General features: G+C 37.1%; 4 protein-coding genes, 1 long non-coding RNA gene and 1 pseudogene across 5 annotated transcripts; 4 read left to right on the forward strand and 2 right to left on the reverse strand.

The window, feature by feature from the left end:
• The first annotated feature begins 3,457 nt into the window (after positions 1-3,457).
• Positions 3,458-5,131, forward strand: LOC127073810 (40S ribosomal protein S9-2). The gene is made up of 3 exons (XM_051015040.1): positions 3,458-3,597; positions 3,711-4,092; positions 4,757-5,131. Exons 1-3 carry the CDS (start codon positions 3,570-3,572, stop codon positions 4,938-4,940), a joined length of 594 nt encoding a protein of 197 aa, XP_050870997.1. The 5' UTR covers positions 3,458-3,569; the 3' UTR covers positions 4,941-5,131.
• A 2,386-nt stretch (positions 5,132-7,517) lies between these two features.
• Positions 7,518-9,105, forward strand: LOC127073809 (40S ribosomal protein S9-2). The gene is made up of 3 exons (XM_051015039.1): positions 7,518-7,676; positions 7,833-8,214; positions 8,833-9,105. The coding sequence occupies exons 1-3, from the start codon at positions 7,649-7,651 to the stop codon at positions 9,014-9,016; spliced, it is 594 nt and encodes a 197-aa protein (XP_050870996.1). The 5' UTR covers positions 7,518-7,648; the 3' UTR covers positions 9,017-9,105.
• A 221-nt stretch (positions 9,106-9,326) lies between these two features.
• Positions 9,327-11,318, forward strand: LOC127073808 (aquaporin PIP2-7-like; annotated as a pseudogene).
• Positions 11,319-34,092: 22,774 nt separating this feature from the next.
• LOC127136257 (uncharacterized) lies at positions 34,093-37,499 on the reverse strand. The gene is made up of 2 exons (XM_051062839.1): positions 36,184-37,499; positions 34,093-36,097 (listed from the first exon to the last, which is right to left on the reverse strand). Exons 1-2 carry the CDS (start codon positions 37,497-37,499, stop codon positions 34,093-34,095), a joined length of 3,321 nt encoding a protein of 1,106 aa, XP_050918796.1.
• Positions 37,500-38,608: 1,109 nt separating this feature from the next.
• On the reverse strand, positions 38,609-40,109 carry LOC127073812 (uncharacterized). Its single transcript, XR_007785868.1, has 2 exons — positions 39,012-40,109; positions 38,609-38,895 (listed from the first exon to the last, which is right to left on the reverse strand). It is a non-coding gene; the product is annotated as an uncharacterized LOC127073812 (long non-coding RNA).
• A 2,708-nt stretch (positions 40,110-42,817) lies between these two features.
• On the forward strand, positions 42,818-43,465 carry LOC127136258 (uncharacterized). Its single transcript, XM_051062841.1, has one exon. The coding sequence runs from the start codon at positions 42,818-42,820 to the stop codon at positions 43,463-43,465; it is 648 nt and encodes a 215-aa protein (XP_050918798.1).
• The last annotated feature ends 28,624 nt before the right edge of the window (positions 43,466-72,089 follow it).

The following is a 72,089-nucleotide window of genomic DNA, read 5'->3' on the forward strand; positions in this document are numbered from 1 at the left end:
CAATAGTTTTAGGGGACTCCTTGTGTTGTAATGATTGTATTGCACTGAAAAATCCAAGGTCTAAGACATTCAAATCAGGAGAATTTGCAGGTTGACACATCAAACGAATATCAAATCCATCTCGTGTGGCTTCTTGAATGAACTCTTGATCATCATGATTAAATATGAGTTCTTGCATTATCTTGTTGGATAAATATTGTACTAGTACTTAAATCATCTCTTGGCCATTTTTCCTTTATAGATGGCAAGACTTTTTCAATAAGAAATGATCTTATGACATCTCTATTTACCGATGTTATTGCTTTTGTCTCCATTGTTCCTGCAACTCGGTTAACACTTGTCCTTTTAGCAGGTTCCTGGGTAACAAATGGAAAAATACCAATTTTACCTGAAAAAATCTCATTTCCTTGCGAGTTAAATCTTGGTCGAGAAAGAGCAACTAAAAACATAACTTTGGCAATAAAGTTTTTGCTTTTACATGTACGATGTGTTCATCCTCCTCCGGTAGCAAATAATAGTTCTCAGATTTCTTAGTCATGTAAAACCACTTTTCATCAATATGAATAATATTGTGCATACTTTTAAACATTGGATCATGTAGTATACCTTCGAGCATTGACAAACAAAACTCCAACCTAACTCTTTTGTTTTCTTCTTTTAACGATGGATTTATGGCATTTGAGTGACGTCGTATAACTCCTGATTTTAAAAGCCTAAAAACAGATGTTGGATTTGTTTTCATCGCAAAATATAAAGACCGGATGTTTGTTCTTTGTCTCAAAGGAATTTGACTAGGATCAATTTGAATTCTCTTACGTCCACAGTATTTTGTCTTCCTCTGGGACACATCATGTATTTCACTTTCTTTTGCTCTTTTCCAAATACATTGAATAGTTCTCCTAGAAATGTGCATTCTTCATTGCTTAAAACTTTTAATTTTTTTCTTTCACTATTTAGTTCATCTTCAATATTTTCTTCTCCATTTGGTACACCTTCAAAATTTTCTTCACTATTTAAAGCATCTTCAATATTTTCTTCCATATTTAGTACGCCTTCAATATTTTCTTCACTGTTTGATGCATCTTCAATATTTTCTTCCATATTTAGCACACCTTCAATATTTTCTTCACTATTTGATGTATCTTCAATATTCTCTTCATTATTTAATTCGTTATCTACAATATTTTCTATACCGGTAAATAAAACTAGAAAAAAATTATATAAGTCAAGTAATATATTCTTAAAAAAATACTTTCTGAAAAAATAAATTATTTATATAATTCTAAATCAACAAAAAATTAATGTTATTAATAATGATAATAGTTTTATTGATAAAAATTCATCCTAAATAACAAAATTATTTATTTTTGAGACTTTATTCAAAAAAATCTAATCAAATATGATTTTTTTAGAAAAATCAAATATTTAGTTATTTAAAATCACATGTTAAAGAGTATGCCAAATCAAAACGATTATCTTTAAAAATAAAAATAATATTAATGATAATCATTTTATTCATAAAAAATACATCAAAAATCATCATATAGAATAAATTATTCAATCAAGTTCATATTTATATCCATAAATGTTTTTCAAAATTATTTATTTTTTACTATTCTTATCGGTTACCTATTTAATTGTCTTTTTTAAAATTATTCCCCTACAAATATGCAAAATCAAAACTGAAACTTTAAAAACTAAAATAATAACTAAAACAAAAAAATTATGTTGTTAATAATATTAATCATTTTCTTCATAAAAAATATATTAAAAAATTATCCTATTCAATAAATTATTCAATCAAATATATAAAAAATACATTAAAAAAACATCCTACACAATAAATCATCTTACAAAATAAATTATTTCTTCCACTTAATTGAGCAATCCATAAAAAGTAAAAAATCTCAATAATTAAATTTGAGTTAATATGTTATTAGTACTATTTCTTTATATTATTATTATTATTATTATTATTATTATTATTATTATTATTATTATGATATTCACCCATTAACTATCATAAATTATTTAAAGAGATAAAAATAAGAAAACTAAAAGAGACAAAAACAAATGCACATGAAAGAATAAATACATTACCAATATTATTGTTGGTTTCTTCAACGTCTTCTTCTTCACCAATATTTAAATCTGGCAAAAGAATAAATTCTACATTTAATCTATATCACACAATGAAAATCTAGTAGTACTTGAAGCCATATTTTATGAGTTTATTTTGTAAACCTACAATATAATGGTATATATATACACTTCAAGTATTAGTGATTTTAACTTTTTTGGGTGGGAATCATGAAATTTTGGAGTAATAAAATTGGAGGGAAATGAAATTTTAAGTGTATCATGAAATTTGGAATAATAAAGTTGGGGAAAGTTGAATTTTAAGTGTACCATGAAATAAGAAAAAAATTGTAGTATAGACTTTAACGTGAAAAAAAAGTTAGGGAAATTGAAGAAGCTATTTTGTCTATGTAATAATTGGAATCTAGGCATTAAGGGCATGTTTGAAACACTTTTGAGTTTTCATTTTTAAAATTTGTTTTTGAAATCTAATTTTAAAGAGTATTTTTAGGAAGAGAATTATCAAAAATATTTGTTTGGTAGACTAGTTTTAAAAATTGTTTTTGAAATGTGAAAATTGAAAAAATTTATTTGGTAGTTTAATTTTCATTATTATTTTTAATAAGAGATTAAAGATATATTTAAATAGATAATTCTTTTTAATTAATAATAAAATATATTTCGTTATCTATAAATATAAATATAATTTAGTCACTCATTATTTAATATAAGATCTAAGAATGCATGTTAACTATTTTTTTAATATTAATTATATAATTAATAAAATATTATTTTAATAATAAGAGATTGACACATAATTTCAAACAAATAATTTAAATCATTTTCATGACATTCATCATTACTATTTTTGTTTATAATTAATCACTTTCTCTTCCTCAATTTTATAAGAAATATAAATTATAGTATAATATGATTGAAAATTTTAATTCTTATTGATCCATATTTTATTAATCCATATTTTATATTTTATTAACCAACTTTATTTTACTAATAAAAAATATTTTTAATATCTGAAAATTTATTAACCAACTTTATCACTTCATTAATCAATATTTTATATTTTATTAACCAACTTTATTTTACTATTGAAAATTTACTGTTTATGAATATTATTTGTGGTCATTATTCACAAATAAAGTATTGAAGTTGGTTAATAACTTACATATCTTTGGTTAATATTATAATGAAGTTGCTTAATGACTCAATTTTATATTTGTACTACAAAATAAATTTATAATTTTTTTTTTTTAAATAATATTTTTTTATTTTTAAAAAATATTATTTTATAAATAATATATTTTTATTTAAAAAAAAACACTGTTTATTGTATAAATACGGTGAATATTATATGGTGTAAGTATTGGTGTCAAATTTTGGTGTAAAAGAAATACCCAGTTCACAAAATATAAGGGTTTTGCCATAGCTTAACTCAGAAACAAAAGCTAGAACCGGCGGCGAAACAAGCAGCCATGGTGCATGTTTCGTTTTACCGGAATTGTGAGTATCCAATTACTCGATCCTGATTCCTCCATATCTATTCATTTAATTTTTCATTTTGTGTTAAATTTATTCGAACTATTGTTTAATTCACACACTTCTCGATTGAACAGATGGGAAAACCTTCAAGAAGCCTCGTCGTCCATACGAGAAGGAGCGATTGGATGCTGAGTTGAAGCTCGTCGGAGAGTACGGTCTTCGCTGCAAAAGGGAGCTCTGGAGGGTTCAATACGCTCTCAGCCGTATCCGTAACAATGCGAGGAATCTGTTGACGCTGGATGAGAAGAATCCTCGTCGGATCTTTGAGGGTGAAGCACTTTTGAGGAGAATGTTTCGTTATGGTCTTCTTGATGAAACTCAGAACAAGCTCGATTACGTCTTGGCTCTCACTGTTGAGAACTTTCTCGAGCGTCGCCTTCAGACACTTGTTTTCAAATCTGGCATGGCTAAGTCCATTCATCACGCTAGGGTTCTTATCAGGCAAAGGCACATCAGGTACTTTTTGATTGAAACTCACTTATTGAAATGTTAGTCTGGGATTATTATTCAATATGTGTTGTGATTTGTGGTTTAGAATTGTTTTTGCAATGTATCATTTTGAAAACATTCTCCTGGGTTAATGTTTTATGAAAAAGATTGCTCATGTTACCAATATGTTTTACTACATGTTTTTCATGTAGGTTATGTTTATATCATTTCTTATCTCTAACAATGTTTCCTATGATTTCTTATATTTTCCTTGCTCTGTGTGTTTTGTGCTTGTTTAGTTTATTAAGCAATGGCTGATGGTCGTTTGTTTGTATTTACCTTGAGTTGGAAACACAGGATATTATATAAGGCTCAACAAGCTAGTGTGTTTCTGGCTTCTATTGAACTATGTCTGTAATGTTTTCCACTTTTTATAGCTGCTGTTAGAGTAGCATTGGTTTTTGTCAATTAATTCCATGTTATTGTGCAGAAATGATCCTATTCATTGCTCTTGAATTAGAGAAAATTTTGAATGAATTTGAATGATAATGTCTATTGGTCCTATAGGTTATACATTCTTCATATATTGGTCCTATAGGTTATACATTCTTCATATATTTTTTATGCCTATTGGTCCCATAACAATGTCATGTTTGCAAACTGACATGATGTCGTTTTGTGTTTCTCTTAGGGTTGGGAGACAGGTGGTGAACATTCCATCATTCATGGTGAGGGTTGATTCACAGAAGCACATTGACTTTTCACTCACAAGTCCTCTTGGTGGTGGTCGTCCTGGTCGTGTGAAACGAAAGAACCTTAAGGCTGCAGCTAAGAAGGCTTCAGGTGGTGATGGAGATGAGGAGGATGAAGACTAAACAATTAATGTCTGATGCTTTGATTCTAGCAACTACTTTATTTATGTTCTAGACTTTTTAGATTTTTAATCATGCATGAGTTTTACAATTTTGCTACCCTTGTTTCTGGGTGAGGATATCTTTGTTTGCGAATGCTGTTTTTTAAACATCTTTTTCCCAGTATTAAGTTTTTTCAACACATGTTTTTTCAATATGGAACATATGTATCTCCTTAAAATACTGATTGTTGCACTTTCACCTGCCACATAGAACAATTTGTTACCCCTATGGTAACTGTCATCACTGCTGTCTTCAGTTACTGGTTTAAAAGCTATACATGTTTTAACTTAATACTTAGGGACATTATAAGCAGCAGGTGAAAACCTTAGTTGCAAAAAATGTCTGATGATTTGCATAAACGTGCTCCTCTATTTTTCTCTGCATGCTGAAATTTCTAAGTCAAATTAGAAGAGATAGCATTGAATTGAGAATTGGATGAGACACGGATATAGTTTGATTGTTGGATTTATTAAAGTATTGTATTTGTAGGAATCGGTCAGAATTGACCAAAACTGATAAAAATTGAGGATCACCTGTTTAAATTTTTGTTTTTTTTTTTCTCCGACAAAATATCGTCATTTTGATAATTATTTTTTTAAATAAAATTAAAATATAAAGAGTTTTTTTCAAAATTTATTTAGAACAACTTTTCCACCTTAAAATTAAATTTATGAGACAATACATTTATTTTGTTATTCAATTTCTGTTTCCATTAGACTTTGTTCAAAATTTATATAGATTTGTATTTTGTACTATTTTGTTATGTGTATATTTAAAATTTTAATTTAAAGAATGAATTCTTAAAATTATGATATTTTGAAATTTTGAAATTTTAAATTTTTTTAGTAGTCGTGATTTTTTTTAGAGATCGGGTCACCCGATTCGACGATTTAATAACTATATAATTTTGTTATAGATACCAATTTATTCAACCAAATTATCTGATTTAATTCGATTATGTTATGCGATTCGACTAATGATCAAATGGTTCGAACAATGAACCAGTACACTCTCACCGATTTGATGATCGGTTAATTTTTTTAAACAATTATTATTAATAAAAAATATTTATTATTTTTGAAATGAAAAAATATATAATTTTATAAAAGGTCAAGTTGTTATAAAAAAATTGAGAGGAAATCTAAATTTGTCAATTTTAAAAAAAAATTAATTTTTTTTATAAATTATAAATATCTTTTTAGAAAAAGTTGCTAATAAAACTATTTTCAAAATTAAATAAACACAGTTATTTTATTTGTATTTGGTATAACAACTTATTATTATATGGATGATAATATATTACTTTGTTTTATATATGTCTGAAAAGTATTAAGAAAAAATTAATTATAGATCAATAAAGTTACGGTTATAATTATGAAAATGGCCATTAATGAAAATTATAGAAAAAAAATATTTCCCGTGTGTATTCAATTCAATGGTAGGATTTGGAAAGTGAAAAGCAAAATAAAAACTAAAACATATCAAAAGCTATTTTTGTTTTTTAGATTTAAAAACTGAAAAATTAAAAAGAGTTTTAGAAAACAATTTTTAAAAATTAGCTTTTCAAATAGATTTTTTAATTTTTAATTTTTAAAAACTAAAAAACTGTTTTTGGAAAGGGATTCAAAAAGGTCATAAATGTGGAGTATTAGGAAAGAAAAATGGTATGCTGAATAAATGAATAAGTAAGGGTAAATTAGAAAATAATGACCAAATATTTGTTCTTTATTGCTTGTCTTGATTATAGAGATTTTTGCAAAAGTAACACATATAAAGGAACCGAGGGAGTAATAATTATGAATGCTCAAATTCAAACCGATTCAAATAAAAATCGCAAACTGATTCAAAAAAATTAAAAACTGCCAAAAAAATCAAATATTATTGAATGTGTTTGGATGTTATTTTGTTAAAACTGCTCGGTACGTATTGGATTTCAGATTAATTTTTTTAAAATTAATCCAAATCAAACAGAACCACCACATTTGTATATTTTTATATTTATTTATTTTTTATTAATTTAATATATTATGTTAAATTATTATTCAATAATACATATTTTTGTAATAATATTTATTATATTGATTTAATTTATTTGTTTTTGTTATTTCTTAATTTCAACCATAATTTATCAATCTCATTTTGTAATTGCTTATAAAAAAATCTCATTTTATAATATTAACTTTTAAATTATTATAGACTATATATTACATCAAAGCTATTATTTATTAGTATTTTTTATAAGATTAATAAAAAATATAATTTATAATTTGACTATTCAAAAGCGATCCAAAATTAAATCGTATTAAATTAAATTAGATCGGATTATTTTTTTTTTAATATATCATCCAAAATTAAACCGAACAACAAATAAATTTATTTTTCTAAAATGGATCCAAACTGAACCCCCAATATCCCTATTAATATAATAACGCTCATCTTTTTGTTTTGGAGGTAATATTGGAGGGGTGAATAGTAGTAATCTTTGTGGGTCAGGTAACAATGGAGATAGTAACATTTTAGAATTAAACTTAAATGGGCCTTTAAATGAAATACCCGACCCACAAAAATATAAGGGTTTTCAATACTTAAAAACAAAAGCGTCATATCTGCGTAAACCTAACAGACAGAAGCGGCGGCTAGGGAGAGCACCGGCAGAAGCAGAGGCAGCTATGGTTCACGTTTCATTTTACAGAAATTGTGAGTTTCCAAAAGCTTGATCTTGCGTCTATATTCATCTCTTTATTTGATTACTTTCTCGTTTTCTGTAAAGCAAATTGTTGAAACTATTTCATCATGCGTAGCCATTAGAATTAGAGCATTGTTTAATTTACACATCTCGTCATTATTGAACAGATGGGAAAACCTTCAAGAAGCCTCGTCGTCCATACGAGAAGGAGCGATTGGATGCTGAGTTGAAGCTCGTCGGAGAGTACGGTCTTCGCTGCAAAAGGGAGCTCTGGAGGGTTCAGTACGCTCTCAGCCGTATCCGTAACAATGCGAGGAATCTGTTGACGCTGGATGAGAAGAATCCTCGTCGGATCTTTGAGGGTGAAGCACTTTTGAGGAGAATGTTTCGTTATGGTCTTCTTGATGAAACTCAGAACAAGCTCGATTATGTTTTGGCTCTTACTGTGGAGAACTTTCTCGAGCGCCGCCTTCAGACACTTGTTTTCAAATCTGGCATGGCTAAGTCCATTCATCACGCTAGGGTTCTTATCAGGCAAAGGCACATCAGGTACTTTTTGATTGAAACTCACTTATTGAAATGTTAGTCTGGGATTATTATTCAATATGTGTTGTGATTTGTGGTTTAGAATTGTTTTTGCAATGTATTATTTTGAAAACATTCTCCTGGGTTAATGTTTTATGAAAAAGATTGCTCATGTTACCAATATGTTTTACTACATGTTTTTTCATATAGGTTATGTTTGTATTATTTGTTATCTCTACCAATGTTTCGTTTGATTTGTTATAATTTCTTTGCTCCATGTGTTTTGTGCTTGTTTAATTTGTTAAGCAATGGCTGATGGTATTTTGTTTGTATTTACCTTGAGTTGGAAAAACAGGATAGTATATAAGGCTCAACAAGCTAGTGTGTTTCTGGCTTTTATTGAACTGTGTCTGTAATGTTTTCCACTTTTTATAGCTGCTGTTAGAGTAGCATTGGTTTTTGTCAATGAATTCCATGTTATTATGCAGAAATGATCCTATTCATTGCTCTAGAGATGAAGAAAATTTTGAATGATAATGTCTATTGGTTCTATACATTCTTCATATTTTTTGTAGGCCTATTGGTCCCATAATAATGTAATGTTTGCAAATATTTTATGATATCATTTTGTGTTTCTCTTAGGGTTGGGAGACAGGTGGTGAACATTCCATCATTCATGGTGAGGGTTGATTCACAGAAGCACATTGACTTTTCACTCACCAGTCCTCTTGGTGGTGGTCGTCCTGGTCGTGTGAAGCGAAAGAACCTTAAGGCTGCAGCTAAGAAGGCTTCAGGTGGTGATGGAGATGAGGAGGATGAAGATTAAACAATTAATGTCTTAATGTTTTGATTCTAGCAACTACTTTATTTATGTTGTAGACATTTTAGATTTTTAATCATGCATGAGTTTTACAATTTTGCTACCCTTATTTCCGTGTGAGGAAATCTTTGTTTGCGCATGCTGTTTTTTAAACATCTTTTCCCTTTTAATCACATGTTTTTTTCAATATACAACATATGTATCTCCTTAAAATACTAATTGTTGCACTTTCACCTGCCCCAAATGTCAAGTTCATCTTCACCATGGAACAATTCGTTACCCCCTATGTTGACTGTTATTACTGCTGTCTTCAATTACTTAGGATCATTATAAGCAGCAGGTGAAAACCTTGTTGCAAAAAATGTTGATGATTTGCATAAACGTGCTCCTCTATTTTTCTCTGCATGCTGAAATTTCTAAATCAAGTTAGAAGAGATAGTCATCTAAGTGAATATCTGCTGGACTTTCTCTGCTGCTGCTGGTAACCATTGTTATTTTCTGTTTAGAGAATATCAGTAAAATAGCTAATGTCACACTAATGGGTTGGAGTCATATGAGATAGTTGAAAATTTATAATAGTATAATTCAAAATTCAATTTTATTTAATCCTTAAATACCATGTTTCTACTCAAACACCACACATCAATTAACTCCTAGATAACACACACACAACACAAAAAATGGGTAAAGATGTTGACGTTCAAGAACAAGGTGCTGAATTCTCAGCTAAGGATTACCAAGATCCATCACCAGCACCACTTTTTGATTCAGCTGAGTTTAAAAAATGGTCTTTGTACAGAGCTGTTATAGCAGAGTTTGTAGCAACTCTTATTTTTCTTTACATCACTGTTTTGACCATTATTGGTTACAAAAGACAATCTGATACCAATATTAAGGGTAACACTGAGTGTGATGGTGTTGGTCTTTTGGGTATTGCTTGTGCTTTTGGTGGTATGATCTTCATCCTTGTTTACTGCACCGCCGGTATCTCTGGTATGAAACCATTCTCTCTTCAATATTGTTACAAATTTGTTACAAGTTAGTTCTGATTAGTTGAAAATTGTTAAGGTTGTTACAAGTTAGTTATGATTACTTCAAAATTGGTTATGATTACAAGGAGTTATATAATGTTTTTGAATAAAGATTCTAATCATAACCAATTTTCAACTAGTCATAACTAATTAACTCTAATAACATAATCTTTGATTTGTTAATTAATGATTTATCCTGATTTGTTAATTAGAGTCGATCTGCCAATTCCAATACTCAGTTGCGTATTTAAGTGCTTTGTAAATATATTTGTAATTGAAATGAATTAATTTGGTACTATTGATTAATTGTAGGAGGACACATAAATCCGGCAGTGACATTTGGATTATTTGTGGGACGCAAGGTGTCTTTAGTAAGGGCATTACTATACATAATAGCACAATGTTTGGGTGCAATTTGTGGTGCTGGACTTGCTAAGGGGTTCTAAAGTTCATACTACAACAGGTATGGTGGAGGAGCTAACACTGTTTCTGATGGTTACAGTAAAGGCACTCCTTTGGGTGCTGAGATTATTGGTACCTTTGTGCTAGTCTACACTGTTTTCTCTGCTACTGATCCTAAAGGAAGTGCTAGGGATTCTCATGTTCCTGTAAGTATCTAATTAATCACCTTTTTTAAGGCTTAATTTAATTTGTTACTTATGGTTATGGTTGATTAATTTAATTTACTGTTATAGGTATTGGCACCACTTCCCATTGGATTTGCTGTGTTCATGGTTCACTTGGCAACAATCCCTGTCACCGGAACCGGTATTAACCCTGCCAGAAGATTCGGACCCGCAGTTATCTTCAACAATGACAAAGCTTGGGATGACCAGGTAAATATTGTAGACAAAGCTTGGGATGATCAATTGTAGATACATTGTGATATGCATTGATATTGAATAACTTGCATTTATTTATATATAGATCAGATACATTAATTATTTAAATAAAATTTTGATTTTTATAGAGTTATAATTAATTTTGGTAATGGTTTGTTCTTGGTGTATTTCAGTGGATTTATTGGGTTGGACCATTTATTGGTGCTGCAGTGGCTGCAATCTACCACCAATACATTCTAAGAGGATCAGCAATTAAAGCTCTTGGATCCTTCAGGAGCAATGCTTAATGAATGCAACATGTTTGGCCTCAATTATTGTTATGAGTTGTTGATCTAATGAAAATTAGGGTTGAGGTTGCTTCATGAATAATCAGTCCTTATCACAATGCCAATCCCTTGCAAAGGCATATAATCAACAATACAAACATTCTCGTCAACATAATTGCCCATCTCCGTATTGAGAAACACAATATTCTCATTTTAACGCAACACATACAGTAATTTAAAATATCAATAGAGTCATTAACTTGTCTGAGAGCGATAATGATTTAATAATTTGGATGAGATGTTATCAAGTTTCTTCACTCTTAACGAAAAAATTTGGATTCAAATCAAACTCTAATCACATAACCATGTCAAACTTTCTTAAAGAAGAGTTTTGCCGCTAACTGGAGTCCTTCCCAACATAAAGGATTACTCTTTACAAATGATATATTTTTTTTAATTCAGTAATTTAGTGATAGAAACTTCAACTTCCGAAATAAATAGGATATGGTGTTGGCGCCCCTAAGTGAATTAAAGAAAATATATCATTTGTGTTTCGGAATGGATTTCTGTTTTTGCAAGGGATTTCTGTTGTTGTCTACTGGTCCCTGTTGAAGGTTTTGTCCTCTTGCTTTCAATTCCACGTTCTGAATGGGCCTGTGTGTTTGGAATAATTGGAATGGATTGTTATCTACATTTATATGATTTTTGAAAAACTGCATTCCTCTCGATTTACCAATTTAGATGGGAAAAATCAATGATTCTGAGTCTAATTTGGTAAGTTAAAAAAAAGGTGAAGCCAAAGGTCACATGGTATGAAGATAATTATGAATCTTCCTCCTCAAGCAACTCATATATTGAGGAGATAGAACACTACACTTTTGTCTCATGGCAAAGCATAGGCCAAAGGGTAGTGAGGTAAGTGATCCAAATTCCAATTTTATTTCATCTTATCATGAATTTCACAATGCGTTCAAGAGAATGTACCCTGGTGCTTTACAAGCTTTTATGAAAATAGCCTTCCAAAATAAAACTTTTTTAGAAGTGGAAGGCGAAATTTCTCATTAAGTCTCTTATAATTCTATAGGATAGGGTGGATAATAGGTTTGTCAAGAATGTCCTAAATTACCTTATGAAATTAAAACTTTAAGAGGGCACTTTGCACAACCTCCTAAAACTCAATTTTATTTTCTATGGATTCTAATGACAAAATACAATACTTTCAAAGACCTTATAAAGTAAATTCTTATGTTAATAGAAAAATTAGCAAAACCTACACTTTTAGGATTATGTGTCGTTATAGTAGCGAGGTGGGATACATCTCACTGCCACATTAGGAAGATAAAGGTTCAAGGATGAACATGTCCACCCATAACAACTATACATGTCATTATGTTAGTGAAAATGATTAAGCATAATCTCCATCAACTGTGTGAGGGTGATACAATTGTACTTAACAAATTTGGATGTTTAATTGAGCACAAAGGTAGTAAGAAATATATGTCTAAGGGTTGTAGATTTGAAAATGTTGATAATTTAGACTTAGACAATGTTTCCAATAGTGAAGATTGGTTAGATTATCAAAAGTAAAATTTAAATCTAAAACTTGTGTTTCAACATTAAAATCTCTAGATTTTATTCATTTAGACCTCTTTGGTCTCGTAAGGACTGGAGTCTAGAAGAAAAGTTCTATAAGGATTTAATATAGTAAATGATTACTATAGGTTCACTTTAACATTATTCTTACTAGAAATCTTTAAAATTTTTGTTAAATTTAATGAACTTAATAAAAATCAAAATCAAAATCAATTTAATTTTAAAATTGTAACTTTAAGAAGAGATTATGGTGGTGAGTTCGTGAACAATCACCACTTTAAGAGCAATGAAAATAAATAAATTTCTCATAAATTCTCATGTCCGAGCACCCCCACAATAAAATAGTGTTTAGAAACATAAAAAGACATGCTTTAGAAGAATTATCACAAAAAAATAATTATTTAATGGAGGCTACCTAAGTGCTTTTGAGCATAATGGTTAATGTTGCATTCCGCGTCTTAAACAAGATAGTTATTACACAAATCCTAGAGAAGATACCATATGTGTTACTTAAGTGGTGCAAATGAAATTTTTGTACTTATGAATTATTGATTGCAAATGTTTTATACTTAATAATGATAAGAACAAACTAGGTAAATATGATGACAAGAATGATGAAGGAATGTTTATAGGTTATCCATCGTCTAGTAAAGTATATTGGGTTGTCAACAATAGAACCTTAGTTGTAGAAAAAATGTTCATCTAGTATTTAATAAATTTAATCCCCTAATGTTTCGTGGAAGATATTTCTTATTATTATGATGTTATAGGTATTGTTACAAAAGACATAATCAATGATTGTTGGACAGGTTACTTCAAACATAAAAGGAGGAATGAGTGGGTGAATTTTGGTATTTAAAATTGCGATTAAATTTAATATTTTATTAATTAAAAAGAAAATTGTGTTAGTATTCTTTAAGATCAGAATAAAGTGCAAAAGAAAGTAAAAACAATAAAGTAAATAACAGGAAGTAAGAGATAAGGGTTTAGGTATATGACACTAGTGATTTATTCAAGTTAGGCCAACCATTTGCTTACTCCTGTCCCGGAGAGATTTTTTTGATATTTTTATTATAGACTTGAACTTTTATAGGTTATGCCCACAAACCTTTGATACAAGCATATCTAGATATTTTACAATGGTCTACTCCCAACCAAAAGAAAGCTTTCATCCAGTTTGAGTTAAAGAATTGATTAGAGATTTTGCCGGCTGATCTAAAAAGACAAACATAACTTTTCTAAGTTAAGTTCTAGAACCAAACAAAGAGTTTAAGATTGGTTAATCTCAAGAACCAAACTCGAGTTTCCAAGAGTATCACACTCCTGAGAGTAATAACAAAGACACAACACTAGTACAATTTATTCTTCAGAAGTAGTTTTCCCTTATAAGGCACTAAGGAAACTTTGGTGAAAATAAAATATTTTTAGAGTGAGAGAGAAAGAAGAGAGATAAATTCCAAAGAATTAAAGAAACTCAAAATTCTGGTTTAAAAGGAAGAGGTGAGGCATGTCATTCATATAGGAGATAAATATGCTAAAAAAGGAAACGATCCATGGACAATATTAATTGTCCAATCAATTGGGTCCCCATTCCAATTGATCGGGTCCTCATTCCAATCGATTGTATGACCTAAATAATTGATTATTTTTTCCAATTTTGAAAAGTTTGGAAAGAGATTTGTTGCAATAATTAAGTCACTATTATAATCGATTATATAGTCGGGTTTTCTTCTTCAATTCGATTTGCTTTAAGCCCCAATCGATTGGATAATTCTAAATGTGCTTCAAATGATGCTGACAGTTTCCTAATCAAATGACTCAGGCTTGAAATTATTTTTAGGATTTTTGATAGTTAAGAGGTTCAAAAGTGGTTTTAAGTATGCGTGGGTTCTCTTAGTATCTTAGGAGTTACTCTCATACTTTTACAAAACTCTGGTCACTCAGGCTGACAAGACCATACGAGCTTTCACACTTTCTCTCTTTTATAACTCCAACACTTTCAAGATATTTTTCCAGACGCATCAGTCATATATGCACTCCAATTGAATCTCGAGTCTTATACTTGATGAGACTTGAGATGTCTTCAAGTTTAGTCACCATCATCAGAGAGTTGGAAAGTTGTTACCTCCAACTTCAACAATTATTGGTGTTCTTGTTACCAAAACATTAGTAAGATTCTCAACAGGATCATTAGCTTCATACTTGCAAGCACATAAATCCATATTCTCCCCCTTTTCGAAGATGACAACTCACCTCTCAAGGAGGTGGTAAAGGACAAAAAAGATAAATAAAATTGAAGTGATTAAACTCCCCCTCACATGAGTAGAGAGTACACTCTACTCCCCATGAACGTTTACTTCTCTCTCTTTGGCATAACAAAATAGGCGGAAAAAAAAACACACAAATCACATATTTGCTTAAGTAAAAGGAACAAGTAACCATATAAAGTGATGGATTGCAACAATCAAGAGTAAGGAAAAAAATAAACAAGAGCTAAGATTATACTTCTCACCATGGAAGGTAGCATCTAACTTCGAGACAAATGATAAGTAAGCTTTGGAGAACTAAGGTCGGAGGCCTTGTGCGGTAGCACTCCTCGCACCCATTGATCCTTTCTCGAATAGAACTCAAAAGTCATCGAATGAGTTCCCAAATTCTTTTTCTCTTAAATTGATTTAACCTTTCTTGCATAATAAGTTCATTGATAATGACTTCATCAATTTCCTTTGCCTTAATTTGTGAAACAAAATCCACAAGGTTACGACCTTGCTAATGGAGTGTTGAGATGTAATTATTTTAGAAATATCTCCATTAACATTATGAATGAGATGATCCTCTATTATTAAGATAAACATAGATTCTCTAAGTTGACTTCTTCAACTTGAGTCTCTCCATTTGGACTTTAGACTTCCTCTTGTGTTTGATAATTTGCTTTCCTTTGATCCATACCTTATATGAAACACTTCATTTTCTCTTTCCACAAACTATATGATCCGCTGTTGCACACGGGTCAAAAACGAGTTTGAAAGTGTAGTAAAACGGAAGCGACACTCGAATGTCGTATCACAAGGACTCTTAAATGTTATAACCAAACGAATGAAAAGAAGGGGGCTTTTTAAGGTTCAAAACTTAAATCGAAGAGGATTAAAGGTAAAAGCAAAATTGATAAATAAGCTAATCTACTCTATCAATTTTCGACTTATCATCGATTCTTATAATTTCAATTCCCTAGCAAATTCAATCCCATTCGATTACAATATTCACTGGCAAGCGCAATTGGTATTATATGACGTATGTTCCTAATTTCTGAATTAAGCAAACGGATTTAAGCAGACGCGAATTAAGCAAACGCGACTTAATCAAACACGATAGCGAAAAAGCTACGCTAACGTGATTATAGTTAAGGATCATACAAACAACCAAATTTAATCAACTCTATCCTATAATAAACAATCGAATTAAGCAAACGAAAGTAATCGAATTAAGCAACCGAGTTTATAGGAAGAATTGAAAAGAAATCGAAATTAAACTGAAAATAATAAAAACCTCAAAGTGGAATTCGAATACAGCAAATCAACTCTTTGGGAATTAGTTCTCCATGGTATTCATATGCCCTATTCTCTATTTCATAAATGCTGACTCCCCCAATCCTAAAACTACTAAGTTGTTTAAATAAACCAAGGAAATTCGGGCATAATAGCAACCGACCCGAAAAAAATACAAAACCGGTCCCAAAACTAAGTATTTTCTTAAGTCTGGAACTAAAATGAATTATTATACCATTCTTCACTTTGTATCAGCTTATGACTTCAACATAAAACTTTTAGCTTAATCTCTCAGCTTTCCAACGCCTATTAGAACACATCAATCCGATTTTCGTAGCTCAAGTTATGATCTACACAGTGATAAGGTATCAAACAACTATTTATGCTGAAAATAAAGTACGAAAATAAAATAAAGTAAAAAATAAACTTAAATATTAAAACACACTAAAATAGTAAAAATAATATAATAAACTATAGATTTGCCTAAGTATAATAGTAGAAGAAGATGCATCGAAATGCACTGATCAAATTCCCTCACACTTGAAATTTCGCCCTCCGAGCAAAATTATAATTCAAAACTCAAAACAGAAAAAACAAGAACAAACAAAACATGCAATTTCAAAGTTTATCAAGATACAAGGTGCAATAAAAATTCCTAGTCTAAGCTTCAAGAAAATGACATTAATAAGTAACTCTTTTGTGACATTCAAAGCAAATATGAAAAACAGATTACCAAAGAGTACATCAAAGAAAAAAAATCATAAAAAATAGAAAAATAAGGAATTTCGGTTTTTTAGGACGGCTTCCATTATTTAGTTCCTAAATAGGGACTTTTGATTCTTGATTTTTTCCTAGAGAATCAAGAAAGAATCGGAATAATTTGAGACAATTTTCTTAAAAAACATATTTTTTTATCCTAAAACGCGAAAAGAATAGAACGCAAGAAAGTTAGGGCAAAAGAATACTAAAAACAATACCTATGACTATAATAATGATTAAAATCTACAAGAGTCCCCGAGAACGACGTTAATTTGATCCGCTGTCGCACACGGGTCAAAAACGAGTTTAAAAGTGTAGTAAAACGGAAGCGACACTCGAATATCGTATAACAAGGACTCTTGCATGTTATAACCAAACAAATGAATAGAAGAGGGTTTTTAAGGTTCAAAACTTAAATCGAAGATGATTAAAGGTAAAAGTAAAATTGATAAATTAGCTAATCTACTATATCGATTTTCGACTTATCATCGATTCTTATAATTTTAATTCCCTAGCGGATTCAATCCCATTCGATTACAATACCCACTAGCAAGCGCAATTGGTATTATATGATGTATGTTCCTAATTTCCGAATTAAACAACCGAATTTAAGCAGACGCGAATTAAGCAAACACGACTTAATCAAACACGATAACAAAAAAGTTACGCTAACATGATTATAGTTAAGCAGGGCCGTCCCAATCAATTTGGAGGCCCTGTTCTATTTTAAAATTAGATATTTAATAGATGAAAATACAATAAATTAAAAAAACATATTTTGTTTAATTGTAAATAAACTTAAATATATAAAGACAAAGATAATAAAAAATACTATATAGAAATTTGATTTATCAAAATTTAGTTATTCGTGTTTTTCTTCTCTTACCATTTTCGATTTATAAAAAAAGTTCATACCATTTAATAGAAGGAAAAAATTCTTTGAACAATTTCCACAATATTAATAATGAAGTATTTTATTTAATAAACAATCAACAATATAAAATTATAAATTTTCAAAGTCTCACAACTACTATTTCAAATTTATTAATGTAGTGATTCACAATGATACAAAAATATAAATATTTCCAAACTTACATCTTAAATTTTTTTATAGATCTATAAAATATATTAATAAATAAAAAAATTGATTAAGTTAATTGTAATATTGAATTTTAAATAAATTTAAAAACAACGTGGTGGCGTTTTTTTTATAAAAGTAAAAATATACGTAAAATATAAAAACAAGGAATTGAACATAAGTTGTATTACTATCAAAATAGTATAGCCACCGCTCCGCTACACTACAATAATATATTAAAAATAGAATTAGTGATATATATATATAATATATATATATATATATATATATATATATATATATATATATATATATAATATTAGTTAGTGTTATATTTATATTAACCTCATCTATCAAATTCGAGGCCCTAAAAAGTCGGAGGCCCTGTGCGGTAGCACTCCTCACACCCCCACAGGGCCAACCCTGTAGTTAAGGATCGTACAAACAACCAAATTTAATCAACTCTATCCTATAAGAAACAATCTAATTAAGCAAACGAAAGTAATCGAATTAATCAAACGAGTTTATAGGAAGAATTGAAAAGAAATCGAAATTAAACTGAAATTAATAAAAACCTCAAAGTGAATTTCGAATACTGCAAATCAACTCTTTGGGAATTAGCTCTCGATGGTATTCATATGCCGTATTCTCTATTTCATTAATGATGACTCCCCTAATCCTAAAACTACTAAGTTGTTTAAATAAAGCAAGGGAATTCGGGCATAATAGCAACCGACCCGAAAAAAAATACAAAATCGGCCCCAAAACTAAGTATTTTCTTAAGTCGAGAACTAAAACGAATTACTAGACCATTCTTCACTCTAAATCAGCTTCTGACTCCAACATGAAATTTTTAGCTTAATCTCTCAGCTTTCCAACACCTATTAGAACACGTCAATTCGATTCTCGTAGCTAAAGTTATGATCTACATAGTGATAAGGTATCAAATAACTATTTATGCTGAAAATAAAGTACGAGAATAAAATAAACTTAAATATTAAAACACACTAAAATAGTAAAAATAATATAATAAACAATAGATTTGCCTAAGTACAATAGTATAAGAAGATACATCAAAATGCACTGATCACTATACCCTTCTCCATTAAAGGATGGATGATTTGTGGTATTCAAAATTTATGATTAAATTTAATGCTTCTCTTCTCTCTCTCTCTACCTCCTCACACTAACCCTAAAAACCCATTACCTCAAATCTCTTTAAAATAAAATTCAAATGGCTTCATCAAGAACTTCTGCAAGAAGAACCGCAATGGGACCCTCTTCTCGTACTGGTACTGCATAACCTCGCTCAAATATGCCGGTAACAGCTCTCTCTTTACTCTCTGATGGTCTTACTGAATATTTTGAAAAGAAGTTCAAAAAAATAAAAATTGTTAAGCAGTATGTATTCTCGCCACTAGTGGCTGAACGTATGAGCATTTCAGATGTTGTTGAGCGGTTAAATGTTCAAAGAATTGACTTATTCTTAGAGTGTACTACTAAGTACAATGAAGATTTGGTCAAACTATTTTATATAGGTGTTGTTGGAAATTTTGAGGGTTATGAGTTTAAATATAATATCGATAATAAGGTTCTTGAGGATAATGATGATTGTTGGTTCTAGGTGTTGGCAACAATTTTGGTAAAACCTAGAGTGTTCACAAGATGTCACATGTGTTGTCTTAACATAAGATAACTTGTACCTGCTGGATGTTTAAAATGTGATTATGTAGGATTTTACTGAGATGTCAGACCCGATGTCATGACATATGTATACAGAACATTCAGTCTGAATGTTATGTATTATGTGATTGCGTTTTTAATGGCAATCTGTGTATGATTGATGAGTTAATTGAAAATGCTATCAATCAGTAATTACAACGCGATTAACTTATTTTCCAAAGAGATCTAATCAACTGTCATGAGAAGATATGAATGGAAAATAGTTTTAGGGCTTTATGATGTCCAAGCCCAGCCAAATGCTTCTATAAAAAGGACATGGAAAACCTGATTTGATACACAAGAAATAACGAACGAAATATTGAGAGAGAATAAGGGTTTTAGTCTTGTGTGGTTGTGTGAATTGTAAGCCATTCAATTCATCCATGGATGATTGAATTGGTCTGATTTTTGAGTTGTAATTTGTCACTCAAAGCTTTTAAGCATGAGTGTGTGTCTACTTGATTGAAGATGTTAAGTAAGATCAAATGTGTGTCTTTGAAGAGTGTCTTCTTTTCATTGTAATTCTTGTTTAATATCATTGGTGTGATTGAGGGGGAGTGAGTGGGATCTCATATCTAAGAGTTCTTAGGTAGAAGTCGCATGGGTAGAGATTAGGTGAAAAAGACTGTAACTTGTGTTGTTTACTGAGAGTCTTTGAACTGATTCTATTTTAGTGGATTTCCTTCCTGGCTTGGTAGCCCCCAGACGTAAGTGAGTTTGCACCGAACTGGGTTAACAATTGCATGTGTCTCGTGCATTACTGTTCTCTATCTTGTATCCTGTTTGTATTGTTCAGATATTAGTGTCGTGACATTACCTTCGACATCTCATATCTGATACCAGAATTTCAATGATGTTTGGAAATCTCTGTTTGAAATTTCTCCATTGTCGTCTCCTAATGATCTTAAGATAACCGATACTGTATTTGCTCTAAACTATGAGTTCAAGTATGCCTTAAACTCAATGCTAAAGAGACCTTATTCTGACAATGTTGTCGCGAGTAACTTGTTCCCTACTAGTGTGACTACTGGACTTTTAAAGCTTGTCGACAGGATATTACATCGGGTTGTTACACATGTTATCCGCCCTAAGAAGGGAGGTTACTCCAGAGTTAGAAAGGCGGAAGTACACTTGATTTATGTGTTGAAACATAAGTTGAAGGTTAACTAGCCACACTACACTGCAAGCATGATTTTTTTTCCCTAAAGGAGTCAGGTCGAGGCACCGTTCATTTCTATCCTTCATTTATTCAAAGTATTCTCAATCGGGTTAAAGTTTTTGTTGCAAGAATTCAATACACCTATGTGCCTACTAATCAAGAATTTTGTCAAAAATCACTAAGTTTAATGGGCTATATTCGGGATCCTATAAAGCGAGTATACAAGGTCCGAACTCAAGCTTCAAGTTCTAGCATTCAGCATTTGGAAGATGATGATGATGATGATGAAGCAAATGAAAATGAAGAAGAGAATGATGATGACGATACTCACCCCATGGAGGATGATCAATAAGTCCGATGACCATGGAGATTAGATAGGTGATACACCTAGACAAAATCCATCTGATAACCAAGGCTGGGGAGAGTAGCAACACATCGGCTGTACCAACCAACAATCTTCCTATATGCTTTCACCTCCTCCTCAATCTGATAATTATGAAGTAATGGAACTGTTGAGAAATATGCAAATCCATCAGCAAAATTTTCCACACTTCAAGAGGAGAGATTTATGGCTTTGCAGAGTCAACTTCAGATTCAAAGTGATAACTTTGCCTTTTTTTCAACTCTCCAAGAGGAATGGTACTTAGCCTTAAGGGGTCAGATTCAAACCCAAAGTGACAATTTTAATTCATTTTCTTCCACAATTATGCAACAGATTGATACTATGGGTTCTAATCATCTCTCTCTCACCAGATCTTTCAATACTCTTAACTGGAACTTCATTGAATTCATTGACCTCTATGAACAAGATAGACCTCCATGCCACCCTTCTGTTTATAGAAGCAGAAATGACCCGTCACGGGAGAGAATGCCTTATAAGATTGATTCATTTAGATTTCGTCCATGTAGTGCATTTCATCTTCTTCATGTTTGCATGTTATTGTGTTTAGTTTATTTGTCTTGGAACTTATGTTGAACAAATTTGACTATGTAGTGTACTAAATTTCTTTTTCTAGTTTCGTGTCTTATTTATGATTATATTTCTTACATTAACTTCATTTTATGTGAATGGTTGTTGATGTTAATCTGTTGCAAAGTGGTTGATTACATGCTTATGAATATATTTTTATTCCGGTTGACCTTCTCCTTGTCTCTTTTTGATGTTGTCAAAGAAGGAGAAGCACTGGAAACACAACTCATGATTATGATAACATATTTTTTTCAAAGGAATGCATAAAATCAGAGGGAAGATGTCTATCAAAGTACGCGATATATGAAAATTGTGCCACGGTTTGCCATCATAAAAAATGGGGAGTATGCGAGGGCAAAGGTTCCTAGTCCTTGTTTTAATGATATCAAACCTTTTAGTAGCTCATACTGTGCACTTTGGAAGATGTCATCATATGGTAGAGTGCATTCATTTTTTAATATGCTCAAAGTATCAATTCAATGTGTCTATGCATATAAGAGCATCTCATATATGTCAATATCGCACTTGATCATTGTTGGTACCTTAGGTCCATAAGAGAATGGTTTGGATTGACCAAAATACATCTTAAAAACTCATTTTTGACCATTTAAAATCTTTAAGTTGACTCATGCTTTGGAGCGGTCGACTCATTCATGCATGTCATTTTCTTTGTAACTCACGAGTCTGATCAGGTCGAGTCATAGGTCGACTAATTTATGGAAAAACAAGATGAGTCGACTTATCGCCCTGTTGAGGTCGACTCATAACTTGTTTTATTTGAATTGTGTTGCTCCGGGTTTGAACAAGTCGAGTCCCCAGTGTGAACAGGTCGAGTGCTCGCTGATTTCACTCATTTTTCTACTGTGTATTTTTGCTAAAAGTTCTGCTGTGTTTTTCACTTGGTCCCATATATATAATATATATATATATATATATATATATATATAATAATATATATATATATATATATATAATATATATATATAATAATATATATATATATATATATATATATATATATATTATATATATATATATATATATATATTAATATATATAATATATATATATATATATATATATATATATATATATATATTCTTGAGTCTCATTTTCATCTTTCAAGAACAAGAAAAGTGAAAGATATACACTAAAGTTCCTCTTCATCTTCATTCTTCATTGCATGTTTCAACAACCACACATAATAATTTTTGTTGATCATAGTGTATTGTTGTGGTGATAATGTCCAAATATGATTTTTTATCTTGGTTTGGGTAGAGGTTTTTAGTGGATTTTTATTGAACAAAATCTTAGGATTTTGTCCTCTAAGATTTGAGGTTTTTTTGTATAAATCTTTGCTTCATAGATTCAGCCGAGTGAAAGTTTAAAGAACGGTGGGTTCATTCGAACGAGTAACGGTAATCGGAGGATTGTGAAGAAAGGTTTGAGTTCAAGCATGTCGCGATCGAAATCAGCCTAGCTAGAGTTTTGGAGAACTTGGAGTTCTTACAATAAGGTAGCTACAGTCGGAGGTTTGTTCAAAACGTTTGAAGCACTTGGTTCAACTCGAACCAAAAGGAGAAAAGTGAATAAGATCTACAACAACACTTAGGTTTGCTTGGTGGTGATTATTTCTTCTATTGTATAAACTTTGCAATTGATAATAAATATCTCAATTCTAGTTTTAGAATTGGGGGCAGACGTACCCGAAGCGAGGACGAAAGGGAAACTGCCTAAACAAATTTGGTGTTGTTCTCACTTTCTCTAACTCTTTAATTTCTACATAAATTGAGTTTTGTGTGAAGATAATTGGTAACTTCATCTCGCTTAATTGTTGTGCATTAAAGCTGTTTGATAAATTGTTGCAATCACTTTGGTTGTAACTAAGGAAAATTCTGCACAATCAATTCTAGTGAAATTAAGATTTTGTGTAGTGTGCACACCAAGTCTTTGCTAAAATTAACTTCACACAAGTTTATCGATATATTGCTTGTTTTTATCATTGTTTTAATTCATAATTGGTGGTAGCTATATCAAGGATTTATGTATTTGATCGATTGATTAAGGTTATTGTTGATTAGCTTTATCTTAGTCATTCCATTAGGTTTCACGCATATCCGATCTTTCCAGTAACAGATCGTTTAGACAATCGTTGTCTAGGGAGCTTTCGCAACCTTTAAAAACAATATTAAAAAGCACCAAATTCTTTAAATATGTGATCTATTCAACCCCCATTCTAGATCGATACTATCACTAACATCTTAGTATATTAGGAGCTACTCTTCTACTTTCACAAATCTTTGGTCACTCAGGCAGACACGACCTTGCGATCTTTCACACTTTCTCTCTTTCATAAATATGAGGCTTTCAAGATTCATTATCAAATACATCGATCATATAGGCACTCCATATGAATATTTAGTCTTATACTTGATAAGGATTGAAGATTTCTTCAATTTTTCTCACCATCATCAAAGAGTTGGAAAATTGCTACCACCGACTTCAAGTATATTTAGCATTGTTGTCATTAAAACATTAGGAAGGTTCTCAGCAGGATCATCAGCTTCATACCTGCAAGCATAAAGATTCATATTATCCCCCTTTTTTATGATGATAACGCATCTCTTAGGGAGGTGGTAAAGAACAAAGAAGATAGATAAAATTTGGAGTGATTAAAATCTCCCTCACATGAGCAGAGGGTATACTCTACGTCCCGTGAGAGTATACTTCTCCCCCTTAGGCATAATAAAAAAGGTGGGAAAAAAATAATAACACATAGATCATATATTTTATTAAGTAAAAGGAACAAGTTATCTTATAAAGACATGGGCAAGAATGGTCCAGAGTAAGGCAAAAAGGAAATAAGACCTAAGATCTTACTTCTCCCCACAAAAGGTAGCATCCAGATTTGAGATCAAATGGTAGGTAAGCTTTGGAGAACTTCTGAACTCAAAAGTATTTAAATCTTTCTAATCCGAAAGAAAATGATTGACTCTACTTCTTTCTTGCTCATATTCCTTCAAGGAGATAAGCATTTCCCCTTAGGAAATCTTTGGAAATCCTCATGTCAGCCTCTTTAGAACTTAGAATGATATTAAGCTCTAGGTGTACTGCATTTGGCATCCATTTTCTCCATAAACACTTAAAAACTTAACAAAAGGTTAGTAGAAATAAATTTAACCAGCTAAGCAATAAATCACTTACTAGATAATCAATCATAATTTTCAATTTTTCAATCTCTATTAAGTGTAATACATCAGAACCTCAAGATAACTTGAGAGAAACTCCCCCTTTCAAGTGAACTACAAACCACCATTAATTTTCCTTCTATACGAATCATTTGATACAAGAGTTGGTCCAAATACATGATTGATAAGTATAGAATTTGATGACTATCTAAAAGATAATAGGATCCTATCATAACTCACCCCTACTAGAACGCTACAGTGGAATGTTATTTCTAAAAGGAGGAATCTAACCTTATTAAATATGGTCTGATTGATGATGAGTCATGCAAATATTCCAAAATATTTTTGGAGACATGCTCTATTAGTTTCAACTTTAACACTAAATCATGTTCCATTTAAAAAAGTGGAAAAGACACCATATGATATTTAGTGTGGCAATAAATCCAATGTGCCTTACATGAATATTTCACGTTTTGAAGTGTTTGTGAAATGAAAAATTTCTAATAAACTTGATATGAAAATATAATAAATGCTTCTTTGTGGGTTATCTTAAAAAAACCAAATGATATTACTTCTACAACCCTTCTGAGGATAAAATATTTGTCGCTCGAATTGTAGTATTCCTAGAAAGGTAATTTGTTTCCAAAGGAACTATTGGGAAGAAATTATAACTTAAATAAATTCAAGAATCAAAAAATAGCTATACACCAATGGAGGAACAAGGGAATATTACACAAGATGTTATACATTAACAACCTACTCAAGTACCACAAGACCAACATAAGTTAAACATGATATCTCACAAACCAAAGAGATATAGATTTCTCATAACCCAACAATATGATGTATTACTCATGGATGATATGAGTATGTGAATTACCAAGGGGGAATTAATGGATGTAATATTGAGAAGTTGATAGAGTCCATATGAAATGGATTCCATGGACACTAACCAAATATGGACTTTAACAGAGTCACCTAAAGGGTTTAATCCCATAGGGCGCTAGTTCATATTTCAAAAAGAAGACAAAAATATATGGTAGGGTACATACCTATAAGGAATGAATGGTTTCTAATGGTTTCAAGAAAATTCACGGAGTAGACTATGATGAAACATTTTCACCGCTTACAATGCTTTAATTTGTTCGAATTTCATTTGCCACCATTGTATACCATGATTATGAAATATGGAAAATGGATGTCAATAATTTTTTTCTTAATTTAAATATCCTTGTGGATGTGTACATGACACAACCTGGAGGCTTTGACAATCTAAAACATGAAAAAAAGGTAGCAAGTTGCACCGATCAATCTATGAATTGAAGCAAACTTTTTTAAATTGGAGCCTTCATTTTGATGAAACTATATGACAATTTGAATACGTCAAAATTGAATATGAACATTGTGTTTACAATAAGATTAGTTGGAGTATAGTTGTATTGCTGATGTTATATGTGGATGATATATTACACATAAAAAATAACATCCCTACCTTGCAATAGGTTAAAATTTGGTGGAAAATTGATTTTCTATGAAATATTTAGGTGAAGCCACCTATATAATTGTAATAAAAATCTATAGAGATAGATCTAAAAGGTTTCTTGGTCTAAGTCAGAGTACATACATAGACAAAATGGTGAGAAATTTTAATATGCATGATTCCCAAAAAGGATTCATGCCTATGTCACACGGCACATGTTTGTCAAAAGCATAATCCCCCTTAATGAAAGAATAAAGGGATCATATGCATATGAAATTGGATCTATCATGTATTCCATCACGTGTTCTAAACCAAATGTATGATATGCTTTAAGCACAACAAGAAGGCATCAACATGATCCCAATGATGGTCATTGGGTCGTTGTCAAGAATATTATTAATTATTTGAAAAAAAAATATATTCATTATTGGCTTATGGATTCCAGTAAGTAAGAGCTTGTTGTTATAGATAACATAAAAACTAGATTTCACTATAATAAAGATGACTATAGATCACAATCTGGTTATATGTTTTGTTTATATGGTGTTGTTGTGAGCTAGAAGAGTTCAAAGAAGATGATAATCATTTATTCTACCATATAGGCCTAATATATTTTTGCATCAAACACAACACAAATGGTTGCTTGGATAAAGAAGTTCATTACTGAACTTGGTATAGTTTGTAGCACCCTATTTCCCCAATGCATAATTATGATTAAATCAGATATTTTTCATAACATTCACACATATGATGTTACACATCTCAAAACACACATGCTGATCATGTAACACTTAATTTAAATTAACATGCAACATCTGTCATCGCATACTCACCTTCACTTAGGGTATCATCGTAGTGGAATTATTTAATTAAAAAACACCAATTTAAATCTCATAATAAATTTCATATCATAATTAAAAAGCATCGACTTGTAAGTCTTCTCCAAATGCTTATCACACCAAAACATAAAATACGAGAGCATACGTTGTCTCTAAACAATCTCAACATAAAATAATTAAATTGCGTCCCAGTGTTACATATCAGAGCATAACCAAAGCTAAAGCAAAGGAATTAAAAGAAAAAGCTCCAGGAACAAGCTTTCACTCATAGCAGTGATTCTACTCTCGAGTATCTGCATGATGCCCATTGTCATACCCCAAAATTTGCCCTACCCTTCACATAATCATATAGGTCACTAACTGATCTCACCTGATCAGGGGGGCCTTCCACGGTCTTGGTTAATGGGCCGGAGAATGAAATGAGAGGGGGGTGTACCTGCAAGGTGCTCCAATGCTTAAGTCAGAAAAGGTACAGAATGAGGTTATCAGAGTGTGAGTTAGAATACCTGCCCCTTTGCCATGAAAGGGGTATTTATATTGAGCCCCCAGCGCTGGGCCAAGGCTCCTAATGGGCTGGATTAACTAGGCCCAAGGAGGAGCTGCCAGGGGACGCGTAAGAAGCGTTAAGACCTAGACCAAGGTCTGCCCCCTGGTCCAACTGCCCCTATCTCTAAGGAGATAATATAGGGGAGTTGGGTGACGTGGTAAGCGAGATGCCGTTATGGCTCTGCCCGACACAACTTAGGTGCCCGCGACGTGGGTTGACAATAAGTGGATGGCGATCATACGAGGGGGACCCGCTCGTCGCCCGACACGTGTTTACGGGGCCGAGGAGACGTTCTTCGGGCGGACGGTCGTTCATCTAACGTGACCTCGCGGTCGCTTGGGCATGGCCGTTCGGACGTGGGCTCGGCGAGCGTTGGGCCGCACCGTGCCTAGTGTCATGGCCCAGTCCAGAACAGGAGCCCCCCAAGTCGAGTCTCTGAGCCAGAGAGATGACTTATGTTTCAACTAAGGGTTCCCCGGGACGATGGGGAAGCTCGATCGTTAGACAGGTGAGGTCGCAACAGACCTATTCATGACTGACTGATCCCCGGGACTGTCGGGGATGGAGGTGATCGGTTGATCTGCACCTTCCTCGTAGTAGACGCGGGTATGACGCGGGGAGGTGGCGTCTTGGCGAGTCGAGGAGATGGACGGGTGCTCGGGTCTTTCAGTTTCTTATTTTTGATAGACGTGTCTCAGAATTAGTGGCGTCGCTTCGTTTCGCGTGCAAAGACGGCGTAGGCAGGCTAGGCAATGATGACCTAGCCTGTTGGTCCACGTGCCTAGCCCTATAAAAAGGGGTTGAGTAACTTCATTTCTACTTTATTTGCTCACGCGTTCACCGGAGTTCTCCATATTCTCTCACGTTTGCTCGCTCAACCGTCTGGAACGCCGTCTCCGCCTGTCCTCCTATCCGCACCACCGCCTTCCGCTTGGACACCACCGCAACCCTTTCAACTTAGTTATGTCAGGTATGGTTTTCCACCTTGACCCACTGTTTTTCCTTGTTGTTTCTGTCAAACGCATATTATTTTTGTAGAAATGTGGTTAGGTTTAGCTTAGGAATAGTGCAGTGGACCGTAGGTGTATATTAACCAGTCGAAAATAGGGTTGGGATCGTACTGTACCGGGCATGAATTTCATATGCCGGGCAATACTTGCATAGGCTGTATGAAGTTTGTGCCCGGTCTCTATAGAGTGCATGTGTCACCGAGTTGAGCACGGTTGGTGTCCGTCGCCGCTACGCCCTTTCACTTGACCTGCGGTGGAAGGGTGGATTTGATATGACGTCGAATTCACTCTTTCTGTCTGCGTTTCAGGTGCAACCGGGCGTTTACGACCGAGGAGGGAAGATTCTGGGTCTTCCACCGAAGATGCGACAATCGCTCGTCTCCCTGTCGGGGATGGGGTGTCCGAGATGGTACGGAACATGCCTCCTCTTCCGGGCAGGTCGACTTCTCCTGGGTTGCGGACGAGCCCTTGGAGGAGGGGTCCGACTTCTGTGACGAGGCCGTCGTTGCTCACGCTATGGTCGAGACAATAGGCCGGGAGGATCCACCAAACTGGTATTGCTGCGCCCCCAAGGAAGAAGACCGCATTTGTCATCATTTCCCGGGGAAGCAGTTCACTATGTACGAATTTGCTTTCCGTGAGGCGGGGATTAGACTGCCCTTTAATTCCTTCCAGATGTCGGTCTTCGAGTGGCTCCGGCTGGCGCCGTCCCAGCTGCATCCTAATGCTCTCGCATTTATGCGGGCATTCGAGTTGGTTTGCCAGTTCCTCGGCATTGGTTGCACCCGGGCCCTCTTCTTCCACGTTTTCCATCTCCAGAGGTCCGGTTCCCGTGGTCGCCACAGTTGGGTTTCTTTCAAGCAGCCCGTGCGTTTGTTCAAGACGTACGAGGATTCTGTTCGCCATTTCAAGAACCGGTGGTACGTGGTGATGCCGATTACTCGGGCCGCCCTTCACTCTCTATACTACTATCAACGGAAACCCAACGGGGAGGAGACGCTGATGTCGAAGATACCGTTGAGGTGGCAGCGTGATCATTTCGATCTCTCCACGGCGCATTACCGAGTCAAGTATGCGATGCTCGGCGAGGAGGATAGGCTCGCATACAAGAAGCTGGTCGACTACGTGCAGAGCTTCAGCTTGGGGTTCTGGGCGAATCGACAGGGCGTGCCCTTCCTGGATGAGGCCGGGGAACCCATCACCGAGACGCGTTACATCAATACGAAGGCTCTGCTCGAGTGTGACACCGAGGAGGAAGCTCTGGCGTTATTGAGTAGGCAGACTTTGTTTAGCTTTCTATTTCTGTTTATGACTTCGCTCGCTAATGTTTGTGTGTAATTTGTTTGCAGGTGCCATGCCCAATGCTCGCGATCGGGTGCTGAAGCTAGCGAATCAGGTCGGCGCTCCTGACCGGGTGTCCAAGAAGAAGAAGAAAACTGTGGCCCGCGTCTTGGAGACTGCTGGCGATGCCGGTGTCGGTCCCTCGCAGGCGGCGAGCGTGATCCCTTCCTCTCCTCCTCGGGCTAACCCGATCGACATTCGTGATAGCAGTCCGTCGCCAGCGGCTTCCCCCTCATAAACGGAAGCGTCCGGCTGGGCCTCTCACCAGGGCGTCTCTAGGAAGTCCGAATGGAGCGGGCAGCTATCTTCTACCTCCCTGCTACGTGGAGCGGTCGTTCTTCAAGGCCGAGGAGTCGATTGCTGTGCCCGCGCCTGAGGCCAAGGCTATTCTGGACCAGGACGCTGCTGCCCGGAGAAAGGATCTGGCCAGGGATATTGCTGCTGTCATCCGGGTGATGGAGACGGCCATGGTTTTGACCGACACTTCGGTCTCCACTGCCTCGCTGGAGGATGCTCTTTTGCAGATTCGGACGGAGAAGGAAAAATTATCCAAAGATCTATCGGACTACAAAGAAGAGCATCAGCTGCAGGAAGGGCTGAGCCAGAAGCTGGAGGAGGTGGAGAAGGAGAGGGACCAGTTGACGGCTGTTAAGGCGAGCTTGGAAGAGCAGGTGGCCGACCATCAGAAGCTGGCCGAGGACAATGCTGGCCTACGGGCTCAGGTTGCGGCTCTCGAGGGGAAGGTCCGCCCTCTGGCCGATGAGACCGAGGAGGAACGCGCTCTTGGTTCGCGCGGTGAGCTGCTAGGGCATATTCGGACCCTCAACCAAGATCTCGTGGCCTGCTTCAAAGAGGGTTTCGACAATGCTGTCGAGCAGCTCGGGCTTCTGAACCCTGGGTTGGTGACAGCGGGGTCGGCCTACAACTACTGCGTCCGGGAAGGTGAGATTATCTGCCCGTTCGAAGTGGAGGAGGAGCTGGGGGGAAGAGAAGAAGAAGAAGAGGATGAAGAGGTGCTCCGAGTGGAGTCTTAGTGTATTTGTTTTTCTTTGCTTTATGGCCTGCGCGCCTTATGTATTCTGGCCTCCGGGCATTGTAATATGGCCTTCGGGCGTACTTGGCCTCGGCCGCACTTATTGTTATTAATGTATGGAATATTTTCGTCATCATTCATTGTGCTCGTTGTGTTTGATACTTGTTTGTATGAACTTGTACTCTACTCGACTTTGTTGATCTCCTCGGTTTAGGGAACCGACGAAGTGTCGGGCTTTTGTGCCCGTGGGGATCGAAGCCCGGGTCCGTTGTTCGAACCCTGGTCTCGAGGCTTGGGCCCTCCCATCGCGAGCTGGGTGCCCTGCCAGTTCTGGTACTTCGACGTTGAGTCTTGGTCAAGATCCCAACCGTCGGGGAGGGTTGTGTTTGTCATGTGACCCCGGATCGTTCCCGGGTCTCGTGGTTCCTCCCTGGGGTTTTGGGGACGAAGAGCGTGGTCGTACCTGCCACGTCTCCCCGTGGTGTATTTAGCTGTAATATTGTCTAAGTTTTTCTGCGTTCCATGGTCGAGCGAGTTGTTCTCCTTGTAGGTTTTCTAGGTAATAGGCCCCGTTGCTCGTCTTGTCGCGGACGCGGTAAGGGCCTTCCCAGTTGGCTGCCAGTTTGCCCTCTCTCGGGTTTTTCTGGTTTCTTCTGAGGACCAGGGTGCCGACCTGGAACTCTCTTTTTATGACTTTCGCGTCATGGCGTAGTGCTATTTTTTGTTTGAGGGTTGTTTCCCTGAGGGCTGCCTCGGAACGTATCTCCTCGACTAGGTCGAGCTCGGCTCTAAGGGTTTCATCGTTCATTTCCTCGTCTAGGGGCTCCTCTGTCCTCCTCGTTGGCGTCCGTATCTCCACCGGGATGACTGCCTCGGTGCCGTACGTTAGTCGGAACGGGGTTTCCCCGGTGGTAGAATGTGGTGTCGTGCGGTAGGCCCATAGCACGCTATGTAGCTCCTCGACCCATGCCCTCTTTGCCTCACCGAGTCTGCGTTTGAGGCCACGTAGGATTACCCTGTTGGCCGCCTCTGCTTGCCCGTTCGTCTGCGGGTGCTCGACAGACGTGAAATGCTGTGTGGTGCCCAGGCTGGCGACGAAGTCCTGGAATCCTCCGTCCGTGAATTGTGTCCCGTTGTCTGTGACAAGTGCCTGGGGTATACCGAACCGAGCGAGGATGTTGCGCTTGAAGAACCGGAGAATGTTCTGCGCGGTTATTTTAGCCAGTGCCTCCGCCTCGATCCATTTGGTGAAGTAATCCACCCCGACGATGAGGTATTTATTCTGATATGATCCGGTGACGAAGGGTCCGAGGATGTCCATGCCCCACCACGCGAAGGGCCACGGGGAGGACAGTGATTTGAGGTCGTTCGGGGGTGCGAGGTGCATGTCGGCATGTCGTTGGCATTTGTCACATCTTTTGACGTGCTCTTTCGAATCGTTTTGCATGGTCGGCCAGTAGTAGCCTGCTCGAAGGGCTTTTCGTGCGAGCGATCGTCCGCCGAGGTGTTGGGCGTTAATTCCCCGGTGTAGCTCTCCAAGTATGTCGGGGACTTTCTCTTCCTCGACGCATTTGAGTAATGGGATGGAGAATCCTCTCCGGTAGAGTTTGCCTTCGAGGAGTACGTACGAGCATGCGCGTCGTTTGACAGTGGTCGCCTCTTTCGGGTCAGCCGGGAGTTCGTCTCGCGTGAGGTAATTGTAGATGGGTGTCATCCAACAGTGGGCATCTCCAATAGCGTTGACCTCGAGTGGAGGCGGTAGCTTGTCGATGCTGGGCCGAGGGAGGAAATTTCTTGGATTACTGATTTATTCCCACCCTTTTTCCTCGTGCTGGCTAGTTTCGAGAGAACGTCTGCCCGTGTGTTGTGCTCGCGGGGTATGTGTCGAACATCCCATTTTTCGAATCTGTCAAGTTTTTCTTTGACGAGGGACAAGTACTCGAGGAGGTTGTCGTTCTTGGTTTGGTAGTCTCCCCGCACCTGTGAGGCCACGAGCTGGGAGTCGGTGGATATTTTTACCTCTTTTGCCCCCAGGTCCTCGGCTAACCTCAGGCCTGCTAGGAAGGCTTCGTATTCGGCTTGGTTGTTCGATGTTGGGAACGCTAGCGCTAATGATACCTCTATCAGGATCCCTTCTTCATTTTCGAGGATGATCCCGGCCCCGCTGCCTGACGTGCTGGAGGCGCCATCGACGAAGATCGTCCATTTGTGGGCGCTTTCTGCTGGGGTCGGGCAGTGGGTCATCTCCGCGACGAAGTCGGCCAGTGCCTGAGCTTTCAAGGCTTTCCTACTTTCGTATTGTATGTCGAATTCGGAGAGTTCTAGTGACCATTTGAGCATCCTCCCGGCCATATCCGGACGTCCGAGCAGCTGTTTGATTGGCTGGTCGGTCCTTACCTTTATCGTGTGTGCGAGGAAGTAATATCGTAGTCTCCTCGCTGTGTTGATGAGGGCCAGGGCGACCTTTTCGATTTGCTGATATCGGAGCTCGGGGCCTTGGAGTGCTTTACTCGTAAAATAGATGGGCTTTTGTCCTTCGTCGGTTTCTCTTATTAGAACGGCGCTGACGGCCTCGGTTGCCACGGATAGGTATAAGTATAGGGTTTCCTTTTCTGATGGCCGTGATAAGACGGGGGTTGGGACAGAACCTTCTTTAGATGGAGTAGCGCTTGCTCGCATTCATCGGTCCAGTCGAAGGTAGCCTCTTTGCGAAGGAGTCTGAAGAACGGCAACGCGTGCTGGGCGGACTTGGCGATGAAACGGGAGAGTGAGGCGAGCACTCCATTGAGTGACTGGATCGATTTTTGGTTTTCGGGTCGGAAACTCCGAGAATGCCCGGCATTTGTCGGGGTTGGCCTCGATCCCTCTTTCGGTGAGATAGAAACCGAGGAACTTGCCTGCTCGGACTCCAAACGTGCATTTTTCGGGGTTGAACCTCATTTTACACTGTCTCGCCTGCTCGAATACCTTCGTAAGGTGTCGAGCATGGGTTATCTCCTCGTGTGATTTGACGATCATGTCGTCCATGTACACTTCGAGCATGTCCCCTATTTCGTCCTTGAAGACTTTGTTCATCATGCGTTGGTATGTAGCGCCAGCGTTCTTGAGCCCGAACGGCATCACGTTGTAATAGTAATTGCCCGTTGGGGTCATGAACGCTGTGTGTTTCTTGTCTGCGGGCGACATAGGGATCTGGTTGTATCCACTATATGCGTCCATGAAGGACAAGAGTTTAAAACCTGCAGAGTTGTCAACGAGCGAGTCTATATTAGGGAGGGGGAAAGCATCTTTCGGGCAAGCCCTATTAAGATCAGTATAATCAACACACATACGCCATTTTCCATTATTTTTCTTAACGAGGACTACATTAGAGAGGCAGGTTGTGTACTGGGCTTCAGAAATAAAATTTGCCTCTAAGAGGTCTTTTACAGCTCGCTCGGCAGCCTCTGCCTTTTCGGGCGATTGCTTGCGTCTATGCTGTGCTATGGGCTTGGCTGCCCGGTCTACAGCTAGCTTATGACACGCGATCTCGGGGTCCAGCCCGGGCATTTCTGCGGCATTCCACGCGAAGAGGTCGGAGTTCTCTTTGAGGCATGCTACTAGCTCTTCTCTTGTTTCCTCGGGTAGTCCCTTACCTATCTTCACCGTCCTTTCCGGATCGTCCCCAAGAGGAATGAGTTCGAACTCCCCGTCGGGGATTGGTCGGACCGGGTGTTCGAGAGAGCGTTCCTTGGGGAACCTCCCCTCTTCGGTCTCGTCCAGCCCGATGCGACAGTCGAGGTCGATGGCGTTGACTCCTCGGGCAGGATCCTCGGTCTTGAGCTTTTTGTTGTTGCAGTTGCTCTTCGTGCTGACTACGGCCTGTCCTTTTACTGCGGCGTCGTAGCATCGTCGGGCTGCTTCGATGTCACCATGGATGGTGACCACACGTCCCAATTTGGTGTAGTATTTCATCTTCAGGTGGACGGTGGATGGGACCGCAGTGAGTTCGGCCAGTGTCGGGCGTCCAAAGATGCAATTGTAGAGAGACGGACAGTCTACGACCAGAAATTGGATTTTGACTTCCCTGGCCGTTTCTTGTTCGCCGAAGGTGACGAGGAGCTCAACATATCCCCACGGTCTGGTTGTTGCTCCGTTGAATCCTTGGAGATCTGATCCGACGTAGGGGGCTAAGTTGGTCTTGTCTAGCTTCAGAGTCTTGAAGAGGTGGACGTACATGATATCCACTGAGCTGCCTTCGTCGACCAGGATGCGTCGTACGTCGAATCGGGCCATCTTTGCTCTTATCAATAGTGGGATGGCCGAGTTGGGGGATCCGCCCGGGAGTTCCTCCAGGAAGAAGGATATTGGGTTGGATTTTCCCCGGTATTTTGTCAATGTCGCTTTCTGCTCGGGGGCAGTCAGTAGGAGTTCGTCGAACTTACGTTTGACGGAGAGGGCCGCGGATTCCCCGTTAGTCCCTCCTCCTGATATCACCAGTGTGGTAGGGAAGTCTTCCCAGGGGCTGAGTGCAGTGATCTTGCCCTCGGGCAATGGTTCGGGGAGGAAGAAATCTTCCGGTCGTGACACGCAGAGGGCCACTTGATAGGGAGAGTTGTCAGGGGGTGTGTTTCCCGGGGTCTCTTCTTCTCTGGCTCGTCGTGTCTGGGAGCTTCGTTCTTCCTCGTGTACTGCTTCAGGTGCCCTTCTTGGATTAAAATTTCAATCGCATCTTTCAGGTGGACGCAGTCTTCGGTCACGTGCCCGTGACTTCTGTGGAACCGGCAGTACTTTGATTTGTCGGTGTGGGGCTTTGGTGCAGACGGTTTTGGGAACCTGACCCTGCCCTGCTTAAATTCAGAGTTGATACATTCTGCGAGGATACGCTCTCGAGGAGCTGTCAGTAAGGTGTACTCGCTATATCTGCCCGCGGGGCCTCTTCCTTCCCGGAGCTCGCGAGGTCTTTCTTCTCTTCGTTTGTCTCCGTTGCGACGGGAAATGCTCGTGTCATCGCGTTTTGAGTGCTCGGTCTCCCCAGCGTTACGTCCGCTGCGGGCATTGTGTGCCACCTGCTTTTCCTCGTATCTGATGTAGGCCTGGGCTTTATGCAGGAGCTCGTTTAAGGTGCGGGGAGGCTCGATCCCTACGGCTCTGCTAAGTTCACTGCCGGGTAAGAGACCTCTCTCGAGGAGATACTTCTTCATGTGCTCGGTGGTATCTACCTCGACAGCTTCCTGGTTGAATCGCTCGATGTATGAGCGCAGTGTTTCATTCTTCTTCTGCACTATGGCTTCAAGGGTCGCCTCAGTCTTGGGGTGACGACGGGAAGCTGTAAAGTGCCGGGTGAACATGGACCTCATGACTCTCCATGACGTAATGGACTCAGGGGCCAAGCTTTTGTACCAGGCCATGGCCCCTTTCCTGAGGGTCGTTGAGAACAGTCGGCATTTGAGGTGCCCGGTTATATCATTGCGGTAGTCGAGCATCGCGTTGACGTTGTCGACGTGATCGTCGGGATCTGTAGTCCCGTCGTACACAGCTAGGTTTGGCGGTTTCTCCATGCCTTTGGGGAGCGGGGCCTCCATTATTGCCCGAGATAGGGGGCAATGCAAATCTTCCTCATCGCTCCTTAAGGGAGACAGTTCGTTGTTGTCGGGGCTGTGCCCGCGCCTTGGTGATGTTCTCGCTCGACCACCGTCACGACGGGCGCGTGCCCTGCTGGCGTAGGGTTCGGGAGAGCGACGTCCTCGCTTCTTCGTTGGCTCCGAACGCTGTTGTATCCTACTCACCGGCTGGGGCCGGGCTTCTTGTCGTTCGGCTTCGAGGGCCGTGATTCGTTCGTGCTGCTGGTGGAGCATAGAACCGGCTTGATTGAGGGCATTCACCATGGCAATCATTACGGCGTCTCCTTCAACGGGAACGGGAATGGGATGAAATGTCTCTGCCCCTAAATTGTGGGCGTGAGAGGCATCTCCGTTGTTTTGGGGCTCTGGAGACGGGGTGGATGGATGACCGTCCCGAACGTCCGCTTCATGGGATGGCGGGCCGTCGTCCATGTTGTAGTTGACGAGGGGACGGCTGTGATCGCTATGTTGTTCTCCGGCCATGTTGGAAGGACAGAAACAAATGAGCTTTTGATCCTCGTTTGATGAAGATGGGGATAGCTAGTTCCCACAGACGGCGCCACTGATCTCACCTGATCAGGAGGGCCTTCCACGGTCTTGGTTAATGGGCCGGAGAATGAAATGAGAGGGGGGTGTACCTGCAAGGTGCTCCAATGCTTAAGTCAGAAAAGGTACAGAATGAGGTTATCAGAGTGTGAGTTAGAATACCTGCCCCTTTGCCATGAAAGGGGTATTTATATTGAGCCCCCAGCGCTGGGCCAAGGCTCCTAATGGGCTGGATTAACTAGGCCCAAGGAGGAGCTGCCAGGGGACGCGTAAGAAGCGTTAAGACCTAGACCAAGGTCTGCCCCCTGGTCCAACTGCCCCTATCTCTAAGGAGATAATATAGGGGAGTTGGGTGACGTGGTAAGCGAGATGCCGTTATGGCTCTGCCCGACACAACTTAGGTGCCCGCGACGTGGGTTGACAATAAGTGGATGGCGATCATACGAGGGGGACCCGCTCGTCGCCCGACACGTGTTTACGGGGCCGAGGAGACGTTCTTCGGGCGGACGGTCGTTCATCTAACGTGACCTCGCGGTCGCTTGGGCATGGCCGTTCGGACGTGGGCTCGGCGAGCGTTGGGCCGCACCGTGCCTAGTGTCATGGCCCAGTCCAGAACACTAACCCTAAACATTTTCATATCATCCTCATCCATTCATTTCATTTGAGTAAGTATGGTTCAATCCGATTTACAATTCGCGTCAGTTGGATTCACCAATCCATTGCATATACAGTCATCATTTTGTCATCATGTCAATAATTATTCTGATTAATTCTAACGTCGTATTGATTTCAACTTCAAATTAACTTTTGAAGTTTAAGTTGATTTCGTGGTTAGATTTGACCTTTGCGAATAAATTTGGTTTTAGAAACTATTTCGCTCTTTTTCGAATTAATTTGGAAATTCAAGTTGAGTTGGATGATCCGAATTGATTATTGAAAAGTCGAATTGGTTTTGGAAATTTAATCATTTTAGGCTAGAGTTAAGTCCATTCATTCTTTTTTGTTTTATAAAAATTCATTTTTGTTAAGCCCAATTATAAAGCCCATTTTCATTTTAACTAATCCATTTATTATCCATTTTTTAAATCCAATTACAATTTAGTCCATTTTACAAGTAATCTCTAATCCACTTAATCCAAAAGGCCTATTATCCATATTACAATACCCATGTCCATATTAAAATCCAAGTCCTTGCAAATAAGACAAAGGCAAGTAGCTGTAGCAAAACACAACGAATGCTTAGTCCAGAGCAGAACGAAACACAAAGCCAACCAAAACAGAATGCAAGCGTGAAAGATGAGGAAACGTGGAACGCAACAGCATTCTGTGCATGCTGCAACAACCCAAACATTGTGAAACACAAGAAATCAAAACGGAAAGTAAAAGTACAAAACGCAGGTGTAAGCTAGCAGTAAACGACATTGTAATTTTTCGCAGCCAAAAACATACCCAATAGCATAAACGACAAATGCATAACAATCCAAATGCAGCTAACACGACCAAATGACACCAGCAACTACAAGCTCACTTCCAAACGACGAACTCGCATCAAAAACCATAAACGACACAAAAAATGCAGCAAAATGATATGAGTATTGAAATGCAAAACGGCAACCAACAATAAAAAGCAGCAATGTGAGCAAAACACAGAGGGATTCAATTGAAAGGAATTCAAAACACAAATGCAGATTAGAATAAAAAACTCACCAAAGTTCATTTTGAGAGCTATAAATACACGATTACAATGTGATTTTGGGGCTCTCTTTTTTTTGCTCCCTCCCTTTCTGCTTCACAATCTTTTCCCTCTCAACTTCTCTCCCGAATCCCCCATTTTTTTTCAACCAAAGTCGATTATGCAGAACAAATCGCTCCTCCTACTTCTGAGTTGAATCTCTACAAACTCTCACATCCATTACGAAGATTCTCACGCACCACACATCACTTTGTTTTCAATTCTGCAAATCACCTGCATCACCATATCGTGAAACCGAACAACAACAATGCATAGTCTTCATCCAAAACGGCAAGGCGATCCACTACGATGAGACACCGAGAAACAGAAATAGAATATTGAAGCAGAAGAGAAATACGAGGCGAAGCACTCCTGGATAAATGCACGCGGACCTGAACTTGTCGTCGTCATCTCAGAATGCATCGCCGCGAAATCGGAGTCTTCGTTGAAAACGGAGCAAATCGGACAATCACGATATGGAGTGAAAGATCAGATCGAAGCATAACACATGAACGAGACCGGATTCCTGGTTGCTCGCCTACGCCGCCGGCGAGGAGTTTTTCGTCACCACTGGTGAGTCTTGACGTATGAGTTCTTTTTCCTTGTTCGAACATGACGACTTGGTTGTGGCTTACTTGATTGAGCTCAGGTTTGACTTAGGATTTGGGATTTTTTGCTCAAGCAGGCCAGTTTCCCCATTTAGGCCCCAATACTTGTGTTAGGCCTAATTATTTGCAGTGCTCACTCCCTCCATTGTCCATTGAACCCCCATGTTTGGGCTTGAGATGAAGTAGGCCCAGGCTGATTCTGTTGGATCTACTTGGATTAATCTATTTTTTTATTTTTACAATTAGGATATTAATTTGGTTCTTGATTATGATTAGAATTGTTTTGATGTGGTGAGATTTTGGAATTAACTTTGATTTAATTAGTTAATTGTAGGATTTGTCTTGGTATTGTTAGTTAACTGTAGAATTGATTTGATAATTGTAATTAGAATATTAATTGATTGTTAATTGTTTAGATTTAATTTTGATAATTGATTTAGAATTTCACTTTGATAATTATTTTAATTTTAGAATTAAATTTGATTAATTTCTAGAAATATTTTGTTAATATTTTAGGATTTTATTTTGATAATTGTTTTCTTGAATGTTATTCTACTTTGATCTAACATCTAACAATTAACATCTAATTCATTTTATTTCTGCATCTAACATTTACAATTCCGCTTCTAACTTTTAAATTCTCGCATCTAACTCCTAACATTTAATTTTTGTCATTTCCTTTATGTTGGTTTACTTTGCTTTGTATATATCACATCATCATTCTTCTCCACCTTCATTTTAAAATGGACTTAAAAATGGTTAAGACTTAAAAAACACAATAATTCATAAGCATGGAATGGACAATGGACCATGGAATTAGGGATTTCTCATTAGGACCCTTGCAAGAGACCTTGGAAAATTATTTGACCCGGACATGGAAGGAGCATTCAAGACTAAAGACGAATTGTAATCTTTTATGCGCTTTCTAGTTTAGGACAATTACACACACAAGGATTTCTCTTGGGTTACCTGACAATGAGACCTTTTATTTTCGCACTCCCTTGTACTTTACATGTATCCCTCTTCCCCTTTTGGATGTATGTTTTTACCTGTTTTCCTTATTTTTTTTATTGCTTGATAGTTATCCCTTAGGCATTAGGAATGCTCACTCTTTCGCAATTAAAAATAAGCAAACCCTTGATCCAACATCAAGCAGTCTTTTTTTTTCAAATCAAACTAAAAAACACAATAAATACGATTAGGATTGTACGCCACGAGCCTTAAGTGGTAAAGAAGGGATGAGAATGGAGCTTTCATACACTCGTTCTGAATGCTTCGAACATAAGACATTTGGCTTGGTAGTTCGAGGTATTCTCCTTTATCCATAGTCTTTAGTGCAATCCGAAATCAATAACATTTTTCCTCAAAACCTAAAAACAGTACAACTCATTCAAACCTTTTGTTTGAGCCTTAGGGAGACACAATCGAAAACCTTTCTTCAAGGTAATAAAATCAACCAAACAAATAACATTTTTACCCATGAACTATGGGGATCTGATTTCTCACTTCAACAAGTTGGCATACGTAGGCACGAGGACCCAATCCTTGGTGAGCACACTAATTTAAAATCTACCTCCATTACGCAAACCTTTGGCAAGCAAATATTTGATAAATAACATCCACGAAAGCGCAAACATTCTAGATGGTTCCCATGGAGTACCATGGATGTGAGGGGTGCTAATACCTTCCCCTTGCATAACCGACTTCCAAACCTGTTTGTGGTTGCGATGACCATTCTTTGGAGTTTTCTCGATATTTTCCCTTTCCTTTGGAATAAATAAAAACCGATGGCAACTCTGCATTTTTCACGTAGCGACAGCTGACGACTCTGCTGGGGATTCCTCCCTAAGCAAGTCAAGCCTAATCTAGGTTGCTTCCTCACATGTGTGGATGTTTATCCTTTTGATTACTTGCCTTATTTATTGCCTTTTGCTTTAAATTATGTAATATCTGCTACATGGTTCCATGGTTCTATGGTATTGATGGATGCTACTTTGATTGTAAGAAGCCTTGTGGGAGAGACTCTCTACCCGAGTCTAGAGTGGAACTTGAGATAGGAGAGGTTGAGTAGTATGGGCCACCGAGAAGTTTTTCTCGTAAGGGTCGATACGAGAACCTCGCTTAGAGTAAATTCTTTTGGAGATGTTGACGACCGTCAAGCTTTTAGCGTAAGCGATCAATAGCTTCATTAAGATCAATGGATCAAAGGACCTTTGTAGAACATTGAACCTTTGGCCTATTAAGATTGATGGTCGCATTGTGCGGGTCCCCGAGAAGCTTTTCTCGTGTGGGTCGGTACGAAGATCTCACTCAAAGTAGATTTTCTTGATGGAGTTGTCGATCAACAAGCTTTTGCCGTAAGCGGAAAATAGTCAAGGAGGTCCATGACTTTGAGACCCTTGTCTAGAACCCGACGTCGATGGTCGCGTAGTACGGGTCCCCGAGAAGCTTTTATCACGTGGGTCAGTACGAAGATATCACCTAGAAGAGGTTCATTTGAGGGAGTTGATGACCAGTAAGCTTTTTCCGTAAGCGCCAAATAGCCAAATGAATTGATGACTCTGAGGTTCCTATGTATAACCCTAGACTACGACCAGTGATATCCCCATTATGGAGAGTAATCATTGTTATCCTCCATCCATATCTCGAACCTGTGATACTATGCCAGCTTATGTGTTCGAATTGCGAGAACCATGCTTGTGTATCGTCCATCCATGCATTCATGCATCATAAAGTAAACTTCAAATATAATATTCATGCATCATTCTGCATATCATCATACAAAAGCTAGAAAACTTACCATTTGGCCCTTCTGTCTAGAATCATCCATAGTCAAGCTGACTTCCCGACATTCCCACAACACTCGAGGAAGTCGAAGATTGCTCATGGATCAGTTGGAACATAATTAAGCTGTTATGAGAGCAGATATAACCATTGTGAAGGCTCAGATGGGTCAGCCTATTGAAGCCCTACATGATTTGGCTAGGGGACAAGAGGAAATGCGTCAGGCTAATCTAAGAGTCGCCGCCGCCAACCCTACTGTTGTGATAATACCAGTGAATCCGTTAGGAGGAGCTGGTACACCTATTGTAGCTCAACCACCTCCCGAAAAAGGTCCAGTATACCAAAATCGTGCTCAGCCATTCAATATCCCTGTCAATGGGAGAGTTCAACCTGAGATTGATGATCATCAGGATGCTTTCTTCACCACAAAGGCTGACTCAGTTTATGATGCTTTTGGTCCTTCTCCTGCTGACCTCGAAAGGAAATTCCGTATGGTGGAGGAGAGATTCAAGGCGATGGAAGGTCCCGATACCTTTGAGTTAGATGCTGCCGACATGTGCTTAGTGCCAGGCGTGGAAATTCCTCCTAAGTTCAAAGTGCCAAGCTTTGAAAAGTATCATGGGGTCACTTGTCCAAAGACCCACATTCAAGCTTTTTACAGAAAGATGGCCGCTCATTCTGATGATGAAAAACTTTTAATGCACTTTTTCCAAGATAGTCTTAGTGGAGCTTCTCTGGAATGGTATATGCAGCTCGAGCACACGCATATACGGACTTGAAGGGAACTTGTTAAAGCCTTCCTAAAGAATTATCAGTATAATTCAGACATGGCTCCTAATCGGACTCAGCTCAAAATCCAGATGAATCGTTCAAAGAATACGTGCAACATTGGAGGGATCTAGCTGCCGGGGTTCAATCCCCTCTTCTTGAAAGATAATTGATAGACATGTCCATGGACACCCTTCAAGGTCCGTATCTTGATAGAATGATTGGAAGTACCACCTCAGGATTCTCAAACTTGGTTATTGCTGGCGAGCGAATCGAGAACGGCTTGAAGATCGGCAAGATACAAGATACCACAACTGTGGTTAGTGGAGCAAAGAAGTCTCATTCCAGATTCCCAAGGAAGAAGGAAGGGGAGACCAATGCTATCGCTAAAGGGGGAGCGGGAGTTTACCAAATTCCATACTATCTGATGGCAGCAGTAACACCTAACCCGTATCAGCAGCCAGCGTATGCTATTCCTACTGGTCCTCTGGAAATGCAATATCAACAACCCTATGCTCCTCAGCAACCTTTTACTCCGCAACAACAAAACTACTATCAGTAAGGTAGACAAGGACCAAGGAGGCCTCCTAGAAGGTTTGACCCAGTTCCCATGCCGTATGGTCGTCTGCTAGCTCATTTGCTCAAAGATTCATTGGTTCAGTTAAGAGAAGCTAAGGCTCCTCCTGTACCTCTTCCTCCCGGGTATGACATGAACGTCAGTTGTGAGTACCACTCTGGGACACCAGGGCACTCGATCGAGAATTGTAATGTCTTCAAGCACAAAGTACACGACTTGATTGACTCAAACGCTATATCATTCACGCCAGTTGTTCCAAACAACCCCATGCAGGCAAGCACATCTGCAACGCCAAAGTCATATCAGCAGTAGAGTTGAAGGATTTGCATCAGTGGGATTGGCCCGTCAGCTTCTGCCAGACCCAAGACCCCAAGCTATGAGAGAATAAAGCGGATCATTCCAGCGATCATTAGTTCAATCATGTTCATGTGTGATTTTCGTGATTGTCCTTTGTAACAAACTCATTTGTTTTTGAATAATAATGACATTGAAATGAATATGCATGTTTTGAATAAATCCATTCGTGTCCACTCATACTTTATCATGTCAATATTCAAATGTTGGTTTTAAGAGGAGGATGATGAAATTAAAAACACGAAATCACTGCTCGTACGCTTTTGAATAAAATCTTGCTGATGATGTAAGGCATTGTTTTAAATCCCAAACACTGGAGATATAAGGAAGATAATCCCTAGTCAACCCCTTCGAGCCGAGGAGTAGGAGTTTCTTTCTATGGATATAAAACCCTCAATCTTAAACTGGGGCTGGTGTAGCGGGGTATTCGTTACCATTAGAGATATTGACTAAATCCAAGGTAAACCATACAAATCGAGTCGCCACCGCACTTCTATTTATCCAAAGGAATGGTTAGAAAGCGAACAAAAACCTAAAAGTTTTATCGAATCAAAAACTAGTGAAAATGTCAGAGATCGGGGTAAGGGGGTTGGTTATGCAATGGGAAGGTTTTAAGCATCCAAAACATCCTAGGTACTCCTAGGGAGCCCTTTTCATACTTGTTGTAAGGTTGGTATTTTGTGAAAATTTGTTTGTGCAAACATGATTGAAGAGATGAGAAGAGAATATACAAGTTATTTACAATTTGTGTTTGGATGGATAAACCCATTGCCTACATACCATCTTAAAAAAGATTAGGATCAAAACCTCGTAGTTCGGGGTAAAAATCTCAAAATAAGTTGGTGGATTGATTGGTCCAAAAGCCTTAAGGTCTTTTGTTATCCAAGGGAGAAAACTCAACCTAAAACCACAAATCCACCATGTGAGGATAACTTCAACATGCTAGTGAGTGGTTAACCCTATAATAAGCATGGAAGACTCATTGTCCATCACTAAGGATATATGTGAGTATTACATCTACCTCAAGGATAACTCAAACCTAATAGCTAAAGGTTATAAAAAAGTTTTGATTAAGAGAGTGGCCATTGAAATCACAAAAGTATTTGAATGAGTTATATTTACCAATGAAAAGTATTTACAAAATGTGGTCAAAGTTGACTTGAAGATTCAATTCAAAATAAGTGTTATGAAAAGAAAGTTTGAAAATCAAAAGCATAAGGCTTAGGTTTCTAATGTTTGAAAACAAGTGTTAAATGTTTGCACAAAAGTTTTGGCTTGGGTTAGAGTGGAGGGAAGAAGAAGAATGGCTAAAGTCCTAATCATACAAGAGATAAAGGGATAAGAAACAAGACCAAAATAGAGTTCCTCTCTTGAGATCATATTGATGATCCAAGTAGCTCCCATCCTTTGGAATATGCAAGCAAAATAATTGTAAGCTCAAGCAATCAACATAATCATACAAGCTCTTAGAAGATCCCCAATGTCTCTTGTATCTTTCACTTTGGATGAACATGGCAATGGTTCTTCAATTTGAGCTCTCATAGGGTCCCCTAACACAAAAGCACACACATCAAAGAGTTCTATAAAGCAAATCAAGAATGGACAAGAGTGAGTTTAGAGAGTTGGTCCTTCTAATCCATCTTCAACATTAAGGTCCTTTTACTCCAATTTTGCATAGGGAATGTCCTAGAAACTAAGTCCATTTGTCCATTTCTTTGCATTTGGTCCACAACAATCAAAACAAAACACAAGCACAATAATATATACACAATTATGTGCTCAAGTGAGCAAAAGGCAAATTGCATTAACATAAACATGTGCTCAATGAGCAAAGGGGGAAAAGCAAATGAATAATATGTACAAGAATAGTAAATTGCATAAATGTAAAGAGTAAGAATTAAATGTTAATGGTTAATAGTTAGTGTTAGTAGTTAGTGTGCCATAAGGCAAATTTAGCGCTATGTTAAGCAATCGTAATTGGACTTATGTAGAAGTCACAACCATCTGAGGCCGATCAATAATAATGTAGGCAACAACACAAGTTAGAGGTCTTGATTAGTGAATCAAACTCCAACAACTTGCCATGCCAAAAAGAAGATGAGGAATGATCTTGTATTGATTTAGGTCCTTTGCATGATTTAGGAAGCAATCTATCCTTAATGCAAAGCCATTCACTTGATCTATGATCAAGATGAATTAGATTTAAATCAAGGAAGATTAAACCTCCCTAATCAATGCTAACCACCAATCTTTAACTCATTGATAAAAAAGAAGAAGAATAAGAAGAAGAAGATGAAGAAATAAAGTGCATTAAATGAAATGGAATGAGATAATCAACAAGCCATGACCAAAGATAGAGAGGATCAAGGTCAAACAATAGAAAACAGAAGCAAAATGAAGATTAGAAGTCAAGAAACAAATAAAATATTTTTGGCATTTTTAATATTTAAAATAAAACTTGAATTAAAATAATAAAGAAAGGTCAAACTTCAAACTCACTTCAAATTAACTTAAAAAAGTCTAAGTGAATTATCCCAAGTTCAACAAGGTCAAACAAAGTTTGACAAAAAAATTCAGCATTTTTAAAAGTCAGAAACTATTTTAAATCAATTAAATATGCATAAAAATAACCTAATTGAACTAAAATCTCAAATAAATCTCAAATCAATTAATAAGTTGATGAGAATATTTTTCATAGATCTATCATCATTCAAAGAGGTTGGAAAAATATTTTTGTATTTTTTGAATATCAAAAACTATTTTAAATGAATTAAAAATAACCAGAAAAGAGAAAATTACTAAAAAAATATCAAATGATAAAATAAAAAATATTAAAAATCATTTTAGAAATTAGAAATTAAAAGGAGAAGAATGAAATCGGTCCCATAATTTTTGGACCAATAATGAGAGAGATATGATTTTTAGAAATAAAATGGAATTAAAAGAAATAAAAATCAGAAATTAGAAAATAAGAAAAAGCGTGAGCCATTAGATCTGAGCTCATTAATTGAGCTGACAGATCAAAGAGTCCAAACACGCGCGCCTACCATGTTCCTTGGTCAATGCATCACATGTGGCATTATGAAAAGTCATAACACGGCACGACTAGGATTAGATTTGGAAAAACAAATGGAAGACCTAGATTGAATCTGGAGAACAGACGGTGACCAACGCCACCGTCTTCTCCGGCCAGCTCTGACGAGGTTCAAAAATTGCAGAGGAAAAAATGTTAACCAAAATGCACGATCCAGGTATCATTCGAAAGCTGGGGTGATGTAAATCACCCCTGTACCACTCAATTCCACTCTAAATCTCTAGATTGGGAGAAATCAGAGATGGAAATTCTGTGGTATTCATATGAACTTCATGATTTTCAAAAATTGAAAGCACAATAATGTTGCCTCTATGCAGAGGACTTCAGATCACACAAGAACAAAGCAAATAGAGCAATATACAAGCTGGTTCGAAGCAAATACTAGTTGAAGTAAACCTTTGAATTGTAAGGATTTGAGTCAAGATCTTTGGATGCTTTTGCAAACAGTAGGCACTATGGATCAAGAAGAGAAGGTTTAGGAACTTTGAGATCTGAAGATTGATCAATGAAATCAAAATTCAGATCTGAAAAATTGGAAGAGAAATGCAATAGTTCCTTTAGTAATGGCTAGGATTTCAATTCAGCAGCAATTGGGGCGCCTTCAGGTTGTGAAATTATGAAGCTATGCACTCTTATTTATAGCCAAAGGAAGCTGCAAGCATGAGCAAAGTGTGTGCATGAATGAAGAGGGCCTCCATGCATGGGCCTGTACAGGCGCATAGAGGGCCCAATTCTGATTGGAATGGAAAGCTAAACATCACCAAATATGTTTTGGACGTGCAGATGAGGTGTATTTGGCTCATGCATAAAGTTTGAATCAAGTTTCCAAAAATGCACAAAAAAGTTCTCCTCTTCGAAAATGATACTTCCAAAAATAAAACATAGCCTTATGGGTAATGGTTGGAAAGCTTATTGCATAAGGAACAAATGCTATGTTGATCAAAACTCCATTTGGGCCTTGGAAATTAATGAAAATTGAACTTGAAGTGTAGGGTGCAAAACATGCATATGTGAAATTTTCAAAATTGGCCAAAGTTCAAGCCCTTCTGTTTTAGTGATGCAAGCTCCAAATAACAAAATCTTCAACATGCAAGTTATAGATCGTTTCAAGAAAATCAATTTGGACTTAAATTTTTCATCATTTGGATTTTTGATGAAGAGGTTATGGGCATTTGAAGTTGGACTTTTTCACATTTCAATGTATTTGGTCCAAAGTGACCTATAATGTTTTGCATTATCACATGCATTTCTTTTGAGATTTTGCAATTTTTCTGAACATAACATTTTAAGGAGACATATTAATATTTACAATTCATTTGATTCCACCTCCAAATCATGAAAAATGAATGAGTTATGTCCTTGGGAAGTTGACCCTAAATTAGGGTTTCAGTCAAAATGACCTATAATGTCTTGGAATGGATGATGACCTTCCAAGATTCAAATAAATTTTTGATGAATATGAAAGTTGTTAATATTGTCCTTAATAACATTGTTTCTCTTGGGGTCATCTCAATTTGACCAACACATAAAAAGTTAGGTCTCAGTGTACTTCAAAATAATCAGATGAATTGACTGATCAACTTCTCAAGTCCAAACCTCATATCTAGATGAATTGATGATTTAGGACACTCAAATAAGTTCAAATATTCATGAAATGATGAATTAAATAACTTCCCTTGATTGCATTTGACCATGGGCTGAGGTTGCTTCATGAGCAAGACACAGTTTGATGAACAAATGAATTAGGGTTTCCTTGGGAACAAGCCTCAAACCCTTTGATTTGCTTTGATCAAAATGATGAATTAAGATACTTGGGAGGCATATTTTATGGATGAGAGCTTTGAGAACCATAGCCATTCTTGCCTTCATCTTCTCTTGACCATATCAATGCACATAGGATCTCTTAGAAGCTTTAGACCTTGTGACTGCTCAAGCTACAAACAAGAGATGTTAGTGACATATTTTTGTGCTTTTGGTTAGTGAATAAAATGAGAAAAGCAATAATATACAATTCAATTATGCTTGGTGATCTCAAAGCAACTCACAAGAGGTCCCCCCCAAAGGTAAGGAGCCAAGATGCTTATGATCCTTGAGGCAATGCCAATGCAAATGTTATGATGCCATGAGGGATCTTAGGGTCAAAATTAGGGTCTTACAGCAGGGTAGTCTTCATTCAGTTTGACCAAGCGTTCTAACTTCAAAAGAGGAGTGTCCTAGCTAAGGATTAACCATATCTCATCCCTCGTAAGAGGTCGGAAACCACAAATCCCAAAAGGTTGTCCCTCACCCATAGAGGCACGAGGTAGTCACATTCCAAATCAAACGGATAAGTGTCACACGATTTGTTTCAACAAAAAGAAACAAGGAAAAGAAAACAAAATAAAGAAAGCCCTCTAAGTCGAAAACTTGAAAACAAGTGACTTAGGCAAAAATTAGGGCATCCCGGTGGATCGCAAATCAGAGTCAATCTAGCAAAAATAGGTAAATGAGAAAACAAGTCTGCAAAAGAGGAATCAAAAGAAGATCCTCAGCAAGAACAAATTCGTGTGTCTACAAGCCAAACAAAAGGTGCATGACTTCCACTCTAAAAACCTCGTGGGTTCATTTTCACTCCCAAATCCCCTTTGAGGATGCACGCTTGTATCGAACTAGCTGAACGTAGGACTGGAGAATATCACGAAGAGCAGGTGGGTTAGAATATGTTTGAGCCTTATATCCTTTCTTTCCAAAACCGTGAACCAGACCACGTTATAACCCTCGAGAGACCTAATTGAAGCAGGGTTTATTTCGAAAGCATACTATGGTCAGAACAACTGTGTTAAAACTGACTCCTCATCAATTTGCTAAGTTGTGTTGATATTGATATGACATTCGTTATCAGTGATGCATTCATTGTATGTCATAATTTCAGTGAGCATGCTTGAATTTCAAAACTGCATAAACATGACATTACTATTACCATTTCCAAAATGAACTTGTCTTCCTCGTGAGTAAGCATCTGACATAAAGGGATCTACCACAATGAACATGAATTGAGGAACTTGATGATTCAAAAGTGTAGAACACATGAGACCTCCATTGAGCAGGGGAAAATCACGTCTTTGGATCACATCAGTTAGAATGTTTGAAGACCCTGTTGAGTAGAAAGACAAACCGCTACAAGATTCAGTCAATCTGAGGCAGTTGCGTTGAGAAATCTCTACAAGATTCAGTCAAATATAAGGTAGTCAAGTCGAGATTCGATCAATCTCTTCAAAGACCAGTAAGTCAGGGGCATTCCCTCAAAGATCATCTAACCAGAGGAAAAGTTACTTCAAGGCTCGTACTGGGGTATGCCACCCCAAGAGCACAAGAATTCAATCTCCCCGAAATGGTTAATCAGAGGAATGCAGTTCCAAGACACTAGGGCATGTCAGATCTAGATAGTTATCATGAAAAAGATTCTTCCTAACTTGTGATTGGGGAAATTTATGCCGATACCCAACAGGCTAGGGAAAGACGGTCCAAAGAGAGGAAGGTTTTCTCCTTGCCTGTGAAAGCTTTTTAGAGCCAACTTGGGGTATCCGAAGGTCTACGCCAGATCCATCCTCCAACAACATCAAGAAGTCAGATGTTAGGAAGTCATGCGAGATGCCACCCACCATCCATACATCAGACGCCTCGTAACCTAAACGAATTTCCCTCAGCATTCATTGCACCGTACCTAAGATTGGGGCATCCGTAGATCCTCATATCATTGCATCAATCTGTCATGCATAATTCATATCATCACATTCATGCATATCATCCAACATAACACGAACTCTATAACAAGGAAAGAGCGAGCCCAAAACTCTCTTGGCGCTATTCAACAACCCATTTCCGTTGGCAAACCTCTTGCAAAGTCCATTTCCGTTGGCAAAACCCTTTTTCTCTAAACCAGTTCATGTCATTCCTACCCACATCTCTCAAATCCGAGAAACCAGCCAAGCCATCATCAATGTCTACCACTTCTTTCAATACCCATCAATATTGATCTCCATTTGCTCGTCAGTGTCTATCACTTTTTTCGATACCCTTCGGTATTAATATCTCTTTTCTCCAAACCGCAGAGTTGTAGATGATCACCTTTCCTTCAGTGTCAAATGTTATGATTTTATTATCTCTAACCCCAGAGTTGAGAGACCATTCTATACCTGACCTCAGAGTTGATGCCAATTCCTACTTCAGCCTCAGAGTTGTTGTCTATTTCCCTTATTTTCAGCCTCATAGTTGTTGTCTCTTTTTTCCAGGGTCAGAGTTGTATGTTTCCCTTATTACCCCAACCTCAGAGTTGTTTCCCCTTTTCAAACCTCAGAGTTGTTGTTCTTTTTTACACCCGACGTCAGAGTTGATGTCAGTTCCTACTCTAGCCTCAGAGTTGTTGTCTATTTCTCTTATTCCCGACCTTATAGTTGTTGTCTTCCTTTCATACCCAACCTCATAGTTGTATGTTGTCTTTCTCTTACACCCGACCTCAGAGTTGATGTCAGTACCTTTTCCAATCTCAGAGTCATTGTTGCTTTTCTTATTCTCCAGCCTCAGAGTTGTTGTTTGTCATTTTACTTCCAACCTCGGAGTTGATGTCCATCACCTTTTTCCAACCTCAGCATTGACGCTTATCATTCTTACCCCAACCTCAGATTTGTTGCTCCTTTTCCAACCTCAGAGTTGTTGTCAATTTTCTTATTAACCAACCTCAAAGTTGTATGTTCACCTTTCCTTATCCCAACCTCAGAGTTGTCGCTCCTTTTCCAACCTCAGTGTTGTCGCCCCTTTTTCAACCTCAGAGTTGTTTCCCTTTTTCCAAACTCAAGGTTGTTGTCCTTTCATTCCCAGCCTCAGAGTTGTTGTCTTCCTTTCATATCCGACCTCTTAGTTGTATGTCAGTTCCTTCCCCAACCTCAGAGTTGTTATTTCCCCCTTTCCAGCCTCAGTGTTGTTTCCCCTTGTCCAACCTCAGAGTTGTTGCCCTTTCATTCCCAGCCTCGGATTGTTGCCCCTTTTCCAGCTTCAGAGTTGTTGTCACTTTTCTTATTAACCAACCTCAGAGTTGTATGTTCACCTTTCCTTATCCCAACCTTAGAGTTGTCGCCCCTTTTCCAACCTCAGAGTTGTTGTCGCTTTCTCTTATATCCAGCCTCAGAGTTGTGTGTTGCCCATTCCTTATCCCAACCTCAGAGTTGTCGCCTCTTTTTCAACCTCAGAGTTGTTGTCCCTTTTCCAGCCTCAGAGTTGTTGTCCCTTTTCCAGCCTCAGAGTTGTTATCAGAGTTGTTGTCCCTTTTCCAGCCTCAGAGTTGTTGTCAGAGTTATTGTTTACGATTCTTTTCCCAACCTCAGAGTCGAGTATCTGCTTGTTTCCAACCTCAAAGTTGAAGGTTACCATTTTTCGCTCCTAGCCTCAGAGTTGAGCAACTATATTTTTCCAACTTCGGAGTCGGTGTATCTCTTTCTAGCTTCGAAGCTTAGATATGTTTTTTTCCAACCTTAGAGTTGACGATTACCATTCTTTTCCGGCCTCAGAGTTGAGTATCTACCTTTTTTTTACTTCAGAGTGGACGTATCGTGTCACCCCCAGCCTCATAGTTGAATGTCTATCTGTCCCCGACCTCAGAGCTGAATATTTATCTTTTTTCAGCCTCAGAGTTGAACGACTACCTTTTTCCAACCTTAGAGTTGACGATTACCATTCTCGCCCCAGCCTCAGAGCTAAACGTCTATCTTTTTCCAACTTTGGAGTCAACGAAACTTTTTTCCCTTAGCCTCAAAGATGAATGGCTACCTTTTTCCCAACTTTCGAGTTGTTGTGTCGTTCTCTTATCCCCTGGCCTCAGAGCTGATATCTTTAAACCCAACCTCAGAGTTGACCCTACCACCTTTGTTCCCGGCCTTAGAGTCGATGTCCATCATATTATCCCCAACCTCAGAGTTGATGCCTATCCTTTTTCCAGTCTCAGAACCGATGTTGATCATAATTTATTTCCAACCGCAGAGTAGAGAATGTCTAGTTTCACCCCAGTCGCAGTATTGAGGTCAGAATGTTTCAATCCCCAACAATCAATGTTACTCTTGCTTCTGTCCCCAACCTCAGAGTTGTCAACCAACTATTTACCTTCCTAATTCCCATATTGACTTCCTCAGCAAATTCATCTACCACCCTGAAGCCCGAGATTTTCTTGGAAAACCATTTCCAAAAATCCCTCATAATATATCCCCCAACGGAAAATTCTTTCTCGGTGCCTGCTAAAACGTGTTACTAGAGATAAAATAAAATGAAAAAAATATCAATCATTTTGCATTAGTATACTGCATACGTCATGCATATCTAACCTCTCATATACCCATATACCACATAACATTCCAATTCCTCGCAGCTTCCCTGCACAAAGACTAGGTCGTTCGTCCCACATTTCCCAGTGAAGATATCTCCTTGTGGCCTATCTTCACCTTGTATTGCCTTTGTTCCTGGTGGGAAAATTTTCCAGTATTCTAGTATTTAATTCTCTCCTACCTTGATTGTCTGAAATCCGTTGCTATCCGTACATTTAGGTCCGAGAAGATTAAATATGGACAACTATCATACCCCAAAATTCGCCCTACCCTTTACATAATCATATAGGTCGCTAACCCCAAACATTTTCATATCATCCTCATCCATTCATTTCATTTGAGTAAGCATGGTTCAATCTGATTTACAAGTCGCATCAGTTGGATTCACCAATCCATTGCATATACAGTCATCATTTCGTCATCATGTCAATAATTATTCTGATTAATTCTAACGTCGTATTGATTTCAACTTCAAATTAACTTTTGAAGTTTAAGTTGATTTCATGGTTAGATTTAATCTTTGAGAATAAATTTGGTTTTAGAAATCATTTCGCTTTTTTCCAAATTAATTTTGGAAATTCAAGTTGAGTTGGACGATCCAAATTGATTATTGAAAAGTCGAATTAGTTTTGGAAATTTAATCATTTCAGGCTAGAGTTAAGTCCATTGATCCTTTTTTGTTTTATAAAAATTCATTTTTGTTAAGCCTAATTATAAAGCCCATTTTCATTTTCACTAATCCATTCATTATCCATTTTTTTAATCCAATTACAATTTAGTCCATTTTACAAGTAATCTCTAATCCACTTAATCCAAAAGGCCCATTATCCATATTACAATACCCTTGTCAATATTAAAATCCATGTCCTTGCAAATAAGACAAAGGCAAGTAGCTGTAGCAAAATGCAGCCAACGCTTAGTCCAGAGCAGAACGAAACGCAAAGCTAACCAAAATAGAATGCAAGCGTGAAAGATGAGGAAACGTGGAACGCATTAGCATTCCGTGCATGCTGCAAAATAACCCAAACATTGTGAAACACAAGAAATCAAAACGACAAGTAGAAGTACAAAATGCAGGTGCAAGCTAGCAGTGCACGACATTGTAATTTTTCGCAGCAAAAAACAGACCCAATAGCATAAACGACAAATGCATAACAATCCAAATGCAGCTAACACGACCAAACAACAACAGCAACTACAAGCTCACTTCCAAACGACGAACTCGCATTAAAAACCATAAACGACATAAAAATGCAGCAAAACGACATGAGTATTGAAACGCAAAACGATAGCCAATAGTAAAAAGCCGCAACGTGAGCAAAACGCAGAGGGATTCAATTGAAATGAATTCAAAAATCAAATGCAAATTAGAATAAAAAACTCACTAAAATTCAGTTTGAGAGCTATAAATACACGATTACAATTTGATTTTGGGGCTCTTTTTTTTTTGCTCCCTCCCTTTTTGCTTCACGATCTTTTCCCTCTCAACTTCTCTCCCGAATACCCCTTTTTTTCCAACCAAAATCGATTATGCAGAACAAATTCAGTTTGAGAGCTATAAATACACGATTACAATTTGATTTTGGGGCTCTTTTTTTTTGCTTCTTCCCTTTTTGCTTCACGATCTTTTCCCTCTCAACTTCTCTCCTGAATACCCCTTTTTTTCCAACCAAAATCGATTATGCAGAAAAAATTCAGTTTGAGAGCTATAAATACACGATTACAATTTGATTTTGGGGCTCTCTTTTTTTTTTGCTCCCTCCCTTTTTGCTTCACGATCTTTTCCCTCTCAACTTCTCTCCCGAATACCCTTTTTTTTTCCAACCAAAATCGATTATGCAGCAAAAATCGCTCCTCCTCCTTCTGAGTTGAATCGCTACAAACTCTCACATCCATTACGAAGCTTCTCACACACCATACATCACCTTGTTTTCAATTCTGCAAATAACCTGCATCACCATATCGTGAAACTGAACAACAATAACGCGAAGTCTTTGTCGAAAACGGCAACGCGATCCACTATGGCGAGACACGAGAAATAAAAACAGAAGCTTAAAACAAAAGAGAAAGACGAGGAGGAGCACTCCTGGATTAACTCACGCGGACCTGAACTTGTCGTCGTCATCTCAGAATGCATCGCCGCGAAATCAGAGTCTTCGTCGAAAATGGCGCAAATCGTATAATCACGATATGGAGTGAAAGATCAGATCAAAGCATACCACCTGAAGAGACCGGATTCCTGATTGCTCACATACGCCGCCGACAAGGAATTTTTCATCACCACTGGTGAGTCTTGATGTATGAGTTCTTTTTTCTTGTTCGAACATGACGACTTGGTTGTGGCTTACTTGATTGAGCTCAGGTTTGACTTAGGATTTGGGCTTTTTTGCTCAAGCAGACCAGTTTCCCCATTTGGGGCCCAATCCTTGTGTTTGGCCTAATTATTTGCACTGCTCACTCCCTCCATTGTCCATTGAACCCCCTTGTTTGGGCTTGAGGTGGAGTAGGCCCAGGCTGATTCTGTTGGATCTACTTGGATTAATCTGTTTTTTTATTTTTACAATTAGGATATTAATTTGGTTCTTGATTATGATTAGAATTATTTTGATGTGGTGGAATTTTGGAATTAACTTTGATATAATTAGTTAATTGTAGGATTTGTCTTGGTATTGTTAGTTAATTGTAGAATTGATTTGATAATTGTAATTAGAATATTAATTGATTGTTAATTGTTTAGATTTAATTTTGATAATTGATTTAGAATTTCACTTTGATAATTGTTTTAATTTTAGAATTAATTTTGATTAATTTCTAGAAATATTTTGTTAATATTTTAGGATTTTATTTTGATAATTCTTTTCTTGAATGTTATTCTACTTTAATCTAACATCTAACAATTAACATCTAATTCATTTTATTTCCGCATCTAACATTTACAATTCTGCTTCTAACTTTTAAATTCTCGCATTTAACTCCTAACATTTAATTTTTGTCATTTCCTTTATGTTGCTTTACTTTACTTTGAATATATCACATCATCATTCTTATTCACCTTCATTCTAAAATGGACTTAAAAATGGTTAAGACTTAAAAAACACAATAACTCTTAAGCATGGAATGGACAATGGACCATGGACTTAAGGATTTCTCATTAGGATCCTTGCAAGAGACCTTGGACAATTATTTGACCCGGACATGGAAGGAGCATTCAAGACTCAAGACTAGTTATAATCTTTTATGCGCTTTCTAGTTTAGGACAATTGCACACACAAGGCTTTCTCTTGAGCTAGCTGACAATGAGACCTTTTATTTCCGCACTCCTTTGTACTTTACATGTATCCCTCTCCTCCTTTTGGATGTATGCTTTTACTTGTTTTCCTTAACTTTTTTATTGCTTGATAGTTATCCCTTAGGAATTAGGATTGTACGCCACGGGCCTTTAGTGGTAAAGAAGGGATGATAATGGAGCTTTTCTACACTCGTTCTGAATGCTTCAAACACAAGACGTTTGGCTTGATAGTTCGAGGTATTCTCCTTTATCTATAGTCTTTAGTGCAATCCGAAATCAATAACACTTTTCCTCAAAACCTAAAAATAGTACAACTCATTCAAACCTTTTGTTTGAGCCTTAGGGCGACATAATTGAAAACCCTTCTTAAAGGTAATAAAATCAACCAACCAAACAATTTTTTTTACCCACGAGCTACGGGGCTCTGATTTCTCACTTCAACAAGCGGGCATACGTAGGAGGGAGGACCCAATACTTGGCGAGCACACTAATTTAAAACCTACCTCAACTCCGCAAACCTTTGGCAAGCAAACAGTTGATAAATAACATCCACGTAAGCGCAAACATCCTAGGTGGTTCCCATGGAGTACCATGGATGTGAGGGGTGCTAATACCTTCCCATTGCATAACCGACTTCAAAACCTGTTCGTGGTTGCGATGACCATTCTTTGGGGTTTTATCGATATTTTCGCTTTCCTTTGGAATAAATAAAACCGATAGCCGATCTGTATTTTCCGCGTAGCGACACTCATGTAAAGGCAACATTCAAATAAAAGGGGTGGGAAATCACATTCAATAATAACAGGCATATACTACACGATAGGATATCCACATATAGCATAATCTATACAATCTCAAATCTTAGTATATCAATTACATTCCCATGCCAACTCATCAATCACAACTCATTCACATACCAATCACACACCAATTACACACAATATCAATATCATATGCATTTATCTCATTATGCATATTATACTCAAAATGAAACTCTATGCAACTCAATTATGTAACTCAATGCATATGCATGTGGTACCACCTCAATATTTGGTTCTCTTTAGAACCGGGTCCCCTCTTTGAACCCACGAGCCCCCCCTCTGAGCTCCAAGCCCCTCTCTAAGCTTGGGACATGCCACTAGTTCTCTTTCTGAACTAGCAGACATGCCTTTTGACACAACTCTTATGATGCATGATCATATCATCAATATCAATGCATTAAGACCATTCTCTGATCCTAACATAAATGCATTGACAACTCAAGTAATCCCCTCCCTGGATTATATCACGCAGAAATCACAAAAGGCATATTATCAATCAATAGTTCAACACAAGCATGCTAATAATTCATATCAACATAATTATATTTAAAACATGCAACAATACAACACACATAACTCAAAATAATCCATATTCACAACATTCCCATATTTCATACTTATTCTCAATGCTTAACATCTCGTCATAAAACTTGGGTACATATAATAATTCAACTCAATAAAATTATTAACTCACATAAATGCAACTCACCTTTAACTCAATAATATAAACCTCAACATGTATAGTTTATCAACTCATACTCACAACTCATGAGCAAATTCATCATAGCATTCATTCATGTTACTTCACCAAAACCACAACATATCATGGTATAAACACAATGATTCTCTAACCGATCATACAAACCATAAAAAACATCCCTACAATAGGTTAGTTACTACAACTTAAACATTTCACCAAGTACTACCATGAGGTAGCCTTGCGTATTATCTTTCTAACACTTCAAACGACACATCATTTGGACTTACGAATCAAAAGACACAGCCAAAATCGTCGGACGATGCAACAAAACAAAATCATAATTTTCATTATTTGTCGTGGTGCAATAGATTGTCATTTTATGCAATCGATTGTCACTGAAACAAATTTTTCTTCAGACTTAATAAAAATAACTTTTCTAGGCATGACAATCGTTTTTCATCTGGTGAAATCGGTTGCAGTGTTATTTCTTTTCAAAATTTCAACTAATGCGATCAATTACCATTTTATGGAATCGATTGTCACCTTTGTTTTTTCTAAAAATTCCAATTTTCTTTGTTATGTGATTTTCCTTCAATTTCCAACATCAACCACCAACCAGTTCCAATTTTGTTCATTCAAAAACATCCCCATATATTTTCTAACAAGGTCAATACATATATCTCAATAATTATCATCAATCTATCAATTTTTTCATGAATTAAACACTTAGATTCATGCCCCAAATTACTTAATCTCATATCATTTTTCATGGATCCAATTGATTTCAAGAACACAACAACAACATGTCAATACACACAATTGTAATTCACATTATGACATGTAAAAACAAAATTATCATCACATTTTCATCAACATTCATCATAACTCAAAGGAATAACAAACCCTAGAGGAGGTTAAGGGTTCCTCCACTCTACCTTTCCTACTCTATTATTGAAAATAGTTCCCCACCCCTACCTTAGATTTCCAGCAAGCAAGCTCCATAATCAAGTTTTTTAATCCAAAAAAAGTCAAGTCAACCTTGACCAAGGCCCAAACACATAGTCAAACTTCACAAGTCAATAAAAATGGCTCAACACAATTTCTACACAATTAATCAATTAAAAATCAAATTAAAATGCATTTAAATTAAATCATGTTTGATAAAAAACCTGAAACCTCTTCAAAACACCAAGTAAATGGCCAAGAGATTTATCATAGGTCAAACAAAGTCAAAGGACCTTGGACAAAAGATTTCTTTATTTTTGAAAAGTCAGAAGTATTTTTAAACAATTAAAAATATGCACAAAAACAATTAAATCATGAAAACTATCAAAATTATTCCAAAATATAATATTAATTTAGAAAATGAAAGAGAAAAATATTTGAATTTTTTTGGTGAAAGTCCCATATTTTTTGGATTAGTAATGAAATTAATATGAATTAATTAAAAATAAGCAATTAAATAAAATAGTCAGAAATTAAAAAAAAGGAGAGCCATCTGATCTCCCTCATTAATTGAGGTGGCAGATCAGATGGTTGGAAACGCGCATTCCACTAATGCTTCAGTCAACTGATCCACACGTATGGTAATAAAAAGCAACGCACGAGATTAGAAGATGGAGAGAAGATCTGATGGATAGGAGCATGCCACCACACCACAGGAGCTAGGGCTCCGGTTGTTTTCCCCGGTGGACCTCACCGGGCTGGTCCACCACCGACCTCCACTAAAATGAAAAACAAAGACATGGATTCAAAGAAAAATTGCTCAGGAGCTCGAATTTGGCCTCAATTTTGTCCAATTCCAAGTATATAAAAAGATACAAGGATTTGAATTTTGAGGATCATGAACTGAGTTGCTTAGATTTAACCTCAAAGCAACTCAATCTTCTTGCCTACATTGATAGGACTTCAGACAACCAAAAATCAACAAGAATGGTGAAGAATTGATGGAGAATCGAAGAGATGAAAATTCTGAAAAAATCACCTTCAATGGAGCTTCAGATTGACATGATCTTGCTTTCAATTATGCTTGGTCTTGCTTCAGACGCTTGATGGAAGAGAAATGGATCAAAGAAAGGGATGGACTCTTGGAGTTTCAATCTCAAAACAGATGGAGAATTGAAACTCGATTTTCAAAGAAAATCCTCAAGTTTATCCTTCAATGGTGAGGGTTTATGGTTGTAGGTTCAAAGCTTGGGAATGAGGTCCATAATTATGAGCAGTGAGGGTCTTATTTATAGGCCATGAGATTGATTTTTGCACACCTCCAATTTTGGCAAAATTTGAAATTCCCCTTTGCATGGTTACATGGGCGTGTACTAGACCCATGAGATGATGTAATCTGATCCATAATTCAATGTAACCCATGTTGAAATCATGTTAGAAGTCCATGCAAATGTGTATGAAAAATGGAAGTTGAAATTATCCAAATGGTCCTTAATCTTACACCCATGCGCAAGTCCCTCATACTTTGACCAAATGAGATGATTTTGGACCTTTTGGAAAAGTAAGATTGAGGGGAACAACTTTCAGGTTAAACACTTTTTCATTTGAAGCTTGGATCATGAAGAATTATGAGGTGGAAGATTGGGAAATCAAACATATTTGAAAATTTTCTAAGTCCCAAGTCAATTTTTCACTTCTTCCACCTTGAATAACTTTTTCTATGGATTTCAAATGAGAAACATTCCTTCATAAAAGTTATAGATCTTTACAACCTATTAATTTTGGTCACAAATTTGACCTCATTTGGATTTCGAATGAAGTATTTATGCATTTTATAAGTTGAGGAAATTCACTTGTTCAATGGTAATGACCCAAAATGATCTATAATGTTTCCTTTTGGCACATGCATTTTCAAGTTAAATTTGAACTTAATCCAAACATAAAAGTTGAAGTACACATCTTGAATTTTATTATTCAATTTGAATGGATTTCATATCATGAAAATTGAGCAAGTTGTGGTCTTGGGAAGTTGACCTCCAAACTAGGGTTCAGACAAAATGACATATAATCTTTCACCATAAAAATGACTTTACAAGCAAAAATAGATCTTGAACTCAACAAGAAAGTTGTTTGGAATGTCATTTTGAGTAACATTTATCTTATAATCATGTTCATATGACAAAAATTGTAGGATATAGGGTCTAGGGAACCCCAGTTTGGACCAGTTGACTTTCTCTAGTCAACCACCATGAACCATCTTGCTAGCTTGACATTCTCTTGACATTTGGGACTCATGGAGGATCATATATGTGTATTATGATGCAATGTGAAGTATCCCTTGAAATATTTTATCAATTGTTAAAGAAATTTGTTGAAGAAGTCACACAAGATACCCAGATGAACTAGGGTTTCCAAGGCAAACAAACTCCAAACTCTTGGTGATTTCTTGATCAAAATGATATGTGAAGACCATGGGGGTCCATATATGATGCTTAGAGCCCATGTAAACCAATTCTTGATTGTGCTCCTTGCATTGAGGGCCTCAAACCCTAGATATGAGCTAAGGTGAGCATATACACTACCTACAAAAGCAACAAACTATACATTGACATATTTTTGGTATTTTGGTTAGTAAATAAAGGAAAATGAAGTATGATACAATCAAATGTGCTTGATGATCTCTCCCAATGCAAATCCAATGAATTAGGGGTAAGGAGGATGCCAAGGTGAGATCCCAATGCCAATGCATATGATGAGATAACATGAGGGATCTTAGGATCAAAATTGGGGTCTTACAACTACTACGAACATAGGATAATGATAACGTCAGATAAGGTCGAAAGCCGTCTGACACTAAAGGTTAAAATTGGTTATTTTTGGTTAATAAATACCGCGAAAGAACTTTATTAATTACTTAGGAGGATTAATAATATATCTAGAAGAAGGTTTTAAAACTGTTCGCGAATGCGCGTGCCTATAGGGTTAGGACACGATCACTTGAGCAGAAGCTAGGGACCCTTTTTATTTAAATTTACCAATCAAAATCACTTTTCAACTAAGTAAAGAATCTAATTCGTTAAAATATGATTTACTACTTTGACAAATTAGCGTCAGTCATATATGACAATGAACAATATAAATTAAATAGTAAAATTCAGTTCTGAATACGCGAAAGTGACAGTTCCTGTTTAATTGAATTCTTTTCAAAGTAGAAAATATTGCCCCGTACAGTAATCCTATTAGAGGCTATCAAGAGTACTATTAATTGATGTAAACCACATTCTAGTATTACATGCTCGAATTTATTAAAGTTTATTATTTTCTTGTTCCATTCTTAATTCATTCGCCTTAGATAAACACAATAACAACTAGAAATGATAAATTTGACTATTGGTCTCTGTGGGATCAATATCTTTTGAAACTATACGATAGATTGTATACTTGCAGTTATTTATTTCGATAGACTCAAAATCTCGCGAACATTTATGAGGTTTACTCAATCGCAGTTTGATAACGTTTTTTTTTCTTTTCCATTGTGTGAATTAAGCCTCACTTTAGGATTTCATTTGTGGAGTGTATGAGTTCATTCCATGCCATCTTGCAATGATACGTTCTACGTTAGTGTTTATTTTGATTCATGATAACGAATAACGATCTAACTTCATTACGTTTAAATCAAACTTGAACTCTAGTTTCGATAGCTTTTCACGTCTTTGCGTTATGTGGCATTGATTTATATCCTCGCATCATGATCTTGATTCATGCATGTTTCATTTTTGTTTTATTTCTTTCGATTTAATTAAGATGAATGTATGTTGTGCGCAGGACGTGTGTGTCACTATCTCTTATCTTTTGGATTACTCTTGGGCCTTCTTAAAATGAGACTCTTCTTGTTCATGTACACTTATTTTCTTGCATTTGCTTGGTTGGGTTTTGCTTTAATCGTTTCATTATCTCATACCCTCATTCGAGAAAATGTACCCTCACTCGCATGACGTGTAATAATTTTATCGCTTTATTTTTGTTTGCTTATTGTTTAGGTAATTTCTAACACAGGAGTATGTAGCGGTAAATTCATGACCATCAACCTATGGATAAGCTTAACGTCAATAAAACTAGAGTCTCCACCACGCTTTTATTGTTTCCAAAGGAAAAGGGAAAATTAAGAACAAAACTAAAGATAAGAAGTTTTCAAATCAAAACTAATAAAATGCCAGAGATTACAGGTAGGGGGTTGGTTACACAGAGGGAAGGTGTTAGCACCCAAAGTGTCATAGGTACTCTAGGGAGCCCTTTTTTTTATGTGTGTATGTGTTTTTAGTATAAAAGATGTTTGAGAAATATAGAGTGTGGGGATGAGAAAAGAATTCATTGATTATATTTTTGTGTTTGACAAGACCTCTAGACTTGTGCCTACGTACCAACATAAAAATGAGGAATCAAAACCTCGTAGTTCGCGGTATCAATTTCAAAATGAGTGAATTTCTTTTAATAAAAAGTTTAATGAAAATGGGCACAAAGGTCCCAAAAGTTTGAACGAGTGTTAGTTCTTTTTGTCTTTTGAAAATTTAAGTCAATATGAATAGATTTATTTACAAGTTTGATTTAAGAAAAGAATTTGAAAATTCAATGGCATAAGGCCAAGGTTTCTAATTTGAAAATAGGTCCAAGTTTGAACTCACAAGCAAAGATTTTTTTTTGAAAAGGGGAAGAGATTTTGAAATTTAAGAAGTGGGAGAAGATGAAGAGACTAATCCTAAGCATAAATTTAAAAGTTAAGAGTTGAAAAGATCTGACCAATGGGATGCAATCCAACAGACAAGTATGTCATATAGAAAACCCACTTTCCCTTTGGACTTTGAATCAAGCAATTAGCAATATCAGACATCATGAAGATCAAGGCATCAAATAAAGATGGCCACATCCAAGCAAGCAAATCCATAGCTAGCAGTCTTCTTTGTCTTCTCATGTATCAGATAAAATACTCCTTGATCAACTCAAAATAAGGCATTAGACATAAGATCAAAATAACAGTTGGCATCAAGATAATGCAGCAAATGAGTTCAAATGAATCCTGGGACTTGCATCAGATGAAGGCTTAGTTCACAATAACTTGGTCTCAAAATGTTGGCATTGGCCAAGTCCTTTTTGCACAGGGAATGTTGCCTAGTTCTAAGTCCAAAAGTTCAGATCATGATCAACAGTCCTGTAAGACCCCAATTTTGACCCTAAGATCCCTCATGCAATTTAATCATAAGCATTAGCATTATGATCATACCTTGGCATTCTCCTTACCCCTCTTCACTGAGTTTGTTTTGGGAGAGATCACCAAGCCCTTTGTGATTATATCATACTTGTATTTTATCATTTTACTAACCAAAATACCAAAAATATGTTTGTATTTGCCTAACCCTTTTGTAGGTAGAGCATGATCTCCTTGATTCATTGATCACATCTAGGGTTTGAGACCCTCATGAACAAAGGGAACAACTAATAATTGATTCAAGAATGGTTATGAGCATCATATATGAGTTCCAATTATCTCTACATGTTATATTGATCAAGTTTGCTTCAAGAGTTTGAGGGTGATTTGCCTTGGAAACCCTACTTTGACTAGGTATCTTGAGTAACTTCTCCAATAAGCTATCTCACCAATTGATCAAATTTCTCAAGGGAAACATAAAATTTCATAATATTATGCATATATGATCTACCATGATCCAATAAAGTCAATAGAATTGGAAATTAGCAAGTTGGTTGGTGGTGGTTGGCCAGATGGATTCATCTGATCAAACTGGGTCTCCCTAGACCCTATCTCCTACAATTTTCACCATATGAAAATTATTCCAAGAGAAAACTTACTGTAAATTACATTATAAAAAACTTTCATGTTGAGACCTAGAGCTAGTTTTTCTTGGAAAATCATTTTCTATGTTGAAACATTATAGGTCATTTTGTCTAAACCCTAATTTGAAAGTCAACTTCCCAAGGCCATAACTTGCTCAATTTTTATGAGATAAAAGATTTACAAGTTGAACAATCAAATTCAATGTTTATACTTAAACTTTTATGTTTGGAGTGGTAGCTAATTCAACTTCTTTGAACATGTGATATGAGGCTACATTATAGGTCACTTTTGACCTATACCATTGATCAAGTGATTTTTCCATACTTCAAAAATGCATAAATCTATCATTTCAAATCCAAATGACATGAAATTGGTGACCACTTTGAAGGTACTTGAGAGAGCTACAACTTTGATGAAGACACTTTTCTCATTTGAAGCTCCCATAAAAAGTTAAGCAAGGTGGAATATTGAGACACATGGCTTGACACTTAGAATTTTTTTGATATGTCAAATTTTTCCAAACATCCACCTCAAATTTATCCAAGTTCCAAGCTCCAAATGAAAAAGTGTTCAACATCAAACTTGTTCCTCTTGATCTCTCCTTTCCAAGGAGCTCAAACTCATTCATTTTGGACTTGGTATGCATAGGCTGCGCATGGCTTAAACAGGATGATATCATTTGGCATGGATCCAACTTCAAGTGACAATGCACATTTTCCTTGCAATCCAATCCATCTTCAAAGCATCTAAACTTCAAATTTGGACTATCAGCTATCATTTCATGGGCCTATGCGTGCCCATGCATCATCCATCATCATTTTGCCAAAATTGGAAAGTGAAAAGAGTGTGCAAATATCACATGGATATGGCTATATATACAGCTGCATTTGCTCAGAAATCACACACACACTGCGCCAGCTTTGAATCTCCATTGAAAACCCTTCACTCTAAGAGGATAACCCTGATAAATTCATTTGAATTTGAGCTTGAATCTCCACTGTTTTGGAATTCAATTCTTCAGGAGTCCATTGCTTCTAAGCCTTTCCATTCCTCTTCTGCAAGCAAGTGAAGTGAAGCCAAGCACAATTCAGATCAAGATCTAGCAAGCTCAGACCTCCATTGAAGGTAATTTGCAGAAATTTTAAACTCTTCGATTCTCTTAAATTGTTGCTCAATTCCATTGATTCTTGAGTTGTCTGAAGTCCTACCAATGTAGGCAAGAAGATTGAGTTACTTTGCGGCCAAATCGAAGCAACTCAGATCATGAACCTCATTTTTCAATTCCATATTGTAAGACCCCAATTTTGGGCCCTAAGATCCCTCATGGCCCATATCATTCATATCATAACCTCAAGGATCATTGCATGCCTTTTGTATCCTCTTAGTGGGTAGATTGCCTTGTGGGTTTGTTTCTTGATCACCAAGCATACTTTGCATTTGTATATCTTTGCTTTCATATGTTTATTAACCAAAAAGTACAAAAATATTGTCAGTCTAACCTTGTTGCTTGCAGTTGAAGCAATCATCAGCAATTAGGTCAAAGTCAGTCATTGATCAGTCAAAGCAATGGATGGTGGCCATTCTTGTAGAATTTGGGCACCATGATCACTAATCAAAGGTTCACACATCTTGAGACATCATTTGAAGACAAGTTCTCAAGGAATTAGGGTTTGGAATTCATCAGAAGTGGTCCAGTCATCCAAAACCCTAGAAAAGTCAACAGACAGTCAAACTTGGTCAACTGTTGATTTAATCAGAGATTTGATGGATAGAATTGATTTGAAGGAGTTCATTCATGCTTGTATAAGCCTCATCTATCATGTCAAACCTCATCATGGAAGAAAATCAAGTGAAATCAGAAATTTTCCAGAAATAGAAAGTGGACCTATAATTTCAACTGCCAAAAATGGAAACTTCTTGATCTTAAACTTACATCATGATACAAGCTTCAAATGAATTTTTGCCCAACATGAAAGTTGAAGATCTTGTTCTCCCATTTTCAAAAAGTCCAAGAACATCAAAATCCCATGTGTGGTTGTCAAGATATGATCAAATCATTTTCACCAATTTTTGAACTTCAACAAGCCATATCTCCCAAACCATAAGGCCAAATTTGGTGGGGTTTTTTCCTACAAACCACATTTTTCATCCTCTTTCCAAAAATATAAATTTCATGACCTAAAACCTTACCATTCAAAATGGCATTTTTGGACCTTTCTCATTTAAATTCAAAGTTTGACCAAACTTTGACTTTTTGAGTTTTTGACTTTTTCTTGATTTGGTCAATTGGGAAATGTTCCATATCACATTTGTGACTTGTTCCAATTTCAAAACCATCATCATACCACTTTTTTACCATCATTTTAACCTAAAATTCAAAGTTGGCAAAAGGTGCAAAATGGAAGTACAAAAGCAAAATACATACAGCATGCTAGTACAGAATAAAAACAGCAAAGCATGATGGTCTGTATGCAGCCTGTAGCAGGCCCAAAAACGTGCAAGATACACCCTCCATCACTCACTTATGCATAATTAGCAAAATAGCAAATGGGGCATTTTGGAACTAAACCAATTTACAACATGATTAGGCAAGGATAAACAGAGAATATAAAGCTCATTCTGAGCATTTTCCAACCCTAGTTTTTAGAGCCTACACACAGAAATTCCTGACTTCATTCCTTCTTGCATTTTGGCATTTTCGAGATTCCTGCACAAACCACCAAAAAACTCCTGAACAACCTTCATTGTTCCATGACTTAGACAGTATTGGGAAGCTCATTCAAGCATTACTCATCACCATCACAGCCATCTTCTCACTCTGTTTTCCTCATGTACATGAAATGGCAACTTGAGATTTGAAGGGTTCCAAGTATTCTCGAGCTAGAAAAGCATCATTATCCAGCACTACAAAGCTCAAGGACCATCTGTTTCAACACGATACCATCAATACCTCACTGCATCTTGAGTTGCTTCAAAACTAAGTAAGCTTTCGAATCCCTTCTTTTGCCATGCCATGATGTACTTCTGAAAGATCTTTTTGAGCTGTTTATAATGAACTAAAGCATGCTTGATTTGGTGGTGGTTTGGCCAAGAAATCTTGAGTTTCATTTTTGTGTACAAATGCACTATCCATCGATTTGCTCATATGGTTGTGATTTCTTGAAAACCATTGCTATATGATGTTTGTACTTAGTTTGATGAAGCTATTGATAGGTGTATGGTTGATTTCTAGGCATGTTGATTCTTGTTGATTCTGCATATTATTGATGAGGGCATGCTGTTGTTTTGAAACCCTCATACTGTTTCCAGCATTCCACTTGTTGTGTTTGGTTTTGTTGTTATTTGGATGTTGCTTAATGATAAATATTCATTACCATGCTTGATTGTTGTTGATTCTGGTTATGATTGATTGTTCATGATTAATGGTTAAACATGAACTTGGTGAATACTGTTGCATTTAAACATTACCCTTCACCAGAAAAATCCCATATTTGTTGCTGTTTAGTTGCTCTCAAGTGTTGCATGAGGATAGAATGTCATGGCCATGTTTGACTTTGATGTTGGTTTATGTCTGTTGTTCATGATGATTGATGAGCATGATGCACATATACTGCTGTTTGAAACCCCATGAACATCCCAGGAAATCCATGTAAGACATGTTGCCGGCTATTGTTTGTATTTGCATGAACACGTTGTAACTGTTATGCTATCAGCCATGCTGTAAATTAATGATGAACTTGATACCATGACCATTGTTGTTTTGAACCTTATAACATATGTCCTGAAAATCCATGACCATTGTTGTTTTGAACCTTATAACATATGTCCTGAAAATCCATGAGACCATGTGGTATGCTGTTGAGCGCCTGCTGCTACACATTGCCAAAGGCTATGCTGCTATATGCTGTTGTTTGTTTTGCTTGATTTGTTGATGGACATTTAATGATGAATGTGTGCCTGCTGCTGTTATGATGATGTTGATGTTCATGATACCCTGCTGCAGTGTTGAAACATGTTGTATGCTGCTGTTTATTTTGAATGATGATTAGTGATGAATACATGTAACCATGCTGTTGCTGCCCTGCTGTTATTGCTCGAACCTTGAACATGCTCAGAAATCTACATGGATTATTTTCTGTGGTTTGTGTTAAGATGCCAGTGAAGTATGTCAATACCCTGCTGTTATTTGTTTGCTTGGTCAATTGTGTGATGTTGCTTGAAGTTTGTTTCTATGAGCTGAACACATTTTGCCATGCTGTTGTTTGGTTGCTTGTTAGTTGGAACTTCAATTGATGATTTTGATGAACACATATGCTGCCATGCTGATTAAACATTGCTGCTGTTATGAACCCGGGACAAGTTTCCAGAAATTTTCATGATTTGGTTTAGGGTTGTTTGTCTGTCAGTTATTGCATGATCATTGTCATGTCCTTGCCATGTTGTTATGCCCTGCTGCAATTGCCCTGCTGTTTGTGAGTTTTTGTTGGACTTCATTTTTGATCAATTGCATGAAGTTACATGAGTTTGGATGCTGAATGCTATGATGTTGTATGTTGGTCGAGTATTTGTTTGGATGTTTGAGGATACCATGAGCCATACTGTCAAACCATGCTGCCTGTACCAATACCATGTGGCTTATATGTTGGTCGAATGTTGTGTTGGTGTTGAACATACTGAATGCCATGGCTGCATAATCCTGCTGCAGTATTGAATTGTGTTGTTGGCTGTTGTTTGGGTTGCAGCATGAACATCCCCATACCTTGCTTGTGAATGATTGTTTGGTTTGAATTTTGTTTGAGTGATGAATGTTGCTGTCATGAAAACCTAGCATATTTCTAGAAATCCAGTTCAAATATGCATGAGTGTTGATGGCTGTTACTGTTGGTAATTACATGAATCATTGCTTTTGCCATTTGTCCACCATTTTGTTTGAATTTGGCATGCTGTTAATGAACCATGGATTTGAATGTTGAATGCTGTTGTTGTTTGTTGTATGATCCTCACCATTGCCATGTTGGTTGTTGGGTTTGTTCGAATTTCAATTGATATTGAGCTTGGGGGATGATGTTTGAATGCCATGCTGTTGAATTACAAACCCTAGTACTGCATGAAGTTCCCAGAATTTTGAAGCACGGTTGGCTGTTGGTTGTTTGTTCCCCTGCATGAGCACTGTTCCATTGGTTCCATCCAATGAGAACATTTCATTTTGTTTGCCAATGCTGTGCGTTTCAATTAGTAAAACCCAGAAGTACATAAATGCCATCCAGTTGACTATGTTGACCAATTGCCATGCCATTTTGTTCAATATTTCATCAATTATTCATCAAACTTCCATAATTCATTTTCAATTCAATTTTTATCCAAAAATCTTGAAATTTTTCCCTCATACTCATGAATGTGTCTAGAATTTTATTATGAATTTTAATCATTTTTCCATTGGCTGGATTTTTAATGATAATTATTTTCTTGACATGTATGCCAAAATGATACATTGTGCCAAATCAATTGTGAAATACTCATGTCATATCCAATGCCTTTGAAATTTTTTGTGGTGAAACTAGACACATTGACCTTCATTTCCATGTAAAGTTTGTGCATTTATCATTTGTGGATTGAGAGTTATGATTTTTTGAAGTTATGTGTTGAATTTGGTGCTATACCATGATCATGCATTTTCCCAATTTTTGTTCACATGCTTCCTCTTATCCAATTGACCTCAAATTTTGCATGAATGATCCCTTGTATGTCTAGTTTGTGTATGAATTTTCTTGGAATTAATCTTGCTGTTTTCCATTTGATTGTGAATTTTCTTCCATACTTGGTCATTTGTTGACTTTTTGTGCTATACCTTGCCAATCTTTTGTGAAATTCTCAAATCTTATTGTATGATCATGAAATTTCATATGTGACAACTAGACATCTCAAGCTTTGCATTGGTGTTAATCTCATTCATTTCTCTTCTGTTTTCAAATTGATATGATTTTTTGAAGTTGACCCATGCTTGTTGACTTTCACCATGCTTACTTGAATTTGATTTAGCTTCATGATTTTATTTGACTGTCTTCCTCTCATCCAAATGCCTTGAAATTTTACATGTATACCATGTTAGATGTTAGGATTGAGTGTGATTTATTTCATGATTTTTGAGATTGTTTGAGTTGACTTTTGGATGAAGTCTTTGCTGTTGACTTTTGTATGCTTCTCTTGCCATGCTTTGCATCCTTTTGCATATGAAATGACCATGATGCATGATATGATTATGAATCCAATTGAGAATGCTTCTCAAATGTTTGAACTTGGTTTGGGTTGACTTTTTCTGGCTGCCTTGACTTTTTCTTTCATCTTTGACCCTAGGCTAGCCCTAGTGGTCTTCTAAGCTTATGTTGAGTTCATCTGTTTCAGGTTAAGCATCAATGCCTTGAGGATCATTCAAATATTCGTTTGAGTTGAATTATATGATGTGCTAACACTTGTTTTATAGGTTGACTCATATGCTTGAGTCTTTGTGCTTTGCACAATTGGTCCCTCTGTGGTTGACTATTGGTTCATTTTCTTTTGATTTTGACTGTTGACTTGTTTACTAATGAGTTTGACTTTTTCAGGTACTTTAGTTGCCTAAGTTCTTTGAACTTGCTTGCTTTGCTTTTTAGCATTTGC

This window comes from Lathyrus oleraceus, chromosome 4, assembly GCF_024323335.1.
Source record: "Lathyrus oleraceus cultivar Zhongwan6 chromosome 4, CAAS_Psat_ZW6_1.0, whole genome shotgun sequence".
Lineage (NCBI taxonomy): Eukaryota > Viridiplantae > Streptophyta > Magnoliopsida > Fabales > Fabaceae > Lathyrus > Lathyrus oleraceus.

Excerpts from the sequence above, each read along its gene's own strand:
- LOC127073810 (XM_051015040.1), top strand. The coding sequence starts at position 3,570 with ATGGTGCATGTTTCGTTTTACCGGAATT. Across the intron at positions 3,598-3,710 it reads TGTTTCGTTTTACCGGAATT|ATGGGAAAACCTTCAAGAAG; the intron begins GTGAGTATCCAA and ends TCGATTGAACAG. Across the intron at positions 4,093-4,756 it reads ATCAGGCAAAGGCACATCAG|GGTTGGGAGACAGGTGGTGA; the intron begins GTACTTTTTGAT and ends TGTTTCTCTTAG.
- LOC127073809 (XM_051015039.1), top strand. The coding sequence starts at position 7,649 with ATGGTTCACGTTTCATTTTACAGAAATT. Across the intron at positions 7,677-7,832 it reads CGTTTCATTTTACAGAAATT|ATGGGAAAACCTTCAAGAAG; the intron begins GTGAGTTTCCAA and ends ATTATTGAACAG. Across the intron at positions 8,215-8,832 it reads ATCAGGCAAAGGCACATCAG|GGTTGGGAGACAGGTGGTGA; the intron begins GTACTTTTTGAT and ends TGTTTCTCTTAG.
- LOC127136257 (XM_051062839.1), bottom strand. The coding sequence starts at position 37,499 with ATGGCCGGAGAACAACATAGCGATCACAGCCGTCCCCTCGTCAACTAC. Across the intron at positions 36,098-36,183 it reads CCCCACACCGACAAATCAAA|GGCACCTGAAGCAGTACACG; the intron begins GTACTGCCGGTT and ends TAATCCAAGAAG.
- LOC127136258 (XM_051062841.1), top strand. The coding sequence starts at position 42,818 with ATGAGAGCAGATATAACCATTGTGAAGGCTCAGATGGGTCAGCCTATT.